The 72,089-nt window shown below is 37.8% G+C and overlaps 1 long non-coding RNA gene across 1 annotated transcript; it reads left to right on the top strand.

Annotated features, from left to right (window-relative positions):
- Positions 1–17,966: 17,966 nt before the first annotated feature.
- On the top strand, positions 17,967–55,934 carry LOC130155598 (uncharacterized). The gene is made up of 3 exons (XR_008824121.1): positions 17,967–18,078; positions 19,943–20,033; positions 55,832–55,934. It is a non-coding gene; the product is annotated as an uncharacterized LOC130155598 (long non-coding RNA).
- The last annotated feature ends 16,155 nt before the right edge of the window (positions 55,935–72,089 follow it).

The following is a 72,089-nucleotide window of genomic DNA, read 5'->3' as shown; positions in this document are numbered from 1 at the left end:
AGAAAAATGTTGGTAATACAATACTGTCTATCAACTTGAGCCACATGTTACAATTTTACAGGGTGAACTATCTACATTAGTTACAGTCTTGGTTTGGGTGAAAATTAGGAGACTGAAATTATTCATATAGTTGGTGATATAGGCTGCACTAAAATTAAGTGGACTAGTTTCTGCTCACACAATCTCAGAAGTCATAGTAAAAGATAAAAAACCCCACACTGTCCCCATTGGCTGTAACATAAAGGAAAAGTGGTCATTTAGGGCAGGGCTGGCGGGGGGCAGGGAATATCTTGACTAATTTTAAATTGAAAAGGGAATTGTAAATGAATCTAATCTTAATGCAGCTCAGTATCTGCATGCAAAATGAAACCAGGAGACTCAGTTTTGCTGTTCTCATGACTTAATCCTGGCCTGCAACTAAGTACCACGCAGACACTTGCTCACTCCTCACCTCCTCCCCTGTTGGTTTGGGGAGGAGAATCAGAAAAAAGGTAAAACCCATGGGATGACATAAGAACAGTATAATAATTTAAAGAAAACAATTTTTATATATAAACAATAACAATACATTAATGAGAATTAATAGTAGTAATAATAATAATGGGAGACAACAAAAAGAGAGAGAGAGATAAAACCCAAGAAAGACAAGTGATGCACAATACAATTAGTCACCACCTGCTGACCCAGCCAGTCCCTAAGCAGCAATTGGTACATTCCAGCCAACTCCCCCCACTTTATACACCAAGCATGACATTCTGTGGTATGGCATACCCCTTTGGCTAGTTTGGGTCAGCTGTCCTGGCTCTGCTCCCTCCTGGCTTCTTGTGCAACTCCTTGTTGGCAGAGCACGGGGAACCAAAAAGTCCTTGTCTTAGAGTAAGCGCTGCTCACCAACAACTAAAACATCACTGTGTTATCAACATTATTCTCATAATGTTGATATTCTTATAAACACAGCACTGTACCAGCTACTAGGAAGAAAAATAATTCTGTCCCAGCCAAAACCAGGACAGCTGTTGAAGGTATATTCTATTTTTAATTAATTTTATTAGATGTGGAGTTCAATAAACATGTTCCATGAAATGTTAATCATCTAGTCATTACAGAAACTGAAAGAAATTGTTGTGCAGAAGCTCTAAAACAAGAGAAGATGGTTTTCCTGAAAATGAAATTTTCATTTTAATTCAGTTATTAATAGTGTTTATTAAAAAGCGCAAAGTGTGCTACTATATGTCTGGCTACAACATGTATATTTCTGTAAAACCTTCAGCAATGTTCTTACCCTCAGTGGAGGAGTTTGCTGATGATATAAAATGAGAGAAGTGGTTGATGCACCAGATGGTTACCCAGAAAGGCTGATTTGTCTCCATCCTCACAGATATTCAAAAAACATTTGGGCCCAACCCTGGGCAACCTGCTGTCAGTGACCCTGCTTGAGCAGGGGGCTGGACTAAGTGATCTCAAGAGGTTCCTTCCAACTTCAGCTGTTCTGGTTTTCTTTTTCAGTTAAGATATTTTCTTATTTAGATCTCCTAAGAGCTAATGCTGACCCTTGTAGGCCTGGGTTTCTATTTTGGCACCTTGTTCTATGTCCTGGTTTCAGCTGGGGTATTTTCTTCTTAGTAGCTAGTACAGTGCTGTGTTTTGGCTCTGATGTGAGAACAATGTTGATAGCACACTGATGGGTTTAGTTGTTGCTGGGTGATTATACTAAGTCAAGGACTTTTCAGTTCCTTGGGCCTTGTCAGTGAGAGGGCTGGAGGGGCACGTGAAACCGGGAGGGAGCACAGCCAGGACAGCTGACCTGAACTAGCCAAAGATGTATTCCATACCATGGGACATCATGCTAGGTGTATGTACTTGGGGGTTAGCTGGGGCCTGTGGGTCATTGCTCGGGGACTGGCTGGGCATCAGTCAGCGGATGATGAGCAGTTGTATTGTGTATCACTTGTTGTCTTTCTCCCTTTCCCTTTGGATTTTATTCTTCCCCATGACCCCTACCCCACCCCACCCCCTTTATTGTAACTATTATCGTAATTATTATTATTGTTCTTTCATTTTTATTCTTTTAAACCCTTGAGTTTTACATTCCTTTCCGATTCTCCTGCCCATCCCTTTAGGTGAGGGGGAGTGAGCGAGCGGCTCTGCAGTGCTTAATTACCAGCCGGGGTTAAACCACGACATTCTAAAAGACACTTCCACTTACATTCTGTTGTCATGCAAGGTAACTTCTTTATTTTTGCAGGAATTCTTCAACAGAAGACAACAAGCTGAATAAGATTTGATTATACAGATAAAAGGTACTTTATCCCAAATAGCTGCCTGTAGCAATCTGGGTCTGAACAGAAATTCATCCTAGGCTTATACATCAACCATTCTGAATGTGTGACACTACTAGATTTTTTATTAACAGGCAGATAGATCATAGAATCATTTCGGTTGGAAAAGACCTTTAAGATCATGAAGCCCAAACATTAACCCAGGACTGCCAAGTCCATCACTAAACCATGTTGTCAAGCACCACATCTATGCATTTTTTAAACACCTCCAGGGATGGTGATTCCACCACCTCCCTGGGCAGCCTGTTCCAATGCTTGACCACCCTTTCAGTGAAGAAATGTTTCCTAATATCCTATCTAAATCTCCCCTGGTGTAACTTGAGGCTGTTTCCTCTTGTCTTATCGCTTGTTATCTAGGAGAAGAGACTGACCCCCACCTGTCTACAGCCTCCTTTCAGGGAGTTGTAGAGAACAATAAGGTTCCCCCTGAGCCCTCTCCTCTCCAGACGAAACAACCCCAGTTTCCTCAGCTGCTTCTCATCAGGCTTGTGCTCCAGCCCCTTCACCAGCCCCATTGCCCTTCTCTGGACACAGTCCAGCACCTCAATGTCCCTCTTGAAGTGAGGAGCCCAAAACTGAACACAGGATTCCAGGTGCATCCTCACCAGTGCCAAGTACAGGAGGACAATCACTTCCCTTGTCCTGCTGGCCACACTGTTTCAGATACAAGCCAGGATGCCTGGGCACGCTGCTGGCTCATGCTCAGGCAGCTGTCAGCCAGCACCCCCAGGTCCTTTTCCTCCAGGCAGCTTTCCACCTGTTCTTCCCCAAGCCCATAGCGTTGTGTGGGGTTGCTGTGACCCATGTGCAGGACTCATCACTGAGCCTTTTGTTGTTGAGCCTCATACAATTGGCCTTGACCCATCAGTCCAGCCTGCTCAGATCCCTTTGTAGAGCCTTCCTACCCTCAAGCAGATCAACACTCCCCTCCCCCAACTTAGTGTCATCTGCAAACTTAATGAGGGAGCACTCAATCCCCTTGCCCAGATCATTGATAAAGATATGAAATAGGACTGGCCCCAATACTGAGTCCTGGGGGACACTACTTGTGACCAATTGCCAGCTGGATGTAACTCCATTTACTACCACTCTTTGGGCTTGGCTGTCCAGACAGCTTTTTTTTTTTTTTTTTTACACACTGTAAAGTACACCCATCCAAGCCATGAGCAGCCAGTTTCTCCAAGAGAATGCTGTGGGAGACAGTGCCAAAGGTCCAGGTAGACAACATCCACAGCCCTTCCTGCATCCACTAGACGAGCTGTCTTGCCATAGAAGGATATAAGGTTTGTCAAACACGAGAGACTGCCTAAACCTCAAAGGAGAAAAGCCTAGGGCTTGAATAAAGTTTTTCATCCCTGCTACCTTAGGTTTTCAAAACCTAAGAGCAGATGTATCTTGAAATACCATGTAATGGGGGCACAAAAAATTCTTTTAATATATCCAGTATATATATTTTATATATATATATATATATATAACCTGAGGAAGCTACATTTTGAAATATGCTCGCTCTTCCACATGTGAATACAGACTCTTCTCCGGCAAACTGATTCTCTTTATGACTAGACAGAGCACCTTCTTTGTTGTCATATGATCAAGCAAAGTGGAGAGGCTTGGAAGAAATGGTGTTAAGCATTATTTCAGAACATGAAACATCAGCTACCACTCATTACACAAAGTTTCACTCAACTTGAATGGTTGTGGAAAACTTTTTTTCCAGGGAATGAAAGAAAAACCATGTGAAGTACAGAAAGCATGCAGTAAGGATCAAGAAGTCAGCAGAAAGATTCACATTACCTTTCAGGCCAGTTGTGATCGTTAGTTTCCCAATAAAGTTAATTCTGCTTATTTCTGATTGGGTTTTTAGTGTTGTTTTTCAGACTGTTTCTTAGTCTCTGTATTCTCTGATGACGTGGTTAATGCTTTCATAAGTGGGCAGACTGAACATTCATACTGGACTGGTGTCATTTCAGCTAGTACCTATACTAGAGGAAAATGTCATTGACCATTTTTTCATACCTTTTCTGGGACACAGAATAGCATTATGTTTGGTACCAATTATTTTTATTCTCTAGGCAGCTTGGACCTATGCAAAAGCCATTTGGAAAAGTACAAAAAGTAACATGGGTCAGCAGCTGCCTCAGATAAACAAAGATTGCTGGAATTGAAAGAAAACAGTAGCATACTGCAATGGTCCTGTTTCCAAGCTTCTGCAGCTGAGTGGTTTTTGAGGTTATTTGATATTTATAGGCACTGTTTTTTACAGTATGATTTGATGCATATGATGCAGTATTGCAGTTTTATTGAAACCTGATCTGTGTTTTCTTTGTTTCACATTTTAATATTACATCAGGTTTTTGTTCCTGTGAGAAACACAGAATGCAGGGACAGGACAGCTGCAAATAGGAATTACATTTTTGGCAAAAGGAATCAGATCTGCTTGGGTTTTTGCAGGATAAGAAAAGATCACCTTAACTTGCTAGAATGTCACAATTCTCATTGACTACGTAAAGCATCATAAATGAAGGTTGCAGTTATCATAACGACATGCATCTTTGAATTTGCTTCTGTCTTTGGGAAAGAAATTTTTAACACATTTCATGTGCAGTCCTACAGTATGTGCTCAGCTTAGCTCTCAAATGGACTTTCTATAGGTTACAGCACTATCCTCTGGCATATAACTCAAGACTGAACCAGATCCTTTACGATTTTAGACCTCTGTTTCAGATCAGGTTATATCCCTTTCATATCGCTACGGTAAAGGGGAAATTCTTCCTGAACCCCTTTAAGTAAATCTAGATTTCACTAAGTCCATCATAACTGAGCAATCCAATGACAAAAAGAATTATGATGCTATGAGGCAGGACTTTCATTATTCTCATGCAGTTAAAGATTGAAATACAGGAAAAAAAATCTTGTTTTATCTGACACAGGACATAAATGTAAAACATCATCCTCAAGCTATTAGGCATTGGACATATTTGAGAAGAGCAGCAGTTTAGGGTAGACTTTGGTATACATATCCTCTGTCCTTCCGTTGCAGGTATGAATTCACAATCTTATATGCAAAATCCCTATAGAAGTACACACAACATTCAGGTCACATGCCCAAATAGGATGCAATTTGCTCAGAAGTAACAATCTTGACTCATCTTTGTAATGTTTGTAGTGATCTTGTTTCCTTAGTCTATAAAATTTTGGTAGTAAGAACTATCTGTGACTGCAAGATTTTAGCCTTGCCTGGGCCTAAAGGTACCATCTGTGATGGAAGCAACCAATAATAATAGGGGTTGACCTGCTGGAAGGCAGTTCTGCAGAGAAGGACCTGGCAGTTCTGGTGCACAGCAAGTTGCCCATGAGCCAGCAGTGTGCCCTGGTGGCCAAGAAGGCCAACGGGGTCCTGGGGTGCATTAGGAGAAGTGTGGCCAGCAGGGCAAGGGTGGTGATCCTGCCCCTCTGCTCTGCCCTGGTGAGGCCACATCTGGAGTGCTGTGTCCAGTGCTGGGCTCCCCAGTTCAGGAGAGACAGGGAACTGCTGGAGAGGGTCCAGCAGAGGGCTATGAAGATGATGAGGGGACTGGAACATCCCCCTGATGAGGAAAGGCTGAGAGAACTGGTCCTGCTTAGCCTGGAGAAGGAAAGACTGAGAGGGGATCTTACCAATGATACAGATATCTTAAGGGCAAATGTCAAGGGGATGGGGCCAGGCTCTTTTCAGTAGTGCCCAGTGACAGGACATAGGGCAACAGGTACAAACTGACACACATGAATTTCCTTCTTGAGGAATAATATGAGGAAGAACTTCTTTACCTTGAGGATTTCAGAGCACTGGAACAGGCTGCCCAGAGAGGTTATGGAGTCTCCTTCTCTGGAGACGTTCAAAACATGCTTGGACACAATCCTGTGCAACCTGCTTTAGGTGAACCTGCTACAGCAGAGGGGTTGAGGTAGATCTCCAGAGAACCCTTCCAGCCCAAACCATTCTGTGATTTTGTGAGTAACACAGTCCATTCAGAACCAGTGACTACAGGGGAGAGGAAAAACGAGCACATTTTGAAATCGAAAACTTCCCTGACATATTGTATATCTAATGTGTGTACTACATTGCACAATTTTTGAAAGATCTGTTTCTTTTCAAATAGACTTTATTTTTAGTGGACTGAGAAAATGGAAATGAATAAATTAATATTCCTTTACTTGGAGCTTAGGGATAATTTTACTTCTATGTTTATTTGTTTGCCTTGCTTTGGTCTGCTGTGTTCCAAAAAGCACAGTGGAAATGATTAAAAGACTCAGTGAGAGACAATAAAATCAACTTCTGGGCCAGTGATAGCACCTGTAACTTTCACTGAATTCAATAGAAGTTGCAGGTGTTCAGCACCAATTTGGATTAGTCACTAAGAACATGCATGGCAAATCTTACTTTAAGATGAAATGGCCAAGTAATAAATCCCTTTATAAAAATGATGAGAGAAGCTTAATGATGGTGGAGTGAATGCTGCTGCCGTTAAAAAAAAATCATGCTTCATTGCAGATTGGTGTATACATTTAAGGCAAATTGTGTCCTTGTATTTGTCAAATTACATGATTTTGTGATGGCAGATCCATCTTTAGTTATTAATCATTCATATCCCTTTGAATTGATTTGGGTTAAATCCACCACTCTAGAGGTGGATTACACAAATAATCCTTTTTACCTGTGCTTTAACTCATTTCCCTTTCATTTAATAAAATACCCTCACCTATAACAATGCTATGTTAAAACATATAATAATACTTCTACTTTTCCAGTGAATTAATCTAACTAGCCTGTTATGTTAATACAGGAGTTATTAAGTCAGTCATTAATTCTGTCTGCAAGTATGACACATAAGGAAGCAATTTGTGTTTGGTATAATTGCCATCATTTGAAAAGTCATTTTTATGAAGCAAATTATTTTTTAACACATTCACTTCCTTATTACAAATCTCTGAACTGATACCATTTTCTATCTGCTCAGCCATCTCATCTCCCACGTTCAAGATTAAATCATGCTGAGGTATCACCTGACTCCTTTCCTTGATCTGCACCTTGATTTCTAATATTAAATCAGTCTGTAAGATGCTATACCATTTGCATATCCTTGCTGTGCCGGATATCATTGCAATCTTAATGTTATAAAAACATAAAATCACTCAGCACCAATTACAGAGCTGCAGCAGTGCCATTAGGTAGCTCTGACTGATCAATAAAGACTTTCTATCTGGAGTTCCTGGATGAGAGAAATATCTTGGCTCTTGACCTTGCACTTTACACTTCATTCTGGGATATATTATATGTCAAGACATAGCAGATGGTGAGGGACGCAATGGCACGTGACAACATCACACCCTATTCTCGACTGCCTTTGACTTCAACTGTAGCATTTACACTACTCTGCCTTTGCCTCATCGAGTTGAGAACTGAAATGTTTTGACAAGCTCTCTATTACCTCTGACCATCATTTTTTTGCATTAGCCTCACTTCCATTTCTGTCTTTTTCTGCTTTTCTTTCATATAGCATTTTCCCACTAAGTTTATTTTCTACTCCCTCAAGGGGATGTTTTTTTGTTGTGAAATTTGCTTCTTTTGGTGAATCAGTTTGGTGCTTCAGAGAAAACATTCTCAGTGGTGGAGAAGGGGCAAGTCACAGATTAGCACTAGCTGTACAGTCCAGCAAGAGAAGCAATAGTGAAAAGTGAAACCAAACAAATCTGTAATGCAGTTTTGAAGTATGCTTTGTCCCTTTCAGTCAGAAAAATGGAACTGCAGACCAATTTTTCATAGTCTTAACTGCAAGTTAAATGAAGGATACAGAGTAAACAACAGATAGTATTTTCAGGAGCATATGGATTGGGCACTGTAGAGGAATGAAGGCAGTGGGTTGATCAGCATTGATAACATGCAGCTGTGGCCTTGCCTTGAAGGCAGTGGGTTGATTGACATGGATGATGTGCAGCTGTAGCTTGTTCCGCTAAGTGGTTAAATAGCCCTAAGAATTGGGGTGCTGGGATGGGGGTGTGGTTTGATCTCTGGGGGAAGGAGAAACAGTACAGACAGTAGATGCTGACTGACAGTGGAAGCCTTGTTGTAGCAGAGCACAGGTACTCCTTTTATTTAGACTTTAAAATAAATGGTGCTGCAGCTGTTAATGAGACTGAGATGCTGTTATTGTAGAAAAAGTAGCACAAATTGCATACTGTTTTCACAGATGATGCTATTGTTATGCTATGGTTTTCTAAAATTGAAGTTTATCTTTCTCTGCCTATTCAACATAACTAAATTGAAGTTTATCTTTCTCTGCCTATTCAACATAACTAGGTAAGTAAACAAATTCATTAAACCTGCTGTGGGGTGAGGATTTTCAAAACAAAGTCCTAGGATCTGGCTGTGCTACCTCCAATAATGTTATTGCAACTTCATGGCTGAATCTCAGTTTACCACTTAGAAAATGTACTAGCTGGTGTTAGACTCATTAGTGTGACTGTACATGAGGTGCTGAAGAGGGAAGTAATTATACCATTGCAAAAAAAATCTTTTTCCTCTAATATGGATAGCACTGGGTTTCAAGTCAGACATTAGACAAATACCTGACTTGCTCCCTTCTAAAGGGAAAGTAAAGCATCAGTAAGTTGATACTCATGTTGTTGTTTCACAAGCTTTAGAATACTGTTCTAGCAGCACTGCTAAACACAGATAGGTTTCAATAGCTGAAAAAGAAGAAAAAAAAAAAAGCCATAAAACAACGCTTTGGCCACCAAGTTTAGAAAATCCTTAAAATGCTCTCAACAAGAAAGAAGTGGAATACAGTAACAGTGTAAGATGATGTGATCTGTAGAGGGAGGGGAGAAAAGTGACTGTAACAAAACTGATCCCTATTTAACTAAGGATTAATATTTGCTTGAATATGTGTATGCAGAATGATGCCATACTTAAATGCCTGAAGGAGGACATCAGTCCAGTTTACATAGTTTGAAAACCAACCACTGTCCAAAATTGTGATAAACGCATGACTCCATTTGCTTCCATTCATAAAGAATTAAATAGCTCATTTTTCATAAATGTCCCTGCAGGTAACAAGTATCTGTGAAAACATGCATGGGTCCATAAAAATCTGAACCAAATACCTGAAAATTAATTGCAGAAGTTGAAAATAAATATCTGAGGGTTTTTAAATCTTTAGAGAAGAAATCCCATGTATTTCATCAGAAATAGGTGTAGTTCTGTATTACTAAACTGACAGAAAAAATGAGCAGGAAAGGTAAAATCCTGCCCCTGTAAGTCAAGAGTAAAACTCATCTTGACTGTGTTGGAACCAGTATTTCCCAGTGATTATATGAAAAACACACTATGCAAAGTAAGCAACATCTGTATGTGGAAGCAGATACACAATTTACTGACAAAACTAGCTACAGGTAATCAATCACAGGCTAATCACAGGTAACAAATGTGTAAGAAAAGGATGAGCAAGAAAAAAACCTAGTTGTTATCCAGCCAATGACTTGTATTCATAACAAATGCTTTCTGGAATGAGGTCTGCCAGCACGTGAAGGAATAATATAAAAAAACTTTCTCAGTTCCGAAATTCAAATGTAAAAGTAACCTTCTTGTTAAAAACTACTGGGTTTTCTTCCCATTAAAAATGGCACATTTTTCACTTCAAAAGTATATTTCCATTATGAAGCAGATTCTGGAAAACAAGAATTTACATTCATTGAATATAAACGTTCCCCTAATTTCCGTGAGACTATCCATAGAATATGCTGCTTCAACAAAACAAGATTGAAACAAGCAAATCTGTCTTTTAGGTATGTTTATGTACCTGATTGTCTCCTTGACTTTTTTCCTAGTAACATTTTTAATTGTCTGTATATTCAAGATTTTCCTTAAATATAGAAAATTCATTTTCTAAATCATTATATTAAATGTGAGCACTATGGGGATAACAATGTATTTTCACCTAGAGCACTGGTATTATCTGCACACAAGACTTAATGATTTGTTTTACACACTTGTTTGTTTGCTTTATATTTGACCATACCTAATTAATTCTTGAAGAATATATGATCCCCAAGGCTTCCTTTAAGAGGTACTTTCAACCTGTGAAGTCTAGCTAGTTTTAGCAAATTATAGGAGCATCCATGACATTCAGTAACAAGCAAAATCAGAACTGCAACAGGGGTTGATTCCACACACTTCACCTTAAAGAAGCATATCAACTTGGAATGAAAGTTGACTTTTAAGTGAATTTGAGCAGCACTTGATCTTGTTTTGACAGTGTCTTTGATGGCATGCACATATATATCCTTCAGAAAGTTAATGTAGGATACTTATTTTCAGGTAAGCAGTGAATTTAATATCTTGGAATTGTGCTTCCTTAAGGATCTTGCTTGCAAAATTAATCTCCAGTCACTTATAAAAGCTTTTGCTTTAGGCACTAAAATCAAGTGACCTAACAGCCAACTCAAACTTTAAAAAATAATTACCCAAAGAAAATGTAGCACTTCTGATTGCAGTGAATGAAGAAGAAGATTTTTCATTGATTTCATTAGAATTAAGCTTAGGTGCTTTGTCATCAGTACATGGTAAAGGGAATATGTTCCAAACTCAAATTGGGAGCTATTATTTCTATATACATTTGAAGACTAAGCCATTTGGATTGAGGTGGCTCTGCACATATGACCTTGCACATATTGTTTTGAGTCTGCTTGAACAACTATGCAAAAGGTCTTTATACCACATATTCTTTTTGAAAGGAAATATACTAAAGAGCTAAATTTACTCTGATTCACGTCACAGAAAAATAATTGCAGATCTAACAAGACTACTGGTCCTGTTAGAAGATATCCATATATTCTTTGCATATCCTTTAAGAGGCCAGCAATCTTTGATGTTTCTTCTCTTCTTTAGACAGGTTTTAATACTAGTCTTTTTTTAAAAAAGCAGTCATGACATAATTTTTTGCCAGTACTTGTCAGTCAACATTTTATTTTAAGATGATCACTTCAGCACATGATGCCTTATCATACATGGCTCAAGCTTTTCAAACTAATCATTACAGACATCTGGGAAGGAAAAAATCTTATCTAATTAATTCTCAAAATAGTCAGCCTGTAAGGGACTGGCATGTATTACTTTAAAATACTTCTGCTTATGAAATATAATCCAGGGCCAAAACTAGGGTGTAATAAATTGTTAACTGTGCAAAGTAGGCTTGTTTTCCCTTTCGCTGCTCTGAACTGTTAGAGTGGGATCAATCTGTGCCCTGTTTTGCTAGTAATTTATTTTTTATAATACAAGAAATGCTCCCGTAAGTCTCTGATGCAGATTTTCTGAAGTCAGGGAAGAAAGTTAATTTGAACACATCTGCACCATCAAATATAATTGCTTCATAACACACTTGCATGCTCATTCGGTACATCATTCTGTCATTCCATTTATGTGAAATAGATGGTAGCATACTCTGTATGCAACAGCAAGCTATAGGAATGGACATTTGCAGTAGGGGAAAATTCAAAATTATTTCCAAGTAATTACAAAGATCAATAGACAGAAAACAGATATATTTCTTGTAATAAAAATAGAGGCATTTAAAATAAATAACATAAAATTATGATAAAAATAATTAAAGTTGATTCAAGGAATGTCAACTCCTATATGCATATATCTGTGAGATTTCTTTGTGTTTCTATACGTTTTGGGTTAATATTTCTGCTGAAGGTCAGATTGGGCCTAGCCTGAGAGAAAATGTAGGTACCAGAAAATATTTTTTTTCCCTTGGAATTCCTTATTATTCTTTCTCTCCCTGAATATAGATGGTGATTTTTCCAGTCCTGAAGGGAGACAGGCTTATTATCTCCTCCTGTACACACCTGGCATGTACTGTGGCATACAACCAAAAGGATGCAGCAGAGAATTTATCATGATCCAGCTTCTACATAGCACAGTCCTTGCTAGGGATTCTTTTCATACAAATTCCCAGGAAAAGCAATTAAGGTACCAACATAAATATAACTTTTTCTAGTCTTTCACTATGTTGTTGATCATTTTTTTTTAGATATTAATTTTTACATCCTACACTCCACTTGCATTTTCCAGGTACAGCGTGATAATGCTATTTGGCTTGACATCATGAGATGACCTTTAATAACAGAAGATTGTTTCAATCAGACTTAATAGGAACACGGTGTTTGGACGCTGCATTGCCATAGAATTGCACTGTCCCTTCAAAATGCAGGAGGTCATCCCTGGCACTGCTGCAAATGGTATCACAGCTCCCAGATATTTAAATGAATGTTACATGTTTTGCTCTTCATGGTTGAACTCTTTCAAGCACAGGTGGAACAAACTGGTTCAGTGAAAATGAGTTACCTGTAACTGTGTGGACTGCTGGAAACCTATGCCTGGCTTGGTAAGTCATAAAAGTATGATGAAGGTGCCCAGGATGTCAGTCTATCCAGAGAGGTCTGTTCTGCTCAGTGGACACAGAGGAGTTTGACTTTCTTATCAGGTTAAGACGGGTGTTCTGACTCTGTTGCTTTGTAGAAAACAAGTTGCAGTTTTTAAAAGCATAGACTTCCATCTAGGTCTAGCTATTTGAACAACAGACGTTTTTATGACTTACGTAGTCAGTTGGGGTTTACCAATATTTTACAGAGTTATAAGTAACTAAAGATCACTGAGCCATCTGCACTTAGCACATTTTAATGGGATCAACCAGTTCAATGAACCTGTATACTGTATTTAAAAAGCCTCTAGCCAGTTACCTAACTAAAGGCATGAAGAAAGAAATACAGAAAAGTAATACAATGTTTTCTTCTCTGTGATTCAGTTCAATACCTGAACCTCCTGTTTCCTGGTTAGCCTAAATGGCAGGCTAAGTTTCTGAGCCATGAGGCTAGGTAGAGGAAAAAATAAGAAATATATTAAAACCTCCTCAAAAAACAACTGAGAATAGTAGGTGGGAAAAGATTACATCATAAAATTTCAATATTCAACAATTTGGTAAGTGTAAACAGAACACCAAGTTGGTATATTTTAACATCTGTTTGTTATGTGAGAAAGTGACTTCTAAAGAAACAGAATTCTGAAAGATCTCTCAAGACACTTATGCCTTTAGAAAAGACCATATTGAAGAACTTTCCAACAATTTAGGTTTTTCCTAAATATCACAGCCGTAAGTCTTGTGGTAGCAACATCTGTTGCAGTTTATAAATTACTTTTAATTCAGAGGAGTGTGTGTGGGTCAAGCCAATGCACGATGTTCATATCAACTTTCAGCAAGTAGTAGCATAATATTGGGGGTGGGGGAGCCTCTTTAGAAGTGTGGAAAAAAAAACCTGGATTCCAAAGCATAAACATAAAGCCCTAAACTATGTTCAGCTGCCATAAAAAAACCTCACAAGTATTAGAGGGTCCAGAAAAAAAAATCATGTATTGGACATTAGATAAATTCAGTGCAGAATCCTTATTATCTATTTGGAAGAATTAAACTCTCTAAGAACAAACAGGAGGCTAGAGATGATAGAATATGATTTTTTTAACAGTTTTTACATAATTTTGCATAGAGATATTCAGTATCATCAAAATTCTTGGTTTTACCTTTCATTAACTTACCAGTGTCTTGTAATACTGTATTGTTTGAATATGTACATCCATATATGTAAGTGTGTGTTTATATAAATAGTGGAATTTTTGCAGCCAGGTTCTGGCTGCTATATACTGGCATTGTAACAATTACTATTGAGAAATATACCCTTGGAAACTAAGCACTGACTGACTACACATTTAAAACTGAGTAACTGAGAAAAGCTATGAAATCTAGGGAGAAGCAGATGCCTTTAGTCCAGACTTATTCCCCTGAATATAGAGATGAACTTTATAAACTAAACACAGAAAACTGAAGAAGGCGGATTACACAACAGTATCTGGTATTAACTGTTGAGTTCAGCCCTGGCAAAAAAGGTACTGTGTGGATAATGCCACTTTTTTACAGATTTCTTTTCCTGATAGTGAATTGTCCTTGTGCACTCTAGGTACAGAGTTATATAAGCTACCATCCTCACTCACCGACACAATTGCAACCATGTAATTTGCACTTTGAACAGCTTCACCATATGCAAAGAGCACATGCCACACTGCATATATACTTTGTGTCACAGCCATTCAATCATAGAATCCTGAACAATTTTGTTTTGTTTAATTTTTCATTTGAAATTAGGCCTATGCAGACAGTAAAGAAAAATGAAACTAAAATGAACAATTTAGTGTGAGGGGGAAAATATACTCTGACAACAGTTGTTCAGATATTCTGCACTTGAATATAATGTCCTAGGACTCAGATTTAATTCACTGTAACTAAATTTGTGTTCTCCTGGTTTACAGTGGAAGAAAAATCAGGACCTTGGAGACAATCTAAAGCATATCCATCAATATTTGCAACTTTAAAAGGCCTCAAATGGATTCTGTGAACTTAATTTTCTTCTATAAAGCTTCTGTTGGCACAATTTGCAGCATAGCTTTCCTAACTACTGATACATTACTTTGCTGTAATTTTTCATTAGCTAGTCATTCAGTATTCCCAGTTTTCTTTACACCAAGATAGAAGGGATGTTCTCTTGTTATTGCACTGGAAAATGCTCTTGTGTACATTGTACCTAAAGGGAACAAATTTGTTATATAGCAGCACAGTATAAAACTGCAGTTACTCCAAGTTGACAATCACATTTTGAGATATTAAAGTTTGCTGTTTTGATGATGGCCCTAGTTTGATTTTTAACAGATAGAGCAACATGAACAATTTCATAATTGTATGCAAGATATTCAATTCATTCTTCATGTATTGATTTTAGAGTGACTCTTCAAAGGAGATAAAATATAACAAAAGGAAGATGTTAATATTATAGTTCAAATTCATTCTAGATATTTTCCAAGAGTAACTCCAAAATGCTATTTTTAATAGAAAATTGTCTTTCATTTAAGGTATAATCTTACACAAAATATATCAGGTTATACCTTGATCATCATGTGTTTTACTAGAGAGCAGAATGGAGGGATGAGAAACTTTGCAGGAAGTAGGGGAAAACCAAATACAGCAGGGTGAATGGATCTGAAACTCTATAAAATTGCTAGGGTGAATGTATATGTACGAAATATATATACACACAGTGGGTATCAGGTAAGTTTGAACTTTCAAGCTAAGCCCGATCTGTCTAGGCTGTTGCTCCCTTCCCCACCACTGTAACCAGTTATAGGTTATATATGTATAGGTTAGATATATAACTGGGAGTGCTGCTTATCTGTCCCTCCTTTACGCATATGTATAGGTTAGATATATAACTGGGAGTGCTGCTTATCTGTCCCTCCTTTACGCCACTGCCTGCCTTACGTAAAGCCAGCTGAGGCTGCCGCCCTGCTGTGGAACATTTGTGTGCCTGGCTCGTTACACTCCTTCTGCATGCTTGTATGCGGGTTCAAGGCAAGCTAGTATTAACAATATGCTGATTAACACGTTTTTCATATGGAGATGTTACAGGCTGTGTTTTGGCCACCACACATATGCTCCTACAGCAGGTGAAGCAAATGGACTATGCATTGCTACTTTTTAACTCTTCTAAAATAGTTTAACTTTCTACTGATACATTTAATGTTAATGAACATAAAACACTGAATGTATGTATTAATACTTCATATCCATAAAGCTCTTGTCTCATACATATAGAAAAAAGGAGGTAAGTATGCCACTACAAACTGTGAAATAAGTAGCCCCAGGGTCAAACCATTACACAGGGTCTCATACTGTGAAACGCTATGAGCAGCCTCTGTCAGTGCCCGATACTCTCTGACCTTTCAAACATTCCAAACACGGAGGATGTAATGTTTTTTTTTGCCTCTGTCTTCAATAGCAAGACCACCTTCCCTCTGGGTACTCAGCACCCTGAGCTGGAAGACAGGGATACGGAGGAGCAGAATGAAGTCCTCACAGCCCAGGAGGAAACAGTTAGTGACCCACTGCTTCACTTAAATGTGCACAGGTCTCTGGGGCCAGATGGGAATCCACCCAAGGGTACTGAGGGAGCTGGCGGAAGAGCTCACCAAACCACTCTTCATCATTTATCAGCAGTTCTGCCTAACCGGGAAGGTCCCAGAAGACTGGACATTAGCCAATGTGATGCCCATCTACAAGACAAGCAGGAAGGAGGATCCAGGGAACTACTCACCTGTCAGCCTGACCTTGGTGCCAGGAAAGGTTATGGAGCAGATTGTCCTGAGCTCCATCATGCAGCATATGCAGGAAAACCAGGGGTCAGGCCCAGCCAGCATGGACTTATGAAAGGCAAGTCCTATCTGGAAAACCTTATCTTTTATATATCTAAATAGCTTCACTCTATTTATATTGCCTCTAGCAATTTTATAGAGCTTCAGATCCATTCATCCTACTGTATTTGGTTTTCCCCTACTTCCTGCAAAGTTTCTCATCCCTCCATTCTGCTCTCTAGTAAAACACATGATGATCAAGGTATAACCCGATATATTTTGTGTGAGATTATACCTTAAATGAAAAAGACAATTTTCTATTAAGAAAATATATATCTATATCTGAGAAGGAAACCTTGCCTCCTTCTATCACAGTATGACCCACCTACTGGGTGAGGGAAAGGCTGTGGGTGTTGTCTACCTGGACCTTAGTAATGCCTTTGACACTATCTCCCACAGCTTTCCCCTGGAGAAACTGGCTGCTCATGGCTTGAACGGGTGTGCTTTATGCTGGGTAAAAGTCTGACTAGATGGCCAAGCCCAACGAGTGCTTGTGAATGGAGTTACACCTGGCTGGTGTCTGGTCACAAGTGGTATCCCTCAGGGCTCAGCATTGAGGCCCATCCTGTTTAATATCTTTATTGAAGATCTGGACAAGGGGATTGAGTGCACCCTCAGTAAGTCTGCAGATGACACCATGCTGGGGGGGTGGGGGTGGGGAGTGTTGATCTGCTTGAGGGTAGGAAAGCTCTGCAGAGGGATCTGGACAGGCTGGACCCATGGGCTGAGGCCAATTGTAGGAAGTTCAACAAAGATAAGTCCTGGGTCCTGCACTTGGGTGCAGGAATTAATTCCTTGGTTTGCTTTGATTGTGTGTGCAGCTTTTGCTTTACCTATTAAATTGTTCTTATCTCAACCCTTGAGTTTTACATTCCCTTCTGATTCTCCTCCCCATCCCTCTGGGTGAGGGGGAGTGAGCAAGCAGCTGTGTGGTGCTTGGTTGCTGGCTGGGGTTAAACCATGACAGTCCTTTTTGGCAACCAGCGTGGGGCTTGAAGGGTCCAAAATAACAGATTTTTTTGGAATATGCTAGTTCAGATTTATAACAGATTTATTGCTGTTTAGCTATTAAGGGGCAGGTTTCTGTGCTTGCCATGGGGCTGGCTTGCCTTACTGTATATTAACAGAGTCTAGTGCTCGTTAGTGTATCTTCTTGCTTTCTCTACTTGCTGTACTGCTTATCATCTCACTGTGCTGTGCCTGGGAACATTCTGATAACCATGGTGATATGCTGGGGCTGGCAGATGGCCAGGGTGTTGCTGCTGTTTCTGTGCTGCTGTACTGGGCAGGCTGGAACTCCAGTGTGAACTTGAGTCAAAGGGACTGTGTGACCTGTGGATGAGTCCATGTGGGAGCAGGACACCCAAAGCCCCTGCAGCTGTGACTAAGTCCATGCCTGAGCAGGTATATCTCAGAGTGTCTGTGGTCATGGTTGTGTCTTTGCTACAGCAGGTACGCCTCTGAAGGAATTGTGGCCCAAGGGCAAGTCCATGTTGGACAAGGTACACCTCAAAGCATCTGTGGTTGTGGATAAGTCTGTGCTACAGCAGGTACACCCTGAAGCATTGGTGGCTGTGCATGAGGTCATGCTGGAGCACCTCAAAGCATGTGGTCATGGATAAGCCCATAACAGAGCAGGTACAGCCCGGGAGGGATTGTGGCCAAGGATAAGGCCATGCTGGAGCTGATTTACTTCTGAAGGGACTGTGGCTGTGAGTAAGGCCACGTTGGAGCAGGTCTATGGTCATGGCCCATGGATAAGGCCATGTTAAAGCAGGTGCACCTCGAAGTGACTGTGGCTGTGGATGAGTCTATGCCGCAGCAGGTACACCCCTGGAGAGACTGTGGCTCATAGCTGAGGCTCTACTTGGAGCAGGCTGCAGATAAGCCCAAGCCAGAGCAGGGGCAAGGGGTGGAGTTCATTGCGATGTTAAACCCTACAGGCTGGTCTGAAGGGACCAGAGTTGGAGATTGTAATGGATATACCTTTAAATTGTTGTAACCCGTGATTTGAGTTTCATGTTATAGGAAACATAGGAACATAAACATAGGAAACATCCCTTTGCCAGGAAGGGATATGTGGACTGAAGCCAGCTCAGACTTGCTGTCTTCAAAATACTTTTGCTAGTTTTTAGGGTTTTATGGCTCTATGTTAAGCAAAGCCATGTACCCACTCCCCGATACTGGTCTGGCTAACTCGGGGAGATATTCACACTCCTTTAATGAACTCAGGGGAAACTTTTGCACCAGCTGTAGATCCACTGAACTGCTGATGGCTGCTTAGGGAAAGCAAAGGTCACCAAAAAGGACACCTGTTTGTGTCGAGATACAGTTGGCCTCTTTGCAACAGCTGTGGGCAGTCACAGCCTGCATTATTCCCTGAACTACATGGGCTCATCTCCCTTGCCCATCTCCTCAAAGCACTGTTCCATTGCAGGGGTTTATTGGTCACTCACGGTCTTGGATCTTTCTCTTGACTGAAGAAAGTACAGCAGGCTTTACTGAAAAAAATAAAATATTTATTCTGTGCTTACAGTGGTTATATTTCTTCTAAACTAGCAGAAACAATTGCTTCCTGTTAATGGAGAGAGGCTTCTGAGTCAAATATGTGTATGGAATTTCATCAGGCTTCAGTATGACATGCTTTTTAAGAAATAGCCATGTAAATAATCTGTCATGGAAGATTTATGGAGTGATGTTTTCTGCAGAGCTACAGAAACAGTGAAATTATCATTGGAACAAAAAATAATATACAGTACAGAAAGATATAAACTGCGCAGATTATTTAGGGCTGAGACTTAAATGTATTAATCTGTGAAAGTAGCAATGGGTTTTTATAAATAGGTAAATATTGGCCTTTACTTGTCAAAAACTGCAAAGCCAAAAAGTATCTAATTATTATTGCCTTGAGATCCTGCCCATTTTCTTACATGTCTATTTTCCATATGGAATGGCAACAGCTGTCATTTTCTTCCATAAACATTCATACCATCTCCTCTCTATCAAATGTTGCATGTATCTGTATTTTCTTTCAGTTCATAAGGACTGTTTCTCCTCTGCCTGATGTCTCTATTTCTCTTGTATTATTTAACAAGGTTGGAATCACAATTACATTTTTTCCATAAGTGTCCATGGAATTCTTAACCTACACTATTCGGAATTTTCTGAAGGTCAGAGTACATAGGAATATTGACTTTATGAATATATTAATGATTTTTTTGTGACAAACTTGTTTTAAAATCATCCCTCTCCCTACTCTATACTACAGTAGAATATCTGGTTTGAAAGAATGTGCATCCAATTGTGCCCACATGGACAAATGGCAAAGAAAAATGTGGACTATGCCTAACATGCAAAAGGTGAGAAAACTGCATATGGATATAACTTATGACAAAAGAACTGGAAAATATAGCATGTTGATTAACCATCCCAATCTGGAACTTCTGTTGCTAAAAAAATTCTGGTTTCTTCTAGGCAAGTCAAGATATCTCACTTGTGATACACTGAAACAGCAAGGGTTTTGTTGGGGTTTTTTTGGCAGTGTTTTTTGTTGTTGTTTTTTTTTTTTTTAAGGGCATGAACTTCATCATCAATAGATGGTTTATTCCTGTTAAGCACAGAGCTGTTCTAGTTTGGAGAACAAAACAGATGCAAGCTTGTTTTCTGTTTTTCAGAAAGAATAGCTCCCCTGCTGTCATTCCCAAGTTAAAGACTAATTAGATTTACAGGGATATTTCCAGGAAGAACATAAAATGTAGGGACCTGATCCTGACACTGAAAAGTTGCAATGCCAGTGAAACCAATGCCAATAATAGGGGTTTTGCTGACTCATTTTTCTCCCTCTAAGCCCAATTCCATCTTCCCTGTGAGACAAAAAAAAAAAAAAAAAAAAAAAATTCAAATACAATCTGTTACATATTGCCAATTTCAAAGGAGCTTACATATTTTGCCTTGCAAGTGTATGGACTTTTTTTTCTTCCAAAACAAGAGGAATTGTTCCATACACTGCTCTGTGAATTAGGATTGAGATATTGCATCATTTTAAAACAGAAACTATCAGACTGTGTTATACTTCTAGCAAAAAGAATTTTCAACCTTTGTTTTTTCTTCTTTTCCTACTAGAAAGCTAAATATATTGCTATAGTCTTAAAAGACTTTTCAGAAAATTGAAAATCAAACCTTGAATACACCAAAGCATTTCAGAGGAGAAGCATTGCAAAGGTTAATTATCATATAAAGCTGGAAGGGACCACTAGACTAATCTAATCTAATCTTACCTCCAGCATACTTTATGTATTTCCTGTACTTACATATTGTGCCTTTGCTGAAGTGAACCTTCCACAAATCACATCTTTCAGAAAAGTCTCTGCCCCAAATCCTGGTTAGGGCTTTTGACTCAGTAGTTGACATCTTGTTAACACCTTGTTATTATTTCCAGTCTTGTCTAATTTCTAGCCAGTGATTTTTTGTTATGTTTCTCTACCTGCCTAAGGATGGTTTCAGAATTAGCATTTTTTCTAAAAGTACTTTTCATCTTCAACAGATTAATCAAGATACTTTTCAATGTCTTTGGAAAAGTAGCCTAAGCTCTTTTAAACGTCTTACTAAAACATGATTTTTTCAACATACATTTTTCGGCTCTTCTGTACTTTCTCCTATATTTCAACATCCCATCAGAACTGTGTTTTATTCACATAATTGTAAAATTCATAGAATTCATACGAAATGGGGCTGGGAAGGTACCAAAGTCATCCAGTTCATCCACTATTCCAGGGCAGGATCAGCTGTACACATTCTTAATCCAGGTTTATCTAACTTGTTCTTAAAAAAATCCACAATTGAGAGTCTATAACCTCTCTAGGTAATCTATTCCAATGTTTACCTATCTTTGCCACTGGAAAGTAAATCTTCTAACTAAAATGGGGCACAATACTCCATATAAGACCTTCCTAATGCTGAACAGAACATAAGGATTACTTCACAGTCTTGTTATCCCATATAGTAACATATTTGATTTTTATAACAGCACTTCACTCATTTTCAGCTTAGCTTCAGAACCTACTGTGAATATTCTTTTCTGTAAAATTAATATCCAGCTAGTAGTTTCCCTCCTTGTATTTGTTCAGGTGGCTATCCTAATATTGTTCACTCCAGCCTTGATAAAGAGGTAAAATTACTCCATTCATATTCACTACTGCCTCTTTTGTACATTTCTATGTCTCATCAGCTCCTTTAGGTTACAACATGGCACTAAAACTGAATTAGTTTCTTTGCCTTACGATTCCTCAACTCTCCCCAGTGATTCAGCTTTTCAGGATTGTATGTAATCTTTCAATAACGCATTTATTATTCCTAGGGATGCAAGCTAGTATTCTATAGTGGAGAGCTATCAAAGCTAGTCAGTGGTAATGTGTCTTAAATTCTGCCCTTCTGTAGCATTTAGGTGCATTATTCAGAATTATCGTGTATGTGCCTTGCTCAGACTTATCACATACTCAGATTTCTGACGTGTGTCTTACTGATAGCTTAAAATCTTTGCCTGATGATAGGTGTCTACAGTCTGTCTTTAAAAAAAATATCAAAGAAAGAGATTGCACCTTAGCAAGACGTTTACATAGATACTGTAGGGTCTTTAATACTGACAGAGTAATGTAACTGGGAATGAGTTAGGACTTAGCATTTGGGGAATGTTAAAAAACATTGAAGTCTGATGCTACAAATAAATTGACGTGGAGAATCCACTCTGTCTTCATAAGGTAATTTGTGATGTCAGGTGTCAAGTTAACTACTGGAAAGAATCGTATCTGGTTTCTGTATAACATAGCATGGTTCTTTGAAAAGTATCAAATAAGTGTGTCAGTCCCACCACCAGCCTCGTGCAATTTAACATAGAACTATTTTAAATCAGATAAATTAGCCTGCAAATATACTGAAAAAATTGTTGATAAAGTAGTTGAGTTGCCATTCATCACATACTTTGCATATTTAGTGCACATTTTATTTACTAGACATAAACTATAAATACTGTTCTTGAGATGCATTGGATGTCCTAAAACATGATAGACATGGTACATCTAAAATTAGCAACTTGTCAAATGGAAATAGTGAGAATATGGCAAAAATGCACATAGTAGAAGATAATGTTGGACCATGAAGTCTTGAACAGACTCAGATCCTGCTAAATTGCAGGAATAATAAAATACAGATCAGTAACAAAAACTGGCATTTTGGAGAAGCTGACTTTGAGAAACCAAAAAAAATTGAGGCCAACAACACTTGAATTAAAGACAGAATGCAGAGAAGGTATGAATTAATTTTATTCAAAAGTACAAACACTATCTGGAAATTTAATTCCTGGTAAGAAGGCGGAAAATGGTCAGGAAGGATTTCCTTGGATCTGTAAGTCCCTTCCATAGACAGGATATATAAAGTTAGAAAAGAAATCAAGAAGGATGTAAATAATTGCTTAACAGGTATATTTGCTATGTTAAAGATTAGGGAGTGTAGAAAAATTAGAGCACAAAAGAGATTTAATTTAGACTTTACACAAAAACTTAAAATGAATAGCAAAAAGGGTTTTTTTTACCCATAAAGACAAATATGCTGTTACAGACTTGGTGTTACACACTGAAGGCAAATCTTTTGCTTCAATTTAGCTTAGAGACTGATAACAAGTCAATGACACAGTACCTAATAAAAATGATAGGGGAAAAGAAAATTATAACATCAGATTACAGGGTGCAAGCAAAACTTTTATTGCTTACTATGAAAAAAAAATAAGGGACCCTTAAATGTTTCATACTGAAGTAATTTACACATGGAACTCTGAGCTGAATGGAAACTACCGTTAATAAATATAAGCATAAGCTTCTGTAAATGCAGTATTCTACGTTCACTTAAATGTTTGTTTACAGGCTTACAATTATTAAAATGGAAATATGTTAAATTTCCAAATTATGATGATAAATAAAATAATACAAAAGTAGTGTGTGCTTTTTTGGTAGTGGGCACTTCTTTTTTTGCTGGGAACAATTACATGTACACATTATCTTATCCATTGTCACCTAAAGGCAATATTGCTCACTTTAGAATATGTGGCAACATCACACACTATGTTCTTGCTTCAGAAGACTTCATTGGAAGTGCCTGCTGTGGATTCTAAAAATTAGACAGACTAGACATGTCCATAGAGAAGGAAGTGACTGAGGTTTTCTGAACTTAAAGTATGCCTGAGTCTCAGGTGTTTCCTGGACCTCAAACAACTGGCAGCTAGAAGAGAACCTTGGGGATGTTTTGTACATCCTTCCTCCTTTCTATAGACCCACTTTCAGTCACATCAGGGACAGGATACTGAACTAGCTGGACCTGCGATGTGACACAGCACTACCTTCTGTGCTCTTATATACGTTGTATGTATAGTAGCAACTTGTCAAGAGAGCCAAATTTTTATTGGTTTGTGTTGCCAGTTTTATCAAGGAGACAAATTTTGGTATGCCTTCCTAGCCGTCGTCTTTAGTGTCATCTATATTCCCACTGTATTAAACCTGAATAGTCAGGGACTCTTTCCATCTAGAAAATTCTGCATATTTTTTGGGGGTTTTTTTGTTTGTTTTGGGGGTTTTTTTAACCTTTCTAAAGCTGAAGTTTCTTCAAACACCAGCTTGAGCAGAATCACTGCTGAAACTATCTTTTTCCCCTTGAGAAACTTGCAGAGATTAAATAATCTTTTGTTCGGGTACAGTCTGTGTCAGAAAGCTTTGTTTTACTGTAAGGGGAAACTTTGTTGAACATGTAGGTTTTGGCCACTTTTTGAATTTGAAAGAGCATTTCTGGAAATATAAAATTCTTCAGCTTTCAAAAAGAGCTAAAAAATTATCTTTTCATTATTTGGGTTGTAACTTCAGAAATCATTTCTATGAAAAAGCCCTCTCAAATATACATACACATTTTACCGATAATTCTGCATTTTTTTATCAAAAAAACTCTTTGAATGCTTTTGTAATACTTTTAAGTGCTGCTGACATGAGTGTTGTTGAATATCACACATTTTCAATAGTGAACCCTAAGGCTCATTCTTCAGTATGTATTGTTATATCAATACTAACCATTTCATGTTTCTAGCCTGTGCTAAATGATAGTTTATATCCCAATGGCAGCTGTGGCAAACACATTTATACCTGTGAACAAATATTTCAATGGAATGAATATGCATTATTACTCTGCATTCTAGTTCATCATACTGTAACTTGTGCATGTAGCCATAACCCTAGCTCCAATATTGACATAGACATTAATAATTATACATAATGAGTTACTCACTGGGCCTAAAAAGAGTGACTCACGGTGAAAAAGCTGAAGGCTCCAGTCCTGCAACTAGTTTTCCACTTGGTTTTAAAGTGCCCAATGATGATTCCCACGTGACAAAACAGAACTGATGAAAAATGAGAATTCACTCCTCCCCTCCAAAATTAAAAAATCTTACAGAAAAAAAAATTAAAAGTTGAAAGAAAAATTGATTGGCTAATAATAATTTTAAATTGGGAGGAAGCAGAGATCTGTCTTAGACCTAAAGGAATAATTTTGCATTGCCTGATTAGCCTAATGGGGTAATAGGCATACCACTAATTAAAGAAAATAGTGTGTCTGAGGTAAGGACAAGCAAATCCTACTGGAAAAGGTTTGTTTGGTGGTTTTTTTTTTTTTTTGTTTTGGCAAAAGAATGGCTAAAATAAAATAGCTGTTCTGTGTATAGGCAGATTTTTAGGCCAGCACATTCAGACTTTAAAATGGTAGTAATTTTTCAGTAAATTTCATAGTCTATTTAGACTGTTAAGACAATTTCAGACAATTATTACAAGAAAGAGTGAAGAACTACCTAGTAATTGTTATCAGCAGTGGAACAGGAAAGCCTGGAATTGCATCAGTCAGAGAAGTAGTAAGGGAATGCAAATGCAAGTTAGCTACAATGAAATATTTCATTATTCCTTTTACCAGTAAAAAAATTAAGAACTTTTATTTGGCACAAAAAAAAAACAAAACCAAAACTTTTGTATTTTATTTGCCTAATACAATACCAGGTACATCAGCACAAATACTATTTAGAGAGAGTAGGAAGTGCCCCTGTGCACAGAAGCTGGAAGGGATCAGTGTTCTATGCTTGGCATACTCTAGAGCATACTATTCCTGAAAAAGAGATTATTTTAAGCATACACAAGACTTTCAATGTTAGAATTTTTGTAGACCCAGGCATAGACTAAAGGTTTTGTTAATTTAAATTGCAAACTTAGAAGACCATATTTTGTGGATCTAGACCTTATCTGGATAGTTTCAGAAAGGTGCCGCATTAATTGATCTCAAGAGCAGCCAGTTAGCAATTTACATTATTTCATTTTTGTTTGATATTGATTTTTAAAAAAATTAAATTTATGTTTCAGAAAAGATTGTGACTGTGTTGTGGAATTTATTAGTAGAAACATTGCCAGTGTGTCCAGGAAAGTCATCCTTTCCATTTTTGGCACTTGTGAGATTGCAGCTGGAATGTTATGTCCAGTTTTGAACTTCCCAGTATAAGAAAGATATTAACATGCTGAAGCAAGACCACCAAGATGGTCAGGGTCTGGAGTACATAACATGAAAAGAAGTTGAGGAAACTTGGTCTGTTCAGTCCAGAGAAGGGAAAGTTCAAAGTAGACCTTGGTCCATGTACTACCTTGATCAAAAAATTTGGAAAAGGCAGATCCAGACATTTCTCAGAGATGCATGATGATACAATGAGACTCGGGAGACAGAAGTTGAAACAGGCAAACTTACAGTTAGATATGAAGATGACATATTTTATAATTCTATAAAACAGAATTCTGTAAAATATGTAAGTAGAACTATATATGGAGCAAGCAGGTTTTAGTTTCTATATGCATAGTCCTCTAGATACATTTGAATTGAAATACAAAAAAACCACCTCTAGTTCATTTTCTGTCAAAGCCATGCTTGGTGTCAGTTTAAAAAAAAGCGTATATCTTTTTCATTAGTGTTCTCGTCAAAAGCATGTCATGAAGGAATCTCTTTTATGTTCTGTTCAGTGCTGTTCAATACCTTCAACTCAAACAAGTGGCTCATCAAACAAGACAAATGAGTAGAGTTTTTTTATTTATTCCTGACCTAGCAGATGGCAAGCGTGGGAACCTTATTTACTCATTTTGTTGTTCCAGGAAGTTACAGGATGGATGAGTCATTAAAATGAGGAAATCAGAGCAGTAAGAGTTAAAGGGGAGAAAAAGCTTTTTTCTCATCACTGAAAACAGCTGTCACTATATGAGCTGTATAATAAAAACCTCTTGACAATGTATTATTATTAAAGACAACAGACACAATGATTCTGGCTGCATGTGCAGCATTTTAGAGATGGACTTTCTAGACAGTACATAGAAATATTTAAAAACGCTTTGCAGTATCCTCTGAGATTGCCAATAATGCTAAGTGCATATAGACTCACAGACTCGTTTAGGTTGGAAAAGACCTGCAAGTCCGACCATTAACCCAGGATGGCAGTAAAAAAACCAACAACTGGTCTTCTGTTGCATGACGTGTTGCGGAATCATCACACCTCTGCAATATGTGACATATATTGCTGTAGTTGGATACTTTAAAGGTGTGAGCTGAAACTTGAAATGTGTTAGGTAACACTGGGAGCTTTGCTGATCTTGATTCTGATCTGTAGAATTTCATGTGTCCCTCAAGTCTGCCCATACCAGTTTGTCTAATAAATTATACTCTCTATTTATTTTTTTTTTTAAATGGATTAAAAATACACAAGTAATTATAAAAGCCTTGGATAAACTCCAGGACAGATGTTCTCAAGGGGGTAAGCTCCTCAATGGTCAGCTGAGAACAATATTTTCTATTGGTCATGCCACACCTTTATCAATATAGGAGAACAGTCCTCCTAGAAGCTAATCAGGTAATTAGGTTGTTGGGACCTGGAGGATGTGAATTTGATCCCATGGGTCTGAGAAGGAAAATAATTTGGAAAGTTTCAAGCCATTATTCAAGTGCTTTCATGGCAGAACAATTTCTGAAACTTTCATAGACTGGAATCTGTTCTGTATTTTTATAGAAGGGCTGTACAGATTAATGCTCAGAACACAAATTCTAAAAATTGCCACCAAGTAGGTGAAGCTGTTTCCTGACACAGATGTCTAAATAACCACCAGTAATTTTTATTCATGCAGTGTTTCTTTTTGACTAAGTACCTGTTCACCTGCTACTTGTTCTGAAAACCTTTCTAGGGCTTATATTTCCAGATACCTAAAGGAAGGATGTTTTATCACCCCTTTTAAAAGAGTACAAGTCCTTTGTAACATACATGTCTTGCATTGTAATCAATAATGAGCAATTGTCAGTCCTGATATACAGCAATTTACCTTATTCATATATTTGCATAGGTTTTGTCAGGATTTATTCCACAGTCCTTTCTGAAGCAAAACTCTAGTGGCCTCAAATGTAGTTTTCCCCTAGGCTGAACAGAAGATTTAACAATGTAAATGTAATTACGTGACCAGAAGCATTATCACACAGCAAAGGATACAGTGGTCATCAGTGACAGTTACCATCACTCAGCAAATATTCATTTCTATGCTAGTTGAACAACTTTACTCTCTTGAGCTTTTTTGTAAGGTAACTTATTAAGTACTGATTTTCTAATGGTTCACATTGTGCTACTCACCCAGCATTCAAGAGAGACCTTTAGTATTCAATCACATTAATTCCTGCTTCCTCACTATTTTTTTATGTTAAGCTGTTATAAAGTTGATATCCTCCTTGTATGCTAATACATCTCCTTCTCCTTGAAATCTTTTAACTTGTTTAATGCCTTCCCCTACTGTTTGAAGATAATTCATTGCTTTCTGACTTTAAAAATCTAAGAACTGAAACAAGCTTATAGACTTTACCTTTGAGTTCTGATTCATTTCCCCTTTTATCCTTCCTTTTTTTCTTTTTTTTTTTTCTCATGGCCTTTTCAGCAATATGGTAATCTCTCCAGAATGATATTTTGGCCTTATAATCCTTTTTATACTCACATTCTTTTTGTAACTAGTGGACTAGTATAGGTAAATTTTTTTTTGTATTATTAAAAAGTAGAATCAAAGTACTAATCTCAAAATCCTTACTGTGTAAGTTTATCTTCATCAAAACACATACATTTAACCTGTTCAAGAAGTCTTTTGGATTGCCTATGCTTTTATATTTACTAACTGCATAATTTATTGTCCTTAGAACTTATATTACATCCTCCCTCTGCCTGTTTTTATTAGCAAGGAAAGTATGAACAGTGACAATCCAGTACAGCCCAAACATTTAAGGATGTGAGATCATGTCTTACTTTGGAGGGTGGAATTAGGGGTAGTAATTCCTGATTTACTATGTGGGTTGTATATATTCCTGTCTTTGTTCTTGTCTTTATATTCCTGTATGTATTCCTGTCCTATATTCCAGTTCTACCCACTATTCCTCCCACATTTTCAACAGAAATAGGACATACAAAATGGATTGTATAACAAGTACATAAGACGTCTGCTTGAAATATGTTTTCACTAACACAGGCAAAAGGAAAGCCTCTATGATGTTCTGGAAATAGAAACTAATTTTTAGAGCTTCAGCATCAAGTTCCGATGAAATGTGGGTCTACTAACAGTTCTGGTTGTTTCTCACAAGTCTCACTAAAATTATTACAAAATGTCTCAAGTTTACTTATTCATTGAAGAGTAAAGGTAATGTTTTTATTTTTTAAAATCAAAGCATGCCTTACAGTTCTTTAGAAGCTAGGCAAAAGAGAAACATAATTTTGGGAGTATTTCTAAGAGTTACTCCCCAAAATGATCTGTATATCTCATCTCATCTGTTTACAAATTTATTTTCTATGTATCTTAAACTTATTAGTTACTAGATGAAAATGTTCTTTTCTGCATTATCTCACTTTTAAAATATTACTTCAATATATAGTCATGTTACCCTTTTCTTTCATCACTATGATTTTTGACAAATATGTTAATTAACCAAGAAACCCACATCTTTTTCACAAATAAGCAAAACAGTTACAAACTTTTTGGATGATAATACTGTATAAACAGGCAATTTGCTAGTATCAGCCCCACCCCTGGTAGTATTTTAGTAGTATCAACCCCACCCTGACAGACATAGACTGGTATAACTTAACAGATAAACTGACCTTTAATTCTTTACCAAGATTCAGCTCCCAAAGTTCACAAGAGGTTTGTTTCAGAAAGGGAAACAACATCAGGTGAATATACATGCATACTTTGCCTCACAGTGATAAGATGAACTAACATATATCGTGACTCATTCAGATTTCATGCTTCTGTTCTATTTTGCACATTTCTCTCTATTTACACTAAACATCGCTGGAAAGCTTGCCCTGACAATAGTTATTTCACTTGGCAAGGGTCACCATAGAAAGTACCTCCCAAAGACATGATCAAAGCTCTGTGGATAGGAGATCTCTGACATCATTATCCTCTGACACAAATGGAAAAGAGAATCGGCTGTAGTGTCTCAGCTTTGCTGACAAGAAGTAGAATAAGCTCTCACTTTTCTTTGCTAGCCAATGACACCCTGTAGTTTCACATGGACTCTACATTAGAAGTATGATTCAGCATATTAATTATATCTCAACATATAAAATTAGCTTACAGAGTGCCTAATATACCTAGAGTTCCTTTTATAATATATAGCCTTTTTTATACTATTACTGCTCTTTTCTCTAGCATGAATTAATGTTCCATGAGTCAACAGTCATTTGATATTCAAGGGAAGAAAATGTGTTTATATCCATTCTGTCTTTCTCTCCAACCCATTTATTACACATTCGACCCTGAAGATGTTTTTAATTAGTTGATAAGAAGGGGAAATAATAAACTTCATGAACATTTTATTACACTGTGTGTGGGTATTAATTATTGCAAATTCATCAACCCTAAAGCACATTCATTCTGGAAAGATTTATCTGTTCTTTATTTATGAGTACAATCTCATCTTCAAAGTATTAGTAAACAAATATATCTTTTGAATATAAATTTTAGCACTGGTATTCTCCTATCTCAAGCTGGCTTTACATGCTATCCTAGGAAATATTTTCTTCCTTAGTAATGGAGTTAAAAAGATATCCTTGTGATTTAGGTTGCTCTTGGCCTTTTTAGTTACTGTGCTGGTAATTCCATGGACTCTTATCTATATGTCACCTGAGATTCCATTAGTTAACATTTTCCTCCTTATCTAGTTCATTTACCAATTCTATAGACACTAGCTTGTGCCCACTATGTGATGAAAATCAAGACATCTGCACCAGTCTGAAAAGTGGTATTTACAGAAGGGATTAGAAATAGGTGTAAATGCATGGCAGGACTTAAACACTGCCCAGAACGGATTAATAAATGCATTAATTCAAGAGAAATAGATTGTTATGGCAAGGGACAATGCTGAAGGAAGCATGTTCTTTTACCTTGAATCTTTCAGCATACAAGGGAGTTTCTGATATAGCAGAAACCTTTTATAAAGTATAATCCACTTTGCTTTGTGTTATGCCCCAAGCTGCACATATCGGTATTATAACCCTCTTGACAGCACAGGAGGACAAGTTCAACAGAGACGATAAAGATCTCCAACTCTTGTTCATGTCATGCCCTGAGAAAGGAGGGACTATTTGCAGTCTTCATACACACAGGGTGTTACAAGGGAATTTTCCAGAAAAGAAGTCAGCCACCTCATTTTTTACAGTTCCTAATTCTTCTATGCCATATGTTTTTGTGCAGCATGTATGGAGTGCCAAAGTCAATTATTCTCTATAATGATGAGTCCTAGGAACTCGTCTTAGATAATAAAGAAAAATCACTCACTTGAATACTACTAGACGTTGCAGATATTATGCAATTCATAATAATACTGCAGAGTACAACAAAAAAAGGTAAAAGAAAGATCAATTAAAATAAGCAGCCTAAACCGATCTCTCCTGGATGCACTAGCCCTTTAGTTTCACCCAATTTCCTCTATGGTGAACCCAATAACTACTGTGACAAAACTTCTTTTTGCTTTGTTTTTGTTTTCCTGGGAAGCCACATTTCTCAGCCTATTATTGGCTGTCACAGGATTCTGACAGGACATCTACTGTCAAATAGGGACACAATACTTTTCAGCAGTAGATTAGAAAGCATGAACTTGCAACCTGGCATGTAAAACAGCATTTAACCCCTTTCTACAAAGTTACGGGAAGAGCACTAGTCCTGGGAGTGCAATAAGATTGAAGTAGCAAGGGCATAGAGATCAACACTCTGAGGCTGACTGAACAAAATTTGAAGAAAAAATTTTAAAAGAGAAGAGAGGTTGTCTGCTTTACAGAAGCAAGGATGATACTCCAAAATCCAAAAAAGTATAAGGGAAAACCAGACCTTGCAAATGGTGATTTGAAAGCATAAAGGGTAAGGGATATGATCTACAGCTCTAACGAGGTGAAACCCAGAACACACCTGTCACCCCGAATGCTCTACTTCCCAAAGTAATCTGCATAGACCACACAGAAGCCATGCTGCACTTCAATTTGTTTGTGATCTGTACGGGGACTTGCATCTTGTCGAATGTGCTTATCCTTATTTATAAGTCTAAATGCAACCAGGAATATTTGCTCTGAACATAGAGCCAAGCCTTACAGAACAACAATGAGATGGCACTTGCAAAAAGCAGGCTGTACAAAGCAAGCTACACAACTAGACAGGCACAGAGTGAGAAGATTGCTCTAGATCTGTATAAGGCTGAAATCTATGCCTGGCAGTACTAAAAGATGTCAGAAGTTCTGGACCACTGCAAAACTGGGTGAGAATCTGTGCCACACTGTCTGAAAGAATATTTAATTGTAACAGTGGCTATGTTTGTCAGAGTAGTTGGGATAGTCTTACCACTGAGACTGATATCTCTGTGCTTCTAAATATGTGGTAATTGTTACTTCAAACCATTATATGGTGGTTTTGCTAATATTTTAGTTTACTTTTTTTCTAAAACGTTCAAATAAATTGTTGCTTGTACAATTGCTCATAGGAATTTTCAGAACGATGGTGGTTGGGGCATTTTGGGCCTTGGGGCCTTACAGAACAGAAAGAACATGGAAATCAACTCACAACATGGTTTAATTTGTACTCCAGAGGGTGTTGAATAACAGTCTCTAAACAAACAGAATGAATTTTCTTTCTGTATGAGCATTTAGGTGCACTTATACAAAGCCCAGCTCTAAAGTATTGTCTTATTTTATCTTGTAGTGTTTTCAAACCCTCCACACTGTGCACAAGCAAAACTCCAGAATACATGCTTAGCAGCCCCAGCCTAGATTATGCTGGGTTCCTCCCAGATGGTTTCTCAGCTCAGTTGTTATAATGGCAAAGACTTTTTGACTTCCAACTAGATCTTTACAGTGCTTCTTCAAGCAGCAGGAAAAGTTAGCAACACAAATATTTGCTGTCCTGTTATATAAACAGCATCACAGTATTTTCCCATTAAGCAATACTCCTTTCACAATAAGGTAATTGTCTCCAAGTTTATTCACCAAGGAGCTGGGTTACTGCCTGACAAAACAATACTGTTTTAGTGAATAAGCATGGTGTTTCAAAAATAACTTTCAGCCATTCCCTGAAATAGCTTCATTAGAAATATAACCAATCCCTTTTTTGATAACCTTGCTGTTTTAACTGCTTATAAAGCTGCTATTAAACTACCTTTGAAATACCTTTCTAATGTAATGTAATTTTTAAATATTTGCAGTCTCATGATCTTCCTTGAGTGAAGGGTATTTGCAAACTACTTCTATGCCTGAGTCCTCTTTGTCTTTGAAAGTCATGTGTTTCTCAACTGCATCAGTGTAAGAGGATGGGAGCAGAAAGGTCTGATGACTCCTTGCCCCTCTTTACTTCAGCAGTGCAAGTAGAAACTCTGTGGAAGCTATTCTCCCTGCTGCACTGTGACACAACTAAGCTGCAAACAGTAACAAAAGGTTATCATGGGTCCTTCCTTCTTTAATCTCATTTGTATGCCACTATAAGTGCAGGTCGTGGTCTTTCCATTTACACCCTATACTCAGTTCTGGAGAACACGTGACTATAATTTGTCACATCTGAAAGCACTGTTTCATACTAAGACCACTGAGGCTGTTCATAGGCTTCTCTATCACTACGTATCAGTCCTGGGAAGCACTGGCTTCTGTTCCAGTTCATAATTCCCCTGGTGAGCTATACTAAAAATTATACTTCTAATAGAATACTTTCTTCTGAGTAATTCTAAGCAACATACAGTATGTTTAGTAACTGATATTACAAACACTAAGTATCTTTGCACATAGCTGTTTGGATTAGAAGGTATTTCAAAGTCATCAGCGTCAGTACCCCAGTAAATGCTCTTTTATGTTTGAATTAAAAAATATGTTAGAACAATTAATAGCTTTCTTAAAACAGCCATGATTCTTCTAAGGTGTGCACAGGCCATGTAATGACTTACAAATCTTCCTTTGTGTTAATAACATGTAAGTTCAATTATACCAATATATTAATATGTTTTTCACTAAATTTTATAAACTGTTCTTATAATGAAAATCCATCACAGATCACAAAAGAGTGAACAGGAATGTCTCAAAGTGCACTACCTCATCTGCATAACTGTTGATATGTTACATATTAACAAGTTTATTGAAGGGTGGATAATAATTTTGCATACTAAACAGCTATGCCTTGTGTACACTGCTATCCCATTCTTGTTAGTTATGTCATGAACTATCTAAGTATAATGTAAGGTAGGTGAAGTTTCTGTAGCTTACAAGACCTAATACTGAGAAAATAAAAACAAATAGAATCTCCAGTTTGACTAATTCTTTTGCATAAAGGTCATACTACTGAGTACAGAAGCTTACAAAATGCCTTAGCCTCAGTACAGTAAAAAGTACAAGTGAGATATGAATTCCTCCACGCAAAGAGACTAGCATTCACTTAGAATTGTGTTTGGCTAATAAGCAGTCACAATTTTGATTTTCTAGGGAGAACTAGTATAATTTATTGCGCCAGCTGGTACAGTTGGAGAAAAGGAACAAACTCTTAGCAGAGGACTGAAATAGACTCAAACAATTCCAACCAAAGTACATTGGAACAAACACTTCCAATTGCATTTGGTTAAGTAACCAGACAATTTTAGAAAACAGGATCGTTATTGGAGGAGAATGGCAGCAAGAGAAGTGATGAAAAAAATCCTTGGCCTTGTTAGAAAGATGCAAAAACAGGCAGTTAGTTACTCTGAGACGAAAGCATTGTATGGCTTCCCCCTCCTGGAATCTATTTCCCCATCATTCTATTAAAGATATTATCTCCCTCTGGAAACTTACCTCACTTATATTCCCAGACTATTGCAGCTCCAACAACACTATACTCCTGATTGATGGCTGAGTGCACAGAAGATGCATCTGTCATTTGCTCGTTGGCAGATATTAAAAACCAGTAAAGCTGTAGAAATATCCTTCTGAAGGTGGGCACCAGATAAAACCTAATATAAATCAGATCTCAGAACCTGAGATATTGCCAAGCATTATGATCTCCTACTGGAATAATCCTACTCTTCCGCAGCTTCAGGTAAAATAAAACATGTTCAGGTATAAAAAAGGGAGTTAATATTACCTCAGGACAAAATATGCTAAGTAGCAGTTTTGGCATACTTTGTACAAGTATATGAAATTAAGCCTTAAAGGATTGAGTCAGTGAAGGAATTTGTTACCTAAATTGGTGCTGAAGTAGAAAATAAATATATAAATCCAAAACTGAGATTCCAAATCCCTTTGCTTACATTGCTTAACTCTGGAAGTCCTTCTTTGCTAATCAGTTTATTAGGGTTTTTATTAAGAAAGCAGGGCTTTTTTGTTTTGAAGTCCCTTCTGCTGGAATGGGAGCCAAACCTGGATTTTCTGTTTCTAGGTACACTAGGCCATTGTGTAAAATAGAGTACCACTACAGCAGGCTTTATATCTCTACCTTCAGGATAAATTTCCTACTGTAGAGGAATGAAGGCAGTGGGCTGATCAGCATTGATAACATGCAGCTGTGGCCTTGCCTTGGAGGCAGTGGGTTGATTGACATGGATGATGTGCAGCTGTAGCTCGTTCCACAAAGTAGTTAAATAGCCCCGAGGATGGGGCGGGGGGAAGGGAATGGGAATGAGTAGTGTGGTCTGGCCTCTGGAAGGAGATACAGCACAGACAGTAGAATCTGACCAATGGTAAAGCCTTGTTGTAGCCTACTAGTTTGTTTGTGCTGCAATGTCCTACCTGTAGTTGTCTCTCAGACAATGTAAGCTCCTACTAAAGTCTTGGAAGAAGACAGCATTTTAGGCACATTCCTGTGCTTGACTTTTTTTTTTTTATGCTTTGATCTAAACCATTGCTAATAAGTCTATAAAATATTGTTCTCTTACTCCCCCTTTGTAAATTGTCTTTAATTGTCCCATTTCCTGTTTGTCTGGAGGCCTACAGAAGATTTTCTTTCAATACATATTATAAAATAGAGCTTCTGTAATAAAGGTTAAAGGGGTTTTTTTAGGACTTCAGCTATAGTCATTGTAGGTTTGATGCTTTGCTCATTCATGTCAGCAAGCTCCTATTGATTTTGGTGCAGCTAACTTACTATCTGCATCTTCAGTATTGAATATGATGCTAACAGAAGAGGAGAAAGAATGGCTCACTAACGCGGGAGGTTTAGGTTACATTCCTATTAATTAGGCTTCCATTTGTCCCATTGAAGACCACACCAAAGATCTATGCATGAGCTCAGAGGACTTAAATGTAAATTATGGCCACTTTTATTCATAGCCTTTGGACAGTGTGCAACACACAAGAACTTAGAGATAGAGCTATATGAAGAAAAGAAGGATTTACATAAACACCACAAATAACTAAGCAGAAATACAACTATGCTAAGAAACTTCAGGACCAGATGGGATATTAAATTGTTTTGCTAGATGCAATATTACAAGCCATGGAACTCTCCAGTTTACTCCTGTGTTGTGCCAAAAGCACATTATTCAAAAGGTATCCAGCTTAGACATCCTGAGAATCTCCTCATCTCTTAATGCTTGGTTCTAAAGGCAATTCATATTTCCCCAAAGCAAGCTAACAAGAACAGGAACAACAGAAATGTATCAAAGATGTAGGTGTTTTATTTCATGTTAACACACCCATATACCTCATTATAAATATCACTCTCTCTATTTAAACATTCAAAAGCTTCAGACTCTCAGTCATGAAGCAGCTGAGCTCTACAGAAACCAGATGAATACTGGAATTCCTTTCAGCTGGTGTTGATTCTGTAGATTATTCCAGACTGGTGATATCTGATACAGCCAATCAGTCAAGCTGCTAGAGCAATCTGGTCCACTCCGTCAGTGCCATATTTTGTCTGTTCCACTGTCATCACTGAAGACATTTGTCTTCTCAGTGCAGCCCAAAATTACAGTGACTATCATGATTCATTTTAAAAATACTTACCATATTTTGCACAGTTTGGGTACATATGTCAGTCCTGAGTATTTAATAATGTGAGAGACATCATCTAATTGAAAGGTTTATGATAAGCTATAAGTGAGTTTTACTTCAGACATTTTCCATGCAGATTTGTACAACAAAAAACTGTGTTTACTGAATTACCTATATTCCTAGATATTTCTGTCCTGTGGTCAAATTCAGAATGAGAGATGCCTTTAAGGTATTGTCTTCATCGATCCAACATATACTGGAGAGAGGAATATAATGTTTCTTACATCCTGCCCCTATCATGGTACTCAGCTTTTTATTATAAAGTTGGTGGAGGTATAGTTAGGAAATGATGATTAGACATCTGATTAGTAACCCAGTAAAATAATAAACTTTTTACCCCAAAGAAGTAAGAGCAGTTGAATCAAGATATTAAAACATCACGTCCCCCAAATATTTTGACCTATGCGTCATAAAAAAGTCACCTCAAATAACCCAGGCAATCTGATAACAAAGAAGAGCAGGTGACAGTGCATAGTTAAGAGCATAACCTTGTATTTATATACTGACTTCTTGTAGCTTAAGGAATAGCATTAGTGAGAATGTGGAAACCTTTTCTTATGATTTCAAAAAATAACTTCCATCTATACAACCTTCACAGAAAAGCTGTGTAGTGCAAATAGCAATGTATTTTTTGTTGGGGTTTTTTTGGGTTTTTTTGGTTTTGGTTTGTTTTGGGGGGTTTTTTTTGTTTTGGTTTTGTTTGGTTTTTTTTTTTTTTGTCACTGGCATGATTAGAATAGATCTTAATAAAAATTAAAAGAACAAATTAAAAAACTCAGAGAATTTTCCTTTCCAATTAGTCCATATAAGTAACTACTTTAAGTCATATCTCAGTTCATATATTAAGAACTAAAATATTAGAATAGTAAAATATAACACAAAGAATTCACTTACTGAATGTTTTTGTTCAAAAATCATTAGATCTGTCTTTATTAATAAATAATTAATAAACAGAATAAACCAAAAGATTGAAACAAAAAGATTTAGAAAGAGACAAAAAGATTTAAACCAATCTTTTAAACGTGTTACTGAATAGACTGAATGCTTTTCTAAAGCAAGGTCTTACAGCTGTTGATAGGAGAAAATTTACCTGTCAGTTCCATTTTTCATAAATCTGACAGCAATTTTATATGATACATTCCAGCATTATTAGCTGCACCTTTGCTGATTAGGAATTACTATCTACTATTTCCATAAATTACACATCATTAACAGTGACAGGCAAGCACAAGAAGCTGCTCTGTTAAAGCATAGGTCTCACATAGGTCTTGTGGTATAAGCCAGTAAAGAACTTACTTTGTAAGAAGCTGTATGGCCTTTGATCCCTCTGACATCAGGAGTCTAAATAAATGATAATTCATAATTGCCACATCCAAATTTTCAGAAGAGGTGCTAAGGTGAGAGTAATTTAGAGATGCACCACACTATTGAAAAAAAAGAGAGAGAAAGACTTTTTGTAATATATGCCTAAAAACCTCCTTATTTCACCCATGCAAGAAATCCTGTTAAGACCTTGCATCCAATAAGATGAGTTTAACAGAACCAAGTCCTATATTTTGCATCAAATCAACCATCTGCATTTATTTAAAAATTAAGCAGCCAGAGTTAGTAAAGATGATGTGCCATACCATATATTTGTAGAATTATCCTACTTGTTTGGCATAGTTCATTCATCTCTTACATGTTACAGACTTATAGTCCAAACTACCCAATTACAGCCCATCCTAAGTAAACACAATAAAACCTGATATATACAATCCACCTTGTAACTACTCCTTCCCTAACACGCTGAACTATGGAACTGATGACAGAACTGTGCGGAATCATAATTTTAAGTATCCTGAAAGGTTTCTCTACTGTCTGAAACATGCCTCTGAAAGGAGATGCAGCGTCCTTCTACAGCTCTTTTTTGAAACAGGGAGATGTTGGTCTCTGTGTTTCTGTAAAACTAATTTCTGTTACTGATACTAACCCTTAACCTTGTTCACCCTTAACAAATCAAACTCATCAGAGAATGTGTATGAAAAGCACTTAGTTTAATGCAACTTGTGATACATATAATACGCATCAAAGCCAAAATGGTTATCAAGCTGAAACAGATCTTTGGGATCTGAAAGACTCATGGATTTAAAACAAAGTTTTAAGTTATTTAGAAGTTCTTAGAAGAATGGGAAAAAGTCATGGGAATTGCATTCTTGGATATTGTTGCCTAAATGAAGACTATCACTTTGAGAATTCAGTCTGTTTGGACTTTGCAATGTTTTATATTCACTTTCTACTCGCTGTTGTAATGGGGGAAATAACAAACACTTCTGTTCCCCTTGGACCATTTAATCAGTGTAATTTACTGCTTTTGTATCTTAATTAAAAAAGAAATATAATTTCTTTCTATTTCTAGCTAATTTTACAAGAATGCCTCTACAATGATAAAATTAAGATACGAAGGTCATGTTCTTTCCTAATGTAATGGATTACATTGGCTTAATTTTAGAATTGTATTTTTGAACTGTATATTTGGAAAAGTAAACAAATCTGGAACCTGGAAAAATACTTCTGTACTTTACACATTAAAGCAATGAGCTTTATCAATGATTTGTAGAGGGAAACAATCCAATATGAACATAGCTCTCATTCATGGTTCTTTCATTTTTATTTTTTTTTTTTTTGTCTCTTACTGCTTCCAGTTTGGAATGGGATTGATAGTTCTCTGCCTTAATTTCCAAATTTCTCCATGTAATAAACAGATAAATATATTCTTATGTTTTATACTTTCTATTTTACAAAATGAAGATATAAGAATAATATATGTAAAAAGATTAAAAAATCACTACAGTTTTAATTAATTGTGAGAGCTTAATAGATTAATAGCTTTTTATGGTCCCAAAAAAGGAAAGCTATGCATGAGAACCAGCTGAACTGAAACTTAACCTTGCAGGTATACCTTTTTTGCATTAAGTTCAGAAACACAGTAGAAATTTGGGGGCATTTATGTGGGAGGAAATAAAACTGTTTACACCATCAAAACATGCTCAGTGGCTTTATATCTCAGAGTAAAATGTAGCTAATACACAAAAACTTACATTAATTTAAACATTTTATCTATAGACCAATTTTAAATGAAGTACTTTATGTTTTTTTCATTGTTGACATGTCTCTAAGATACATACCACTGTCCTGAAAAATATTTCATGGTGCTTATATGTTTCAACCTCTTTCTGACCTTTGGCTAAAGCACAAACAAAATAGTATGGCATTTTGCCCCATCAGCCCATTACCTGGACTACAAGTATTATTTTTTTTATTGAGTTATGATTGTGGAGGACCCAGGTACATTGTAATAAATGTTGGAAGTTGCTTCTTGTTAGGAGATAAATGTGTGGGGTCATTGGTGTCTCTAGACATTACCTAATAAAAAGCAGTTTACTCAATTGCTTTTCTTACTAGTTTTGTTAATACTGCAAAATTACAAGCAAGTAAAGGGACAGCTTTTAACTCTGCTTTGCAGGAAGTAGTATTACATTTGTTCATTTAGGATCTAGAGTAATTTGTTGACCCATGTAAAACCTAACCAGACTAACTGTAACACAAAGGAGAGTTGGCCAATTACAGCTTTGCACATTCTTCAAAGATCTCATCTAAAATGTAAAGGGAGCTGTATGTGATAATGAATCATTACAATACCATGGCAAATTTGATACACATGATATATTGTTATGCCCTGCTCTAGCAGAGATATCAGTCTAACATTCACCATTTCCACACAGGCATTACTTCAGGCAAAAAGTTATTCTTCTCAAACAGGTACCAGAATTAATTTAAACATAATTCTCACTCTCAAACAGCTATGAAAGAATTTTGTGGATTTGTGTGAAGGATTTTATCAGTGACTGAGCATCCTCCAAAGAGGTCTGTCTGAATCAATGATAATTCATTTTCAGAATAACAAGCTTTTCAGAATAACAGGCTGGTATTTTTCATGTAAACAACTTTATTTTGTTTTCTTCAAAGCACCCGGTTTTACTGTAAAGACAACTTTGCATGTTAAGATTTAAGTTGATTATATCTTAACAATGAAATGTAAATAACTAAAACTGAAACAAAACTTCTAAGCAATATCCAAAGAAACATCTAAATGACTGGCTTTTTATTTTACTCTTAATTGTCTTCTCATGTAGACTTTATATGAGAAAAGATTTCCATTTCTTGAAAACTTTTGCCAATTAGAAATAGTGTTTCCACCCTGACCACCTGCTCTTTGCTCTATGCAATTATTCCAAGCCAAGGTGACTGGCACAATCAGGAATAACACTCATGTATTTTACATCTCCTGTAAGATTACCTTTATTCTGTGAAAGTTTGACAGCACTCTAAATTAGAAAAATTTGGTTCCACGATGTTTTATTCCAATATAGCAAGACAATGACAGATTAGGTTTATTACAGATTCTTGTATATAAGGTCCCTGCAAGAGTTAGGAGGAAAATAGATCTTCTGTCTTTATAATCAAAAGTCTACACAAAAACTTATCTCAGCCACAAGAAACTACAGCTAAATACAGGAAAGACAGTAATGTGGGTAAGAAAATATTTTTCTTATAGCTGACTGACCTTATGTAAATACATTATTATTGATTAGAGGTATTCTGACTGGAAATCTTACGTCATGCAAAAAAATTCCCATTTTTCTAAGAGATCAGTACATAAGGAAAAAAAAATCAGACAGTTAAGATCATGATGCTGCTGAATTTCTCTGAAGACACTACAAAAGCATCGTCTTGACTAAATGTGAAGGATTTAATGGTTTCCTATGACATGGTCAAACATTGGGACATCATTATCCAGAAAAGGTCACAGACAATTTTTCTGACTGTAAAATATAAAAATACTGTGACAGCTGGGAATAAAATTTTCCTGCTGAAAATTTTTTGAATACTGGATAAAAAACCTATTTGTTTTGCAAGCTACAATAGCTGCTTTCAACACATACCACAAAAGTGATCTTAACTGTACAAACTAGCATGAACACTGAAAATTTAGGTGTTTGACTCTGGAAAGTGGTACACTAACAATTAAATGTTAACAATCTCGTATCAGGCTGCGTGTGACTTAAAATAATGCATATAGTACACTAAATACCTTCTGAACTACTCTGTCTAGATCTGTCTTTAACTTGTAATTAAATTCTGATTAATATACAGCACTACAAGTATACCTATGCAACAGAATATTCATTCATATTCTATTCAAACAACCTTTGAATTTCTTACGAGATCTTCTCAATGTGGAATCTTTCCAGCTAACAGATCTACAAACTGACAGAGCTGAAACAAGTGCTGTTAAATAAGAATTTGAACAGCCATGATTAACAGCATGGCCAGGAAATGCAAGTCAGAAGAGATATACTAGTCAAACAATTACAGTAATTTTTTTAACCAAAGCTAAACCTGTTATGAGTCAACAATATAGCTTAATTTTCAATTATTTTGACTATTTATGCCTACCACTGAAGACCCTTTTTATGTCTTTAGACAGCTAGCAAATGTGCAAGCCAACTTTTACATGCTTACACAAGTTTTCAAACCTTCAAACACCCTAGGCATAACTGCACTATGTTATCCTCAGCGTTGAGGAATCACCTCACAAAAGGTGAAAAGAAGCAGATTCTATATCACTGATGAAAGCTCACTGCAATCAGTAAGGTCTTTCCATTAATGACAATGAGCTTGATCAGTTTCTAGGACTCTGATCCTGCAACACCAGGCATTTTCTGTAGCTCATCATTTGCACTTGTACAAAACTTGTACAAATAAGAATGGTAGCTTTTCCTGTTTGGTTAGATCATTTAAGGTCAAACGAAATGTAGATCATTGCTGCTCTTATGCACCTGATATGTTATGATACAGGTAGTAACAACAGTTTTCAGTTTTATCCAATTTCTTCATTTCATCAAAACCACAATGTCCATATATACTTTTAGTAAGAAATAATTAAGATAGAACATTTAGGCAGAACAATTAACACACACAGCTTGTGTGTGATTATTTCCACAGTTCCAGTCATGGACTAGTTGTTTGTACTTAGAATACTTTATGTTGACTGTTTCCTTGAAAAAGGCCATCACATCTAATGTTGTAAACATCTCCGTAATGAGTATGTTAATAGTACTAAAAATAATGAAACTAAAATTTTGATTTGTCTGTGACGAATGTCACCTGAGGCCTCAAAGATATATATGCTCATTCTTGACTTTTTACTTTTCAGAGCACATGTATTTCAATTGTTTAATTAAATTGCTTTATTTAATCTGATCAAATCTCCTATGCAGTTACCCTTGCTTATGACCCAAGCCATTTAAGACATTCAGAGCAGTTCAAGAACTTTCCAGATAGATTTCTGGTGTCCAATTAGAGTTTACCAACTGTCAGCTGACTGCAGACAACATGTGCATCCTCCTAATTTCTTACAATGTAAAGTAGAATAGGTTCCTTTAAACTCATCATGACTTAAGAAATGCTACTCCATCCATCATAAGTACTGAAAAGGAACATTCCTTTATTAGGAAAATACACATTAACACAGGATGCAGAAACCTCCCACTAAAAGTAACCAAATCAAACACAATGAAAAATAAACATTCAAACACATCCTTCTTCAGTTCACCAAAATTCAACATAGGCATATTCTTAATACATGTAGCTGAACGGAAGTAAGCATTCTCCAGACTATATTGCTTAAGCTGTTTGGTTGGTTGGTTTTTTTTTTTCTTTTTCTCCCCATTAATTAAGTTTGTTTACAGGTATCACATAAGCAAAAGTTAGACCATGCAGATACCAAATGCTCCCATTCTCTGCTGTCAAGACATACATACTATGTTTCATATGATCCAGAGAATTCTGGCTAAAAAGTATAATGCACCACAGTAGTCATAAATAAAGCAAGACTTTTCACAGTGTTTTTGTTTCACCACCTTCTTAATCATTCAACATTTTCTCCAAATTTGAAGCAAATAAGAAAAGTCATAGAGAAATTCCAATTTCTACTTAGCTCCACTAAATTAACTTTGTTCCAGGTGACTGAAGAATGTTTGTTAAATGTTTGTGTGTTTGGGGTTTCTTTGCAGATGTTTCATTCATCAGAATAGGCTTAGATGAACTGCCTTAAATATAACCATTTTGTTTATTTTGGGGTTTGGAAAAGAGTAAACAAATGAGCTTTAATGTTTGCCATGCCTTAGGGAACAAGTGAGTTTCCTGTTTCTGAAATGTATCTGCTTTAGATATACTTCTTTTTCTTTTTTTGTTTTTCTCTGTGAAGCTTATGAATTCTGTATTTACAAAGAATTGTTTGTGAATTCATCCATACAACTACCACTCAAATCAGGGGAAGATTTATTTAAACCCTGAACAATGCGTTACTGAATTAAAGGTATGAATTTTGAGAAGATTCTCTTTAAAATACACTTTCAGGCAGAAATGTTTATTACTTTAGCTGATGGCACTGAAACTCAGAATTACAGATGAGATGAAAACTAACTACAGGCTGTTTTTGAAGACAAAATACAGAAAGAAATCTTTTTTATTCAAGGTAAATACAGATAATCTGAAAAGAAATTGTGCAGTACATAAATATTAGGTGCATATAAAATAGATACTTTTCCTATCCTACTCAGTGTCATTGTTGGCACTTATTTTTTCATCTTGGAACACCAGTAATGCTGGTTCCTTTGAAACTGATGAAAACTGCTGGTTTTCCCATTTTTATGTATCACTTGGTGCAGTAACTACTGTTTCAGTGGTAGAACAAGCTAATATGAAATTAGAGAACTCTCTTTGGAAAGTCTTTGTTTTGGTATAGTAATAAGGTCCTTTATGCTGCTTCATTGGGCACAGCTATAATAGAAAATTAAATACGAAGACTTTTTCCCCCCCATAATTTCTCAATATAGGCTTTTTTCTACGCATTCTGCATTCATGAAGTCTGATGACAGGTGTTTCAATAAGGAAAGCATTTTTGAAGGAGATTTCTTCTATAGAGTAGAAATATGCCAGCACTATTGTCAATTTAACTTGGATTACTAAAGATAAAAAGTATAAATGTGACCCAAAAGCCAATATGTTTTCTGAAGGAGCCTTACTAATAACAGATATGAAGCTGTCAGTAGCCATCTTATAGAAAAAAGGTTAGCATGATTCCCATTCTTCCTAGGACAAAGATTCCAGGGAAAAATTCCATCTCCAAAAGTTTTTTTATGTATTTTGCCTTGCAGCAATATTCATTAATCATGTAAATTTTCCACTGGTTAGGCTGGACAGCCTGGCTCTAACAATCAGATCGCTGATTTCATGAGGCTAGGGCCTTGCACGTAGGATACTTGATTTAGAAGTATCATGTCTCCCACCTTTAAGGCAAGTGCTCTATGTAGAAGCTGTTTTCTTGAGGTCAGAAAGAGCACAAAGGAGTCCTGGGTCAGGAAAAAATTAAGACACTTTCTGCCTACAACTTTAATTGGGGATTCTTGCTTGGAGTGTTAGTCCTGCACTCTCTAGGCATTTAACATTCCCTAAGCACTGCACTGTCGATGAATTGAGGGGCGATATATTCTGTTTCATTCAGCCTTTATTGATTGGCACTGAAACACTTTACTTTTGATTGAAACATGAATTACGCTTAATTTATCCTAGGAATGGTCTGGTGAGCTAAGCAGAGAAGCGTTACTTTCTGTTTTACAGATGGGAACTAAACTGGAGTATGTATGAAATCCAGCTTTTCAAAAGTACTTGGGAAAATTCATCCACCATGTATATACTGAAGATCGGCCTAGGCTGTCACCTGAGGCCACAGGTCTCATGCAGCACTGAAACTTTTGCTCGTTCATATTTGCAGAAATCACTGAATAGCAAGCCACATGCAATTGTACAGAAGTCTGTCAGGGTGTACCCTGTATAGGAACTGACAAAGAAATAGTGAAAGTCCTTCTCCAAATCAAGCAGAGTTTGGCTTTGAATCTAAATCCCGTATATCATAGCCGTTATAGCTGTTCAGAGAATAGCACACCTGCTCTGGCTTCACACATGGTAGAGACAAGCACAGACTCATAAAACCAGGATGGTACACAGATGGAAGCTCCTGACTGGCCATAAGCAGATGCCTTCCTCTCTCCAGTCAGTCTCTTAAATCTGCCCAATTCTTCTCTTTTTCATGAATGCTTAGCTAACATACATTTTCCTATCAGACGGAAGGGTATGCTTCTCTTTGGTGGAGCATTAACTATGAATTATGTGGAACCTAGGCATTGAGCTCAGGATGGAGGATTCCAATAGACTGTTTTCCTTTGCTTCTGCCATCACTCTCCCTTCAGTTCCCAGCAATAAAACCAGCCACAAATTTTTTCTGTATCTGAATCTTTTCTACTTTAGATACAAAGACCATCTTTATTTTTTACCACACAAAATGATGGGAAGCGAGAAAGAGGAGGCAAAGGGAAGTAATAGCCTTGTGCATGTATATTTTCTTCAAAAGTTTGTAAAATTTGAGTTAGCCTGTGCCTTTTCAGAGATACTGGGATTTCTGTGCAAATTTAAAGGTATCTAATAGCCAAAATGAGTATAAAGAGAATTCTTTAATAAATGCTTCTTATTCTGTTCAAAACATCCTGTTCTAATCATGACACTCTCACCAATTTCAGGATCAGCTAGCCTATGTAAAATATATGCTGATACAGATATAATACATGTTAGCAGGTTACAGAAAGCCTGGTTAGTTCTCTGTATTTTTAATGTCTGTGTTTCCAGGGAAGCCTGAAAGAGACATGCCAAAGTCCTTGTAAGACTTTTTGCCATTCTAAATAGCAAAAACCCTGTGAAGCATACAAGACAAATAGATGTTACAATATGATCAGAACCAAACTATAGGGTTAACTTAATGCAAATGCTTTAGAATTCACTAATTAGATTCTGAATTTAGCCAAACACCAGTTCACAAAATAACATCTTTCCTGTCTCTCTCCATTTCAGATATTGTTGCAGTGAATATAGTAACTGCAATCACTGCAATAAGCAGAACTTAAGCTTTCTGATCTGTTTTCAGTTAGTAATGTTTTAAAGACGTAAAATCATTAAGTCAATTTGATTTGTTAAATTTAATATGTCACATGAGGAAAAAAGCAATATGGTAACAAAGTAACTTATCTGAAGAACTGTGCATTCAGAAATAAAATTTATTATTGTAACTGGTATGATTTAAAAGCAAAACAAACAGTTTGTATGCATAATAGGGTAAACAGACCTTACTTGCTTCACACAACATATTGACGTCTTAGAATTTGTAGTTTAGTTCCAAAAGTAATACTGTTTCTTTCTCCAACACGTTATTATTTCTGTAGTGAAAGCAATTTTCATCATTTATCATGCCTCAGATATCTACCATGAGCTTATTTGATCTAGAAGAAGCTACATTAATTTACATCTTGCAATCAGCACTCTGAAGTACTGACTTTGAATGACATTTTCTTCAGCTCCTTTCAGAGATGACAAACACTGGCACTATTAGATGAAGCCTCAGTACGTTGCCTAAGAGTAAGTCTTAGGTCCACAGGTCATTCAGCAATTCTGCTGTTGCAAATTATGCTATCTCTTGTATTAGACGAATTCCTTGCTTGTCAGAAATTGTTCTTGTCACTTGGCTAAGATGCAGTTTGGAATAAAAGTGATAGTGTAACATATGGCCTTTGCTGTAGGATGGCAGACACATATTCACTCACTCAGAGGCTATTAATCAGCTTTTGATGCAGTGCCCTTAACTTGCTAACCTCACTTTTGCATTCTGCAGTAGAAAAAACACTCAACCAAAGTCTTTAAAGAGAGCTGTGCTTTCTATTGTAAATTTCAGGGAAGCAGACTATCCTAGAGTTTCTAATTTCAGCTTCTTTTTGGAGGCTAACCATCATCTGGTGACCACAAAAATATATTGCTACAGCAAAAGTTATGATATCATGGGTGGATAATATGGTAATAGTAACTGATTTTGTATAATGACTTTCTATAAAAACAGTTTTGGTAGATATATTCTGCATAAAGGAAAGGAACCGACAATATGCAGCATATATTTTCCTTCCATCTCGTTATTTCTTTTTTAGTTATTTGTTCAGTATAGTTTATTAAAGATCTTAGAAGGGCATCTCAGCAGATGGAGCTATTACTTGGACACAGATATTCTGTGTTGGCATACCAAATAAATATATATTGCAAATGTATTAAAATAAATATAAATTCTTCCAACTTATATATTTTTACTTCATTTGTCTAAACAATAAATTCAGAGGCTGTTTACATTATCAGGAAAAAAAGAACTAGAGCTACCAATGAGATTTACTGCATCCATAACAAAAGAATAAAAATATGCTGTCCAATCAGTACACAAATAAATTACACCCAGCCTTTTACAGCTGATCAAAAGTTTAACCAAATCAAACTGAATCCTATGGAAAGATAATACATTCAGAAAATTACAGTATGTTAGCCAGATTTCTGCAGATTCATTACCTTATAAAACAACCCCAGCTAATAACAGTCACAAAAACAGTCTGCTTTAAAGAATGTGCAAGATTATTTAATCTCAGTCAAAGATTTTTGTGGAAGTTATATAGTGTGTGCAGCCTCTGGTTTTGAGTTGGTAGAGCACTGAAGCATGTGTAGTACTTCTATCAGAAGTATGTAATGGGAACAACAAAGCATCTGCTTATATTTGGTTTAATTTTGGGCAGGCAGTCAACCTATGTGTATATTGACACCTGGGGAGGTTTAGATTGGATATTAGGAAGAAACCCTTCACTGAAAGAGTTGTCAAGCATTAGAACAGGCTGCCCAAGGAGGTGGTGGAATCACCATCCCTGGAGGTGTTTTGGTTAAAAGAACACATAGATGCAGTGCTTAGGGACATGGTTTAGTGGTGGACTTGACAGTCCTGGGGTAACGGTTGGACTTGATGATCTTAAAAGGTGTTTTCCAACCTAAATGATTCTATGATTCTATATTCAGAATACTTATGGAACTTCCAACGTTTTCTAATTCAACCTTTGTTTTGTCTTTCTTTTAAATATTTCACTGCAGGTTCCTCAGTTGACAGTAATTAGGCTTCACAAGTTAATTAATCACAGAAACTTCAGTAGCATAATCCAGATGACCATAAGAGTTGACTTAATCAACTCCATTGTTAAGTTGCTCTAGCATGACACATAATGAACTGTAAACAGTATATACTTTCATTTGCTGAGTTATGATTTGATTGATAATTTACATGTATTAATATGTAAATCACACCTATGAACACCATTTTATCTTTTTAATGATATTACATTATGGAATGGAGGTTTAGAATGCAGTAATCATTTGCATACCTTTTTGAAGAAAAGCACTACTAATGATGCTGTACAGAAACATTTTAAAATCAGTCTTTTACATATTTCTTTGTGTTTCTCTTCCCTTATTTTTTATTTCTAAACCTATTGATCTTTGTTTCCTAGTTTATAGCTTTCTGAAGTTTCAGTTCTTTACTACACTATTCTCCCCACAAGATACCAATTATGATGAAAAAAAGAACAGTTTCTCTTAAAATTAAAATTAAATTAAATATTGATATGAATGAAATCATACATTACTGACTTGAATCCAGTGTACTAGGGATAAAAGACTAGGCAACATTTTTAAAATAACTTCATTGTTTCTTGCATCACCTCTGCTACTCTTTTTTTGGCTTTATTTATAAATATTTTATTATATAAATATCTCTATATATACCCAGTATGCATCACATGTTCTCATCCTGAATATAAAAGGTGAATGTTGGTCTAGAGCAGATGAGAGTTGATTGCATTAACTCATCAGCATTGCAAGGAAATACAATTGCAGGTACAGACTTAAGAACAAAATGTATGAAAATGTAAGAAAAGAAGATCCTGATTTCAAATGCAGCTGTAGTGATGAAAACTAGACAGAGGAATACAGGTATGCTGTATAATACTCACATGCTATTTGCTGAAAATTTTTAGCAAAAACATCTGAAAACTATACACTAGATGGCCCTTCATTTTACTAGAGGCATACCAGAAATGTAAATTTCAAGGTTTTCCTTGAATTTAACTATTTTATAAAAATAGTTACATATAACTATGTGTATCAAAATTGTATCAAAGATGGGTACAGTACCCATGCTGCTTGAAAGAAGCCTAGTTTCACAGCTTGTGTTCGCATTTAGGCATCTGAATTGCAGAGAGCTATGGCACTTTGAAGACTATAAATTTATATGAAATAATTTCATACACTTCAATAGTCACCCTCATAAATACCATTGAGGAGAAAAGCTACAAAAGGCAGAGCCTAGAACTGGCATAAATGGTGGAATAAAAATACAAATAGTGTCACACCTTAGTGATCTATTTTGCTTAGACAGAGAGGCAATCTGCAGTTCAACAGAGCTGTTTTAAAGGTTATCTTACTATGAACAAACAGCTACAAGACTAATTTGAAAGAGCCAGTAAAATGTGAGGTAAAGATTAAGGATTAAGATATTTTGGTTTTGTTCAAATGAGGAAAGGAAACTTTAAAATTCAGTCCCACTAAATTCACACATTTCAGAAGATGCCAAGGAGATCCTGAATCAACCTCAAACTGTGTACAAGGATTGTCTGTTACAGCTAGTGCTCACTATATGAGAAAGCAACTAATACACTGAAGTGTTAATGCCTTTTTAATGGTTAGACTGCACAGAGCCATAACCTAAACTCCCACTGGAATAGTGTGGCATGGCCTTCCTGTAGTGCAAGAACACCTCTCACCAGCAGACTGCTGCTCAGCCAGGTTCCAAACACAGGCTACCTTGGAAGAACTTCTGTCCCCCCACATCCCCTGTCCCCCCTGTCCTGTCCCCCGTCCCCGTCCTCCCCCAGTTTACAGCTGAGCATGGTGTCATGTGGTGTGGAACATCCCCTTGGTCAGTTTGGGTCAGCTCTCCTCCCTGTGTCCTCTGCCAGGCTCTTGCCCACCCCCAGGCTACTTGCTGAAGGTGCAGCATGAGGAACAGAGAAGGCTTTGACACTGTGTAAGCACTGCTCAACAATAGCTAAAATACGGATGTATTCAGCAATAGCTAAAATACTGTCTTGATAACAAATCCAAAACATAGTACCATACAGACTGCTATGAAGAGAAATAACATCCCAGCCAGACCTAGTTCACAGGGATATGTTCTGTTATATGGCTGTAGCAGAACCTGCTGTTGCTTTTGTGTGCTGTGGTGATCAGCACTAAGGTTCCATTACAGACTGCTAATTTCAGTAACTGTGGCAGGCAAAATATGTCAATGTTTTAAAAATAAAAACCCAAAAACATTGTACATTGCAGGAGCACAATTTATGCCCATATTACTCAATGCCAGGAGCTAAGATTTTTTTTTTCTTTCAGTGTATTACATGAAAATTAAGTATTTCTGAAGGGAAGCAATTTTATATAGAAACTATGATGTCTGATGAATGTTCAAGCAGTAAAAAATTACAAAGAGATCTCAGCTGCTGTAAAAATTAAAAATTATTTTTCAATGTTCTAAGGAGTTTGGGCTTGTACTTTAGGTGCTCAAAACCACAGTTCTTTTGTATCTGCTGTGCTTTTCTTGTGAAGTTAACATACTTCTACCTGATAAACTTGCAACTTGCTCCTTATTTTGGTTGCCTGTTATGTGTCACCTTTTCCTGGTTGAGTTTAAAAGTAAATCTGTATCCCTGCACAACAACAGAACAATCATCAGATACATATATAAACAATGCTGATCTATTTGCTGTACTTCGATCTTAAACACAAAATAATAAACTCACTCATTTCCCATATTATATCACAGGGGGGTGATCTGGGGATTCTTGGCCTCATAAAAATTAGATGCTGCCTCTTTACAGGATAATGAAAAATCTGAGCATTTGACTTTCCTAGGTACATAATGATGAAAACAAGTGTGCATTTGAACAGAGAGATAAAATACTTGTAGATATCAACTTGATAAAAAAGTTGATATTGTCTATTTGTTCAGTATAGTTTAACTCCTGACTAACTTACCAGGAAAAAAACCTTCACAATACCAATACAGATTAAAAGATATGATTTATCTTCCTACTGATATTTATACAGTGAAGGTATTTTTACAGAAGATTGCATGAGAAAGATAACACTTGAAGAAAATCAATTACATTACCGCAAGAAATATGATATCTCAAATACTTGCAGTAAAACATCATTGGGAAACATTGTTTTTACATTACAAACATTCAGTTCTAGGTAGTGATTGATACTAAAGTAATTAATTAGAGTTAGGATGATGACATTTTCTGTTATGGACTGAAATTGGAAACAGTGAAAAGAATTCACTATTATGTGTGCTAATTTGTAAAGAATATAAATTAAATGCATTCCCCTGTAATGTCTGAAATTAGAAAAAAACCCTGTTTTTTTAATGAAAAATTTGAAGGTAATTTGGCCATTTTGAATATAGCTTTATTTAACTGAAAATTGAAATTCTGGTTAGAAGTATTGTCGTTCCTGTACGTGTGTCTGGTGTTTAAATACACACGCACACATGTAAAGCACATGCACAGAGTTCAGCTGGTAGAGAACAGATGACTGGAATACAGCTGGATTTGAATGTCATTCATAGAAGAGAGATGGACATTCTGAAAAGCTGTATAATATTGTGTCTATTTATTGTCTCTTGATCTTGTTGATATGAATAAGAGACAGCATTTCCTTTGTAAAATCCTGGCAAAGTTAGAAAAGACCAAAAAGTTAAATTCAGACAGAGAACATCAGTAACAAGGAATGACTTACATGGAAGTTACAAGACTGATTGCATAACTGCACAAGAGTAGTTATCATTAGCTTACTGCCAACAGTAAGGGATATTTTGAGATGTATCTTCAAAAATGTTTCCAGGGTCTAGTTGTAATCAGTATTTTAATTAATCACCTGGGTGATAAAATACACTAATTTGATTTGTGCATAACAAAAAGATAAGCAGATATGCTATAACATTAAAGGAAAATAATTCAAAATCATTCTTTTCTGTCAGCTTGAAGAAATGTTCTGAAAAAATAATGAAGAATAATTTCAAAACAGACTAGACTACTACATATAAGTGGAAATAATCAATTTTGCAATCAGAGGATAAAAAAGCTGAATTGGTCACAGTTTTTAGGAAAAGACAAGGAGATTAGAGTGTTCCGGTGTTTGCCAATCCACACAGTAAGTAAGTTTTTCTTATGTTCAGACAGAATTTCCTGTATTTCAACTTGACTATTGTTCTATTTTCAGCTGGGATAGGGTTGATTTTCTTCTTAGTAGCTGGTGCAGTGCTGTGTTTGGATTTGGTGTGAGAACAATGTTGATGGCATACTGATGATTTTAGTTGACGCTGGGTGATGTTTATACTAAGTCAAGGACTTTTCAGTTCCTCAGGCCCTGCCAGCGAGAGGGCTGGAGGGGCACGGGAAGCTGAGAGGGGTCACAGCCAGGACAGCTGACCCAAACCAGCCAAAGAGGTATTCCATACCATATGAGCTGGGGGGGAAGAAGAAGGAAGCGGGGGACATCAAGCATTATGGCGTTTGTGTTCCCGAGTAATTGTTAAGCGTGATGGAGCCCTGCTGTCCTGAAGATGGCTGAACACCTGCCTCCCGATGGGAAGCAGTAAATGAATTCCTTGTTTTGCTTTGTTTGTGTGCACGACTTTTGCTTTACATACTAAACTGTCTTTATCTCAACCCATGAGTTTTCTCCCTTTTACTCTTCTGATCCTCTACCCCATCCCACTGTGTGGGGAGTGAGCAAGCAGCTGCGTAGGGCTTGGCTGCTGGCCGGGGTTAAACCGTGACAACTGGACACAGAGTCTGGGTAGTCAAACTCCCTTGCTCAAGCAGACTCACCTACATGAGGTTGCCCAGAGCCATGCCCAGTTGGGTTCTGAGTATCTCCAAGGACAGAGACAATGCACACTTTTTGGGCAACCTGCACCAGTGTCCAACAACTGTTATAATAAAGAAGTTATTCTTACATTCAGATGGAATTTCCTGTATTTCAAGTTGTACCCATTACTCCTATGCAACTGATCACCACTAAGAAAAGTCTAGCTCCATCTTCTTTGTGCCCTCCCAGCAGGCACTTGTAGACATTAATAAGATCCCTTGCAAGCATTCCCTTCTCCAGGCTGAGCAGTCTCATATCTCTCAGCCTCTCCTCGGACAAAAGGTACTCCAGTCCCTTTATCATCTTTGTGGTTTTTCACTGGACTTGCTCCACTACAACCATGCCTCTCTTCTACCGGGGAGCTCAGAACTGGACACAACACTCCAGGTATGTCCCACCAACACCAAGTACAGGGGAAGGATCACCTCCGTCCACCTGCTGGCAATGCTGTTGATATGGAGAAATAATGTGAAATGGGGATAATGGATATGGATTGTGATTGTATGTGTCTGCTTAAGGAATGTGGGTATGGTGACTAGTCATGGGTGCGGTGACAACCACAGTTTTGAGGAGACGCCTGCCCCTCTTCCTCTAACAAAGGGGAGACGGGGAGACGCCTGCCCCTCTTCCTCTGTTAACAAAGGGGAGACGCCTGCCCTTCTTCCTCTAACAAAGGGGCTATTTAAAAGAGAATAAGAAAAGATGAGAGACATTCAAATGCTATCTAGAGGGAGGGAGTGCTAAGTCTCCTTGCTGGAAAAGATTGGGTGGTCACAATCACCTGAAGAAGATCGGGTGGTCACAAGGACATGAATCACCTGAAGAAGATCGGATGGTCACAAGAACATGAATCACCTACAAACCTGCAAGACCACCACATTCCAGGAAACGGACTGATAAGCTAATTAACATACGAAGCGGGGTTTAGGTAACAAATATGTATAGGCGTTAATTGAATATTCATTTGTTCATTGTATAAATGTGAGATGGTTCGTCACTTCGGGTATGCACGCTTGTGGAGGAGCGATCCCCCGTGCATCTGCGCGCAATAAACATACCTACTTTATAACTTTCGAGTTATAGAGTCCAATTCCGCACGTCACTGTGCTTAGTGCAAACCCTTGGGGTATACCACTGGTGACTGGCCTCCCGGTGCATTTTGTCTTGTTGATCACAACATTTGATCCAGGCAGTTCATTCAGTATTTGATCCACCTAACTGTTCACTAGGCTGTTTTTAATCAGGTTGTCTATGAGGATATTATGGGAGACGGCATCAAAAGCTACAGTCAGGATAAGCAACATCTATGCAACATCTACTGCTTTCCCCTCATTCACCAAGCCAGTCATTTCATCAAAGAAGGCTGTAACCTTCCATTCCAATATTCTTTTTTTTTTTTCATTTTATGATGACCATCTAGGGGATAAACCCACTAATAAATCTGATAAATGGTAGCAGGCCTAGTTTAAAAACATGGTTGCTAATTCATGTATCATCTACTATTTTTTTCATCTCCTCCCCGAAACTCATATTCTGTGTCTTCAGCTTTCAGAGGCAAACCGTTAACACCTTGAGTAAAAAACAATCAAACCAGAGCTGGGCCATGCTGTCCTGGACACAAGTACATGACAAGATGAGCTCATCATGTAAACAGGTGACTGTGTATTTCTGAGTGCTTAACAGACTCTGGAAGTTATTGCCTCAATCCCATTCTTACACTGCCAAGTGTTCTAAGAAGGGATAATACTTTACCACATGAAAATCTGGATTGTTAAAAAAATATTTTGGAGTTTGTAATATGAAGATGCTGCATTTAACACATACTTTGATAATTACTTCCTCCTTGACACATTTGGAAATAGGCAAATAATTTTGGTTTTTTTGGGTTTTTTTTTGTGAGAAAATACAGCATGTAAAGTTGAAATGTTATTTGATACCTATTTAAGAAAGGAGATGCATCTTTTAAATTACTAAACTCAGAATATGATTTAATTGCCATTGATAAATTGCATTTTATCAATGGAAGAGAGATTTCTCTGTATACCTTAAAGTTTAATGATTAGGCATTTAATGATTAGGCATTTGCTGGGCTGCAAGAACCTCAAATTCAAATTTAACTATTTTCTTGTTCAGAACTGATCTGGAGAGTTTCAGCTTCATACAGAGCAGCTGTTAGAGCTATTGTAAACTAGGGCTTTTCCTTCCATTTAAGGGCTACATTCCAGGTGTGATTCTCAAATAAAAGCTATACCACCAACCTGTATAAGGTTATTCTTAGATACTATCTAAGCCAATGAGTAGTCACTTACAAAAAAGATGGAACAGATACATCAGAAGAGACAATCTTCTCTTAAATTTAGAAGCCACAGCATGACTGCAGAGCTGAATGCATTCGGATGAGGATGGGAGGTATTTTCATGTAAGGCGGCCGAATGGGGATGGGAATACCTTAAGGAAACGAGACAGATACATTTTAAAGATAAGCATCTTTTCTCGCGTTATCTCTAGCGCTCGGCATTCAGTTACAGGACGCTAATCTGGCTTGTATTATGCCAGTACTTAGCTGCTACTTAGCTGCAAGTGGCTCACACGATCTAGTTTCTTTTAAGATAAACTGTTCTGCAGCAAAACCGGGCCTGTGACACCTGTAAAATTAGTAATGGTTCTCCTTGAACCCGCTTACAAGCGTGCTGAAGGACCGTAACGAGCCGGGGCGCGCAAGCGCTCCGCAGCAGTGCGGCGGCCGCAGCTTCGCACGGGCGCGGGGGCGGCACGAAGGGCCGCGGGCGGGCGCGGCGGCGGGCGGGGGAGGGGGGGCCCTGGGGCTGCGGCGGCCCCGGGCGGCGGCGCGAAGGAGGGACAGGTGCTGCTGGCAGCCCTCAGGGTCGGAGCCGCCGGCGCCGGCGCCCCCTTGGTCGTCCGGTGTGCTCACAGCGGGGGCAATGGCAGAGGATTGTGTTTGTAGCGATGGTGCTTAATACTGTGTAGGAATTGGTCATCAGCAGTGTGTGCTTGTCTTGAAGGGATTTTGTAAGGCTTAGCGTCAAAGTTCAAAAAAGTTCGTCACTCCCATCACATTAATCTCCATTTTTTAAACTGATACGCCTCATGTGTTCCACAGACAATTTGTAGACGGCTGTATCTGTTCGTCTTGCTCCTGCATACTTCATGTGTCAGCAACTGACTGTCATGCTTCACTTTCCTGCTTGCATGGATTCCGACAGGACTCAGCCCTGCACTCGGATCAGCATGTGAGCAGTACCTACGGACTAGACACACGGCAGTTGCAAAGAGCTTTGCCAAGTGTGGCACAGGACATGGAAGGATTCAAAACAGTTTTGAGTATTTGTAAGCAGTGCTCCAAGTGGTGGTGTGACAGAGTTGGGGACGTTTCATGTTTTTCTTAAGTGCTGCATGTTTATTTGAACTCTTAAAAAAAAAGAGCACTTGGTGTATAAATAAAAGTCGGTATAAACAAAACCTATTTATAGTTTTCCTGTCAGAGGTAAATCTCTTCAGAAAGCTATTGTGAATAGATTGTCATCTTTCAAATCTTTCTGTTGTGGCCTAAGCTTTGTCCATTGTAAAGAAAAAAAAACCTGCAATGAAGGCACTGAATGTTCAGCTGGACTAGACAAGCCTCGGCAAAACAAACAAAAAAACCAAAGAGCATTTTGCTAGTTTAGGTAGTCCTTTATTGCATTACCTGAATGGAAGGTGTGCCACCCAGGCCTGGATTTCCCTCTTCGCTGAGGCAAAATCTCATAACAGGTGAAGAATGAAAGATTCGTCCAGGCAGCAGCGGAACACTATAAAGGCATGAGGAGCTTGGCTGGGCTTGGAAACACGATTCAGTTTTTCAGCCGCTTTTACAAAGGATGAGGTCTGCCTCCCTACAGCGCCTGGGGACAGGAGTCAGTGGAGGGAATAACATGCTACAGGACTGAGAAAAAAATTCTGGGGAGGCCCTGCACTCGTATCTCTTGCCCTTATCCCTCGGGAGCTGTTGAAAGGTTTGGCACAGCCGTATGTGTTTTTTGCCAGGGCCACAAAATGGTTCCTTCCGGGTGGGAGTCCCTGTGGGACTGGAACATGACAGTGCACCTGGCAGCGCAGTTTGCAGTACAGTTCCTAGGTCCCAGCAAACAACGCGAAGCGGGTTTAGCGCCTCCCGTGTTCCCGTCGCATCCCCCACTTGGCACTTTATACTGCTCGTCTGAGGGGCGGCACCTGCTTCCAGCCTGAGGAACCCGGGTGCAGCCGAACCCCCACCTGGGGAGCATGCCTAGCTGGTAAAAAACTTCAGCAGTGTTATCAGAGGATGCTCACTAATTTGCCTTAGAGGTGAGAAACTTGTAAACCAGTCCTGTGGGTGAATGAAAACGAATGTGTGATGTCCTATGCATGTGCCAGTACTCTACGTAGTGCATACCCTCAAGCAGCTTGGTGTGGTTGTTGGGAGAGAAGATCCCCCATGCACCCAGCACTGCAGCAAACCAGTGCCGTTGTTCTAAGCTGTCACTTGGTTTGGAGAGTTCTCCTGGTTACGATTTTTGGTAACAGGCTGAGATACCATAACATGTTCTACTTTTAAATACGACTTGCGGTAATAGAGGAGTCTGTAGCTAGTGCAAGTGACAGTATTTGCTGTACAACAGTTTTTATGTATTTTCCAAAGTGCTCGTAAGAGCTGTCACACTGGTAGTGACTGAAGAACCATTATCTCAGTTTCTGGATTCTGACACTTTGGTAACAATAGATTTTTAGCTGCCACAGCTGGAAAAGCACTCAGCTTTTTGAAAATGCAAATTCTAAACAACAGCAAGGAGAAAATACCTATTTTTAATTTTATTGCTCTTACAAACTACATTTAAAGTTACGGTTATGTTTTATATAAGAATTATGTAAAGAGCATAACAGAACTTCATGGGTTTATGAAAGAGCTGTTCAAATGCTATAAAACTGCATTATTGTTAATGATATACTAAAGGTGCTATATTTGTATGTCATGTCCTTTTCTATTAACATGTACTTAAATTCAATTTTAAAGCTTTTGGCTGAAAGTATTTGGTCTGAATTTTAATTTTATATAGTAAAAACATGTATTTGTGGAATTATATGGTGAGCTGCTCTTCAAAACACTAAAGTATCACGAGTTGCATAGATTGTACGTCATTCAGGTTTTTAAATGAAAATTCATGTGGTGTTAGGTTTAACAACTTGTAAATAGTACTTCATAGATTGCAGAATTATCACCTACTTCGTGTTTGGATTGCATCCAAGGAAGACAGAAATTCTAGATAAGCAATAATGAGATTTCAGTGAGAACTGGTTGTTTCAGAGCCCTGTGGTGACTGGTCTATGGGGGAATTCCTGTTTGGCTGGGAGGGCGGTTTGTTGTTTTGGGCTTTTTTTTTTTTTTTTTTTTTTTTAAAGCTTGTGGTAGGTAGCAGTAAAGTATGTAATTGTTTCTATTCTTCCTCTTTGTGACCTATTCAGATGAGGCTTTTTGATGTGCCTGTGTTTTGTTGCTCTTGCCAGGCCACCAATACTCTTCCTCCTGCTGCTGACTCAGACATAGAAGAGTAGATTTGATCAGTCTTCACCAGGTATTAAATACTAAGGCTCAGCAATTTCTGCATAATTTGGATGTGGGGAAGAAAAGGCTACCTACTGCATGGACTGTAGTGCTAGAACTAGAATGCTGTTGCTGGAAAGTTAGTTGGGGGATGTTTTAATGTAATGATGAAGAACAGAGGCATGGTTAGCTCTGAAGTGTGGGAGGGGACTGACATAAACTAGGAAACTTATGGATTGACAAGACAGTGTCATTAACTTCTGAGAAAAATAGGATCCATGTCAGTGGCATAATTAGCCATGCAGTACAGGCATGGCAAAATGTCAAGATACTTGGTGTCAGCAAGTCTTTCAGACTTCGCGTTCCCCTTTGTCTCAGCTTGGGAGAAACTGCAGGTGGCACAACTCAAGCTCGATGACGGTTATTTGGGTAATTTTGAATGGATAAAGCTTGCTTGCCATCTAGAAGTAGCTCTTGATGGCAGGGCCTGAGAAGCTGAAAAAATGGACTTAGTGCAAACATTACCCTAGCAATAACCAAACCCATCAGCACGCTATCGACATTGTTCTCACACCAAATCCAAAGCACAGCACTGCACCAGCTACTAAGAAGAAAATTAACTCTATCCCAGCTGAAGCTAGGACACCAAGGCAGGACATAAAGTATAGAAATGTCAGGCCTTTAACTCCTTCTTGTCATGGTAATAATTTGTCTATAGTAAGCCTTTAAAGTTTTGCGATCTTAGTTTTTCTCAAAGCGCAATCACCTTCAGTTTTTCATGGGGATAGTTCAGAGCTTTAGGGCATGATAATCCAACGGAGGATTTTGTGAAGGGATGATGATGAGCTATGAAAGTGTCAGGAACCTATGAGATCCCCGTAACACAAAGTGAAGTAGGTCAGCCTCAGTGCCTACAAGAGGGTTTCCTTTTACTTGCCAGGTGGGAACTGGAGGCCTGAGCAGGCCATGAATTATGCTGAAATGTGGGAGAAGCCTCACAGAATAAAAGAGAGAAGCTTAAGACTCATGCACGCAAGTTGCCACAAAGCAGCAAGCTAGGTAACGCAAATCTATAAGTGCACTTTGATGAAAACTTAAATAGAATATGATTAATTCTACTTCATCAACTGAAGAACCAAAAGTCTGAAGGAAAAAACCAGAAATTTAACTTTTTTCTCTAAAAATCCCATGGAAAACAAAGGATTATTTGTACTAGTTTGAGCACTGTACTGAGACTGCCCTGATCAAATTGCAGTTTTTGTTAAGAAGTACTTTGCACAAAACATTATGACCATTCCTGCTTATAAATTTAAGAATCAACTAAATCTACATGGAATCTCCTGCATTAAAGAAATAAATGCACAGATGATGGTTTAGTTCTCTTTTTCCATCATATCTATACTCTTGGTGAACATTCATGCATTTCAACATCAATGTCATTCTGAAAATAAAAGAATTATCTCCCTTACACAAGTGGAATCTAGAAGCTCAAAAAGACTAAGGACATGTTAAAAAGTAACTTTCATTGGGACTTGGAAGGATTTGGAAATGAAATCTCAAAGTGTTTCGCCCAAGAGTGCACATGGGAGGAGGTGACAGAGGTGGGAAGTACTGGCTTGGAAACCTTTATTTGGACTCTCTAAAACTACTTAACCTTACTTGCAGTAAGTCTAGAAGCTAGTACTAGGATCTTAAGTGCACCATACTTTAAAACAGCATTCAAAGTTGAAGAGCAGACTGAGAAAAGACCTGTATTCCAGCGTAGATTTAGTTGAAGAAAAGCAGTGTGTGTTCCTTTGTGCTAGGATGAAAGAATGCTCCTCCCATGTGGCATCTTGAAGTTTGTTGTTTCAACTCCTTATAAACATTTGTACCTACATCAAAATGAAAACTATATATGACCAGAGGTGCTCTTTGATCCATTTTGTAGCACCATAGCAGTGTGAAGAATAAGGGCAAGATGTGTACTTATTTCTCAAGGATGCTTGGTCTGACTTCTTGTGATTTGAAGGTCATACCTCTACCATGATTGATTTATTTCCAGGTTTACAGAGCCTTTAAAGGCTCTGTAGTGACCTCTGTGAAGAAGCCAGCTCTTGAGAAATTATGGGAGTCTTCCAGCTCTCAGCTTAACTGGCCACAGCCTAATACTGAACAACCAGCCCAGAAAGGTGCAGGATAAAGCAAGCAACCAGAACTCAAATACAAGCTGCTTTCAGTTGTTAAAAGAACTGAAGGTCCCTCAAGAAATAGGTAAGGAGCTGTAAGTGATGGGAGCACATAGGTTTGTGCACAGCAGAACAGGGAGAAAAATTCTGAGGAAGGGAAATGCTTCAGGTACAGGATTTAGCATTAATACAGCCTGATCAGGTGGCTGTTCTCTAAGATTTAGCTGGCTGTTCTAGTAACTTTGGTTCAGTCCATACCAGCAAATCCACTATCACATCTGGCACCTCAGTAAAGAACATGGAAGCATAAATTGCAGAGTCATTTTCCTTCTTGGTCTTTAAAGTGAGAGACTTTTGGCTTAAATGAGAGGGGTGAAAGAGGGAAGATTGCATTAATTTGGGGATTTGAGTACATAAGAAAAAAAAGTGGGTCTTAGTCATTCGTGTTTGTCCTGAGGCATTACCAGGCAAGTGTTTTTGGGGACAAGCCTGATAGTTGTAACTCGCATGTTTTGAGAGAATAGAAAATAGAACGCAGTCTGGCTTGCCACATACTTAAGGTATGCAGGTATAGGCATAACTCAGTTATTCCTGTGTTGAATTTTTAACTGTTAGTTGAATCAGACCATGTCTATTTGAGTTGAATTTTAAGCCTTCTAAGCCTGTTCTTTGCGAGAGGTCAAAATTTAATTGTGGTAATGTTCTTTTACAGTTTTAAAACTTGAGGGTTGCTGTTCTTTCTTTGATAATAGAAAATAATATCAAAGCCTTAGAAAACACCAAGCACAATGAAAACTTCATCTTGGTTGTAGAACTCTGATTCAGTTCAGATTGTGATATATGTGAGCATATTTAAATTGTTACTTCAGGAGGAATAGTTAAGCCAATTGGCAGTTGGTTTGTGCCTCTCCAAAACCTCTTCTGACTCATTCTGGTCTTCCTGCCCATGTTCCTCTCTACGCCGAGCAGTTGTGCTCCTCAGAACGATTTCTTCCAGTGCGACTGTAAATTATATTCTGAAAGCTGAGGATAAAAGATTCATCATCCTTGAGGCGGCAAAACGTAATTTTTGCTTACACTACTGTGTGTTTTCATACTACTCTGCTTATTCTTGGCTCCAAAGTACAGGTACTAAATAATTAAGTTGGCTATTTGCAGACAATAGCGAGTTAGGTTTTTTAATTATTTTTTTACCTCCAGTGGTTCATAGACTTGAAGAGAAAAAATGGAGACTCATGACCAGGAAAGGCTTGGACATATAGAAGAACACAAGTTGTCATCAGGAGATCGAAGAGAAAATATATTCCAAAATGGTGACCTGAATTGTCAGAAGGGTGAAATGTCTCAAAATACCAGTTTGAAAATACCCTTTGAGTACAAACAGAAGTGTCTGGGAAGAGAAACTCTAAAGTGAGAGACTTAAAGGACATTTTGGTCTCAGAAAGAACTTTACCAGCACAGAGCCCTTATCAGTGTACTGTGTGCAGTAAAAGTTTCAGCTGCAGCTCAAACCTTATCCAGCACTAACGTAGCCACATGACAGAGGAGGCTTACAAGGTCATGCAGTGCAGGAAGAGCTTCAGCCGTGTCTCAGGTCTGACGCTGCACCAGGCCGTACACCACAGGGAGTTCATATCTGAGTGCAAATTGTGGTGACTGTTTCACACACAGCTCCAGTCTCACTCCCCACTGGAAGACTCGCAAACGGAAGAAGCCCCTTGTGCGCACACAGTGTGGTCTGCATTTGAGTCATGGTGCTTCTGAGCTGGTGACTCACCTGAGATTGCACATGTGAATTCATTGTGGTCCTTTGTGCCTCAGCAAACTGGAACCACGGGCATAAGCAAGAAGCAGTCCCTGCAAAGGAACACATATTGTTCATCTGGTGTAACTTAAAGGTATATGTAGATAATACCCAAGAGTGGCAAAGCCAGGAGAAAAGAGAAAAAAAAAAAAAAAAAGGAACCCTTATCCAAATAGCCTGGTTGGCATATCCATTAATTGCTAGGAGTCCAGTGGCTGAGGAATTAATACCTTCTCTTCTAATGCATAAGCCTCTGTTAGGATGGAAATAGAAGTTTGTATTTATTTGTAAGTTAGAAATAGGGTAGGTTGCTGGGTGAGGTGAGAGCTAGGAACTTTAATGATACAGTTTTGGTTCTGAGTTCAGGTACAGGTTGACTTTGTGTTAATTACTTTGTCTCTCTATCTTTAGGACTCAATTGTAAAAAGAATGTCTTTTTAAACTTAACTTTCTCAGTGTACAGTGTGGACTAATGTGTGCCCAGCTACTACAGACGTTGGAGACAGATGAGTGTAGGGCTTAAAGAGCTGCTTGTTCTGAAAGCCTAGATGTCTCTGTCCTTTGCTTTTCCAAGGAATATTTTCTAAAACTCTGGGCTTTAGAAGTTCTTTCATCTTTTAATGGAATTTGGGTTCCTAACTTCCAAAGGCAGTTCTGGATATTAGCCTTTTGTAACCATTCAAGATTTCTGAAGGGATCAGTGGTGAAACGATCTATTCTTTCCTGCCCACTGCTTATAGATCTGCATAACTTCATATCAGCAGAAGGATTGGCTCCTCAAGTTGGGAGTCGTCTTCTAGAAGTCTTTGTTTCCTAGCTTGCTTAAATAACAGCTAGTTGAAGAAAAAGGAATGACTTGAAAATTGGACTTAAATCTAGAGATGTGAGAGTAGTGTCTCTGCTATTATGATAATCATCAGGATAGTCAGACTGAGAAGAGGATTTTCATTCTACTGTACATTCAACAGAAAACTGGTCAGTTCCTAAGAACTGAGGTGATTGTCCCATTCTCCCGGTTGCCTCTTGACTTTCATGGAGTAGTTTCTCCACTGAAATTAGACCCCATCTTATGGGACCACAGAGATCTGTGCATTGATTTAAATATTTTCAAGTACTGAAAAAAAAATCACTTTTTTTCCACTGAGACTAAAGGATGAAGAGAGAGACCCTAGGGTACCAAAGCATGCTAGAGAAGTTGCTGTTATTACAGCCTGTGTTCTTAATGTGAGTCCTTCCTTGAGGGCCATGTTGGCTTTTTGGTGGACACAATTAGTATTAATATCAGAAGACCATTTTTTTTATATTAATAAACACAAAGTATTTTGAAATTGTATTTGTTTTTACCTCCTTTCACAGAGCTTGCCATCCAAAGTATCTGGAACAAGGAACTGAATTGGGAGATCCTGATATTTTAAAAAACTGATTTCTAAGACATAATGTTATATCTGACCTACCAGTCACTTTGTGCATGTTTTTAGCAGCGTGAGTGCCTATCTGTCTCCATGTTGCTATTTCTTGTAACGGACCACCACTTAAGTTGCATCCTTTCATCTTATTCTTGGCATTCTCTGCTCTTCCAAGTCCCCTTACAAAAATGAGAGATAAAACTCACAAGTTTGGCATCTCCTGTTGTTTCTTTTCCATGTTTAAATCCTTTCTCTCTGCTCTGCACCTCACCCCCCCACTGCCCCCAGCCCCGAGTCTTCCCCACACAGTAATTTGACTGTCAGATGTAACATTGGGTAGTAGATAGCAGAATATTTTTTGAGTAGACAAAGGAATGCAGGTCTTTGTAGCTGTTTTAGAAAGTGGGTAGTTAAGCTGATTCTTATTTGTGGGAAGCTTAGATATACCAGGGTTTCAGTCACAGGATGGTAAATTTGACATAGTCCAGGACTCCCTTTTTGTTCTTGAAACTGTTCTATCATTCCTTAGTGCTCAGTTAAGCTTAAGTAGCAGTACAGTGACAGAAGGAAGTGCTGGTTGATTTGGAGCAGTGAGAAGACATCTTTAAATGTCCATATAAAATCTGAAGTCCTGTATTTAGACTTCCAAAGGAGAATGCAGCATGGAAGTTTGAGCATATTACTCTGGATGTGAACTTGCTGTGTGCTGAGCCAGAATTAATATGTTTTCTCAGCACTAGACACATTCCAGATCTGGAAGCAGTAGTAATACAAAAGAGTTTTCTTGCAAATTTCTGAGGAGAGCTAGCTCTTTCTCTTACTATAACCAATGGACTTGTGCAGCAGTTATTTTATTACTAATGTAGTTCAGTTAATTCCAATATAGATGGTTGACAAATTGTCAGTTAGCTTAGACTATCCAAGAGTTTGAGGAGTGCTCAATATTTCACTATGAAGAGCAATTAGGAAAAAAAATAATTCTTACTGATGGAGATGCTGCACCTTAGATAATAGCAATTTTGAACTAATATCTCATAAGCCTCTTTTTGATAGATTTCTATACAAATTAATTCAGTGCTCAAGAACTAAGGTTATCTGACTTCAGAGTTGTATTTTTTCATAAACCAAAGCAACATGGGGGATGGGGGGGAAGGGAGACTTCACTCACTATGCATGAATCCATTCATGCTTGAGGTAGAGGTTAGCTATCAGCTACTATCTGTTCTTGTCTCAGCTGGATGACCTGCTCTCTGAGGTGATTCAACAGTTCAACAATGTTTTGAAGGAAGTTATAGAAGTGTCTGCACTGATATTCTTACGGGCATGGATGATGTTAATAGTCTTTGGTCACTCAGATAATCTTCTGTTCTGAAAGAAAAGGGCAAAATAATTGGCATTTCTAACACTTAGATAATTTTTCTGGGTGTTTCCCATCTTGTAGTGTGCTGGTCTGTTGCTGGTATAAGGCTCAAACTGCCCTTCACTCCTCAGGGGAAGACTCCTAAAACTTGAAGGCAAATATTGAGGGAGAGAGAAGCTAATTTCATACTGGAAATTACCTATAATTGTACTCTGAGGTCAAGAGTGGTTTTCATTTATCTGTTTGTGCAGTCCTGCATAGTGCAACCATGCTTTATGGACTGCAGAGCAGAGGGTGAGATGTCTGAGTAGGCATGGAGCTTTGGGCCTTTCTGAGTTGTGTCAGGGAGGGTAAAGAGACACAATGTCTCTCTCAACTGTAGTCCACAGTAGGTGTCTCTTAGTGATCAAGAATATTACACTCAATGGCTTCCACCAAAATGTCTGTCTCTGAACTTCTGAAGCTTCATAACTAGAATCCTCTCAGTTGGGTAATGTCCCTCTGCTAGCAGTCTTTCCTTCTAAACCCTAGTTTAGCATTACATATTACAGAGAGCATGTGTAAGGCACAATGTCCCTCAGGATGGAGAATCAGATGTAGCATGGAAAAGGAAATAATTCTAAATTTTACCAGTATTGGAAGAATGCTTAGCATCTAATGCTTAGCAAAAAGGCAAGGGCAAACTGAATAATCACTAATTCAGTTAAGCAAACATCAGCTCTTACTTGTATAGAAAGTATTTTTGATACTTCCAGATGTTGGAGTATGTGTTTTAGCAATTTTTTCTACGTGTAATTCTTGATTTCATTTTTTTTTTAATAAACATACTGAGACTAAAAAGTCCGTTTCGTGGAAGTGTATTGACTTAGATTTAAATTCCTGGTAGACATAAACAAATGGAAACAATTGTTTTTTCACCCTTTTGAAATCGGGCTGTGTAATGATGTGCTTTCACAAACACAAATGCTCCATTTCTAGTCTAGATAATGCCTCTAGTCTAGATGCATGAACTCAGCTGTAAAATCCAACATTTCCCTAAATCCCTAAACCAGTGTGGAAAGTATTGGAACCATTTTAATTTCCACTTGGTGTCAGACAAATCCCCCTCTCCCCCAGTAAGTCTAGTCTTTGGAAAAACTCTCAGCACCTGAAAACCTGTTCTATCTGTATTGGACAAATATGGAGGACCTATTGTCTGTTCTGCCTTTAGCCATGTAAGCAGCAAACAAAGCAAAGGTTAGTTTATAATACAAGGAAAAAAGTGCCCACACATGTGAAAGGACTTTGATTTTTCTGCACAGCTGTTCAATAGTTTAAAAAAAAAAAATTGTGATTACTTAAATCTTTTTTTTTTACTTTAACTTAAAGCTACTACTTCCACAAGCGTACATTTTAATGATTTGCTCTTCCAAATGATACTTACCAAATTAGCTTATTCCAGAAAAAGAATCCAGGCGGTAGTCTTGATCAATCAGCCTTGTTTCTAGAATTACTTTCTTATCTATGAAAATGTAGTTATCACTTTTGATTACTCTTAGATAATTCAATAATGACAAAAGTGCCTAATTTATTAAATTAGATAGCTTTACTTCATACTGCTTTTTGATGTACGATATTAACTCCCAGTAACACAGCTTTTGCTGCAAATATTGAAAGCAAAAATCCCTTTTTTATTTCTGTGTTACGGACTAGATGCTAAAATGGTGCAAAGCTTTTTGATTATTGAAGGAGACTGCAGTCAGCACATTTTTAGCTTTTTAAATCAAATGTATACTGACATAAATATACTTAGATATTAAAACTGAACTTTTCAATAAATTCATTGTAATTGTCTTTTTGTTTCATTATACTGCTGGGGAGAAGATGTCAGCTGGCACTTCATGAAGTGTTTTGAAGCTCCCTGTCAGATAGGAGTACTAGAGTTTCATCTCTGGCACTGAAGCAGGATTATAATGGGTGCTCCCTGGTAACCACCTTGTTGCTTGGCAGGTCCTTGCGCTAGGTCCCTGTTCATAGCTTTCGCAGCTGAACATGAACTGAGAAGTCAAAAAATCTTTAGAGATAAATTATTGCTGATAAGCTTGTTAGTTCTCATATACCCATCTAAGTTTCTTAGTATGGTCTTAGTTTTAGAATATTAATGATTGCAGGTTTTTTATTAATGTTATTAGACTTGTTTGATTTCAAGGAGTGAATTGAAGTGAAACATTGTTTCTGGTTTAGGTTTTGGAAAAAGAAAAGAAGGGAAAAAGAGTGAAATAACTGTGGGGAAAACAAAGAATAAAATTGGGACTACAATAAGAAGAGAAAAGGTAATTTAAAAAAGGTTATAAAAAAGGAGATAAAGGAAAGAGAAGCAATTAGATTGAACCCTTCCCAATACAGATTTGCTTCTCATTTACATTAATGGAAATCTACTAGAATGACAATGGATGTTCTTATTTACAGGTGATTTTGAATGGCTGTGTGAGTAACGCACATTCTGTCCATCAGATTAGAGATGTGTGTGGTCCTGGATGGGCCACAGGAGAGGAAAGCCTAAAGCCTAAAATCAGGTGCCTCCTTTCTATGTGAATAAATCAGATCCTTAAAGGGAGGAAAGGGAGTACTAACTACCGTTTTTATAAAATACAAATAAGAAGAGGTACATGTTTTCTGTCTAATTTGTTTTAAATTGCTTCTGGGTAGTCTATTGAGGAATAGAAAACATTGACATTATTGAATGGCTGAATATTTATTAGTGTAGACAGTATGTACTCATACAAATGTATTGCTGGCTATTAGAAGTTAAGACTGAAGTCTGTGGAAGTACCGTACTGTGAAACCAATACACTGATGATGATGCCCAAAGGAGGATCTCATCTCTGTCTGAATTTTGTTACAGGGAATTTTATCAAACTTGAACTTATTATAAAGAAAACCACATTATCTGTTTGTTCTGTGAGCCCTTTATGGTGATTGTGTTCTTTGTGCACTGAAGTCCTCTGTTTCACTGCTGCCCAGCTTTTCAGAAACTACCTTGTGTGAACACTTCTTTAGCATTTGCTAGTATCTTTTTGACCCTTGTGACCTTTCCATAGCATTTATCATGACTAGCCTACCTAACTTTTTTCCGATGGCAACAGTTGCTGTGAAACTGTGATACAGTGACCTACTACATTCTCTTACTTTGTTTTCATTACTTATTTCTTTCCTTGAATACAAACAAGATAAAAGTCTGTGTTTGGGATATTTATGAAGAATACTCTCTATTAAGATAACCAATCAAACCCAGAAATTAGAGTTGAGGTTTATTAATAAAGTCTGGAAAAACCTTAAATGTTCATTGTTTGGTTAATAACAAAAAATGTTAACGAGAACAGCTTTATAATGGGTGTGAGTGCAGTGGAGATGACTACAGATACCTAAGAATAGTGTAGATTACCTGAGCTAGCTTTCAGTTTTCTGTATCTGAGCTATCCAGATGCTATGCACTGATGCATTACTCTATGCTCAGTTAATAGCTGGCTGGATAGCTGAGCCCAAAAGAGTGGTAGATTATGGAGTTACATTCAGCTGATGTTCAGCCACAAGTGGTGTCCCCCAGGGCTCAGTATTGGGGCCAGTCCTGTTTCATATCTTTATCAATGACCTGGATAAGGGGCTTGAGTGCTCCCTCAGTAAGGTTGCAGATGACACCAAGCTGGGGGGAGGGGGGAATGCTGAACTGCTTGAGGGTAGGAAGGCTCAGAAGAGGGGTCTGAACAGGCTGGACTGATGGTCTGAGGCCAATTGTATGAGGTTCAACAAGGCTCAGTGCCAGGTCCTGCACCTGGGTCACAGCAACCCCATGCAATGCTATGGGCTTGGGGAAGAACAGGTGGAAAGCTGCCTGGAGGAAAAGGACCCTGGGGGTGCTGGCCGACAGACGGCTGAACATGAGCCAGCAGCGTGCCCAGGAGGCCAAGGCAGCCAACAGCATCCTGGCTTGTATCTGAAACACTGTGGCCAGCAGGACTAGGGAAGTGATTGTCTCCCTGCACTTGATGCCGGTGAGGCCACACCTCGAATCCTGTGTTCGGTTTTGGCCCCCTCACTTCAAGAGGGACGTAGAGGTGCTGGAGCGTGTCCAGAGAAGGGCAATGGGGCTGGTGAAGGGTCTGAAGCACAAGCCTTATGAGGAGCAGCTGAGGGAACTGGAGTTGTTTAGTCTGGAGAAAACGAGACTCGGGGGGAACCTTATTGCTCTCTACAACTCCCTGAAAGGAGGCTGTAGGCAGGTGGGGGTCAGTCTCTTCTCCCAGATAACAAGCAACAGGACAAGAGGAAGTGGCCTCAAGTTATGCCATGGGAAGTTTAGATTGGATATTAGGAAAAGTTTCTTCACTGAAGGGGTGTTGAAGGTTTGGAACAGGCTGCCCAGGGAGGTGGTGGAGTCACTATACCTGGAGGTATTTAAAAAACGTGTAGATGCGGTTGCTTGACAACATGGTCTAGTGGTGGACTTGGCGGTCCTGGGTTAATGTTTGGACTTGATGATCTTGAAGGTCTTTTTCAACCTAAATAATTCTAGGGTTCTGTTCTATGAGTCTATGGTATATCTTTCCCAGCACAGAGACAGCAAGGCCAAAATTATTACCAGTGTCACTGAAACCAGCAATAAGAAAACTCCTTGACAGCAATGTAGCATTAAGAAGAAGGCTGTGTTTATTTCAGCGCTGAATGCACAAGGGGTCGCTCCACCTAATATGCATCCTGTAAGTTTCATTCAAGCAAAATTATATAGTCCACACTTATGTATTACATTTCTCAGAAAAATCATACATATTTATTCAGTTGGTGGTACTATGTTGCTTAAACATCACACATGCTTGTTACAGGTATTTGAGAGTCTTATAAAGGGTCTCAGACAATAGTCAGTGGTTGATCAACCACTGAATCTTAATTTACTTCCTTTGTATGGAGAGGCCAAGTTTGTTTCGTTAGTTACCTATAGAATGGTCTCCTCAGCTACCGTACAGTCTCCTCAGTGACCAGAAGTTGTAGATGACTCTTTACTGCTTGGCATAAAATTACACAACTGAGTCTGGTTAACAACCTCTCTATAGTGATTATACTGAAACAAACAATACAGTTACAAACTAAAACAAGACTGTACTACTTGGTAAGACCAGTATACAATCTAAATAGTATAAATCTAGTTCAGAAATTTCTGCTCTGTCCTACAGTCAAAGTAATATAGATCCAGTTAACAATGGAGGCTGTGGAATTTGACAGGGAAAAACTTACATGACTAACAACAGCTGTGCACAGGAAATTAAAGTTGTATAGGTTGCTGTAATCTGATGTGTTTGCATTTTTTTGAGCACAAGGTTTTGAATTACTTAAGATTTAGTTAATATAAGTGTGTGAGGAGTATGTGTTAGCTACCTATACTCTGAGCAGAAAGTACTCCTATAAATATTAGCAATACAGGCAGGAAAAGTATTGAACATGCTAGACAGATCT

Source organism: Falco biarmicus, chromosome 1 (assembly GCF_023638135.1).
Source record: "Falco biarmicus isolate bFalBia1 chromosome 1, bFalBia1.pri, whole genome shotgun sequence".
NCBI lineage: Eukaryota > Metazoa > Chordata > Aves > Falconiformes > Falconidae > Falco > Falco biarmicus.
The sequence above is the reverse complement of the archived record's forward strand: the minus strand, read 5'-3'. Positions and strand labels throughout refer to the sequence as shown.